Here is a 72,089-nt window from a genome sequence, read left to right on the forward strand (position 1 = left end):
ACGTCGCTGATCTGTTGCTATTGCAGATGTCTTCTTCTGCAGAAAGTGAAGTAAATGAAAGTAAAAATCTTCAATCCATTTAACATCGCAGACACATAGGTTCACACACACACACACATCAAAACACTGCGTTGATCCTCTTGTCATTAGCTGAAAGCACAAATACATCGCCGTAACCTTAAGATAAATAACATCATCCGTGTGGCACTGAACCTACATTTACATGATACATGGCACATGGGGGGTGCATAAATAAAATCATTACTTACTCTTTGCTACCCTCACCAGGCCATTCCACCTCTTGCGACACCTTTCCCCGGTGCGTACCATGTACTTGTGGAAGACACAGCCTCCCCAATCTCGTCCCATATTCTGTTGTACTCCTTTGGAGGGGGGGGGGGGGCGGGTGGTGGCGTTCCACGACCACCCTTCCTTAGATCAGAGTATCTCTCTGTTATATTCTCCAGCAGAGCAGGTAGCTCCATCTTGTCGAAGGCGGGCGCTCTCAACCTCCCGTCCTTCTCGATGATCCTGCGCTTCGACCTCTTTTTGAGCATTTCCGTTATATTTATATTATTATATGATTTTTGATTTATAAAATATATATTATTGTTGATATTGTATAATTGTTATTTGTTATTAATATTTTTTAACTCTGGAATCTGTGATTAAACCAATTGACCCTCGAATAGCTTGCTGCTCCTTCTCACTCTCTCTCTGTCGACTTCAACTCTCTGTGCATTCATGGGTGACCCGGCCCCAAAATCACAAGTAAAAAGCATCTCAGAAAAAATGCAAAAAACAAAATTTGCGCATGCGCAGTGCAGTGCCGCACCATCCATCGACAAGAAAGTCGATGTGGATCGACTACAGTGCTGCATACCGCCTGCTGCACGCTGCTCGCATACTGCTGGAAAGAAAAATCACCCAAACTTGCACTCTTCGGTCTTGGCGGTATGCCGGCAGTTTGAAATGACGCACCGCCGAGAAATGGGCGGATTTTATGTCTTGACCAATTTTGGGCCCTAACTGTTGTTAAACAAATGGTGTGTGAGTTTACAAAGAGGTCAATTAAGAGACTAGACATTCTTGATCTGCTATTTTGTGTCCTCAGAGTTTATTTGTCGTTTTATACTTTTTTAGATGTGGGACACAGAAATTTGAATGCAACACTTGAAGCATCACAGAGAACTGTGACAGAGAGGAAGTTTGTACTACATTTTTATAATATTACTAATGAGTCTCATTGTAAGTCAGAAGATACAATACTTCATAAGGACAGGAGCACTGTAATACCTAAAATAGAATGATCCAGAATTTGCGATGGTCAACAGTGTTCGCTGTTATTACCCCTTTGAAACTGACCATAACTTTAAGATGTAACGCAACTTCAGGATGTAGCATCTAAACATGGAAATCCTGAAGTTCGGTCAGTCATTCACTGCTCCGACACTGACTGTGTTGTGAATACCTCACGCTTCCACCCCCCATAGCCACCAATCAGTGGAACAGAGGAAAACTTGGGCTTTTCTGCAGTAATATCGCTTGTTACCCATTAAAAGTTAGGCCTTGGTAGACAGTGTCAGTTGTGGCTCAGTTAGAAGGTTGTGGGTTCAAGTTCCACTCTTGAGCACAAAAATCTAGGCTGACACTTCAGTGCAGTACTGAGGCCTTGTCTGCTCTCTCAGGTGGATGTAAAAAGTTCCATGGCATTATTTTAAAGAAGAGCAGGGGATTTATCCCCAGTGTTCTGCCAAATATTTATCCCTCAACCCAACATCACTAAATAAACAGATTATCTGGTCATTATCACAGTACTGTTTGTCTGTTGCATTTCCTGCATTTTCTGCAGTTGTGAAAGGTGCAAGTCTTTCTTTCTTTGGATTAGGTGTAATTGGGGTTTGAACAGCACATTGATTGCTAAACAAATGTTATGGCCCTGAAAAACACATTTTAATTTTGTGGAGTGTCAAATTTCTCCATAATAATGAAAATTACAATTTTTAAGAAACATTTAAAAATATATTTTTTTTAAAGTTTGTTCATAATTATTTCAGGTTTACCTTTTCCCCATGTGAGAGCCCCAGTCTTTGTTTAGCTCTCTGTAACATTTTTTAAACATTTGAATAAAAGCAACTTTTTCAATTCCTGGTTCTCTGTCTATTAGAATTCTGCATTGTGATTGGCTGCTTAGACAGCTTGTAGACGACACAGCAGCTCGCAGTAGGGATTTGCCATTATTCTACAATGATCTGACTTATGCGTCAAGAACGGCACACTTCTCGCTACACAGATCACGAGGTTTCTGTGGGCAGCTTACTTCAAGGCCAGCGCCAAACGCCTCTCCTTCGCCGCTGACTGCAAATTGCAGGTCATTACATTATTTTGGGACTGCAAAGTCAAGGTGTGTGTCTTTGTGCATTCCCTTGCCTTGTTAGCTCACCCAAAATGCATTACCTCACACTTCTCCGGATTGATTTCCATTTGCCACTGTTCTTCCCACCTGATAATTATTATGATAATAAGGTTAATCCTGACATGTGTATATCAAGACATTAAAGCCATACTCCCCAGCATTTTCTGTCAGTTAATTCACTGACATCCAGCTCCTTGCAACTGTCATTGTATGCTTGCTTTCCTCCCTATCTGACTGTAGTCAGCACATCTCCAGCTATGGTACCATCTCAAGTATTCTATGCCTCAGCTAATAAAGGCAAGTATTCCGTATGCCTTCTTAACCACCTTATCTATCTGACCTGCTACCTTCAGGGATCTGTGGACATGCACCCAAAGGTTCCTTTGTTCCTCTACACTTCTCAGTGTCCTACCATTTAATGTGTATTCCCTTGCCTTGTTAGCCCTCCCCAAATACATTATCTCACACTTCTCTGGATTGAATTCCATTTGCCACTGTTCTTCCCACCTGACCAGTTCATTGCTATCTTCCTGCAGTCTACAGCTTTCTTCTTCATTATCAACCACACATCCGATTTTAGTATCATCTGCAAACTTCTTAATCATGCCCCTTACACTCAAGTCTAAATCATTGATATTTACTCCAAAAAGCAAGGGAACTAGTACTGAGCCCTGCAGAAGCCCACTGGAAACAGCCTTCCAATCACAAAAATACCCATAAACCATCACCCTTTGCTTCCTGCCTCTGAGCCAATTTTGGATCCAACTTGCCACTTTGCCCTGGATCCCATGGGCCTTTAATTTTGTGACCAGTGTGTCATGTGGAACCTTATCAAAAGCCTTGCTAAAATCCAGATACACACACATCAAACGCACTACCCTCATAAGCCCTCCTTGTTACCTCCTCAAAAAATACAATCAAGTTAGTCAGACAGGACCTTCCCTAAACAAATCTGTGCTGACTGTCCTTGATTAATCCGTGTCTTTCTAAATGAAGATTTATCCTGTCCCTCAGAATTTTCTCCAATAATTTTCCCACCACCGAGGTTAGGCTGACTGACCTGTGATTACTCGGTATATCCCTTTCTCCCTTTTCAAACAAAGGTACCACATTAGCAGTCCTCCAGTTCCTCTGGCACACACCTGTAGCCAGAGAGGATCGGAAAATGACAGTCAGAGCCTCTGCTCTTTCCTCTTTTGCTTCTCTTAACAGGCTGGGATACATTTCATCCAGGCCTGGGGATTTATCCACTTTCAAAGCTGCTAAATCCCCTAATACTTCCTCTCTCACTATGTTTATTTCATCTAATATTTCACACCCCTCCTCCCTGATTGCAATGTCTGCATCACCCCTCTCTTTTGTGAAAACAGACGCAAAGTATAGGTTAAGAACCACACCCACGTCTTCTGCCTCCACACAACTTTGTGGTCTCTAATAGACCTTAGTTATCCTCTGGCTCTTAATGTATTTATAAAACATCTTCAGGTTTTACTTGCGAAACTGTTTCATGCTCTCTCTTTGCTTTCCTAATTTCCTTTTTAATTTCATCCCTGCACTTTTTATATTCCTCTAGAGCTTCTGCAGTATTGATCCCTCGGTATCTGTCATAAGCCTCCCTTTTTTTTCATCATCTTTCCCTGTATGTCCCTTGATATTGCAAATGGCCTCTTTCTTTCTTTATAATTTTTTGGTACTAGATAGTGCGTTATGCCATCTTTCGGATGAGACGTTAAACCGAGGCCCGTCTGCTCTCTCAGGTTGACATAAAAGATCCCATGCCAGTATTTTGAAGAGAGCAGGGGATTTATACCCTGTGTCCTGGCCAATATTTATCCTTCAACCATCATCACTAAAACCAGATTATTTGGTCATTATCACATTGCTGTTTGTGGGAGCTTACCATGCGCAAATTGGCTGCTGCGTCTCCTACATTACAACCGTCACTACAACTCTTTTGCGGGGGGAACAAAATAAACATTAGATCAAGTGCCCCCCCCCCCCCCGGATCTGGGCGACACTCCAGACACTTAACTGCACCTTTTTCTAATAAATGTTTTTTTTGTTGTTTTTTTTTGTGTTTTTTTTCAACCGTCACTACACTTCAAAAAGTACTTCATCAGCTGTAAAGTGCTTTGGGATGTCCGGTGGTCATAAAAGGCGCTATAGACATGCACGTTTTTCTCTTTCTGAAGTGCAACAGGCAGGAACTACCCGCAAACACAAAAGTTTTTACATTATAGATTTATATATTCTGCGATTAAGGGCTATAGTAAATTACTGAGCTAATAATTCATGACTTTTATGAAATATTCATGTCTGCCTCATATTAATCTATGTTATGTAAAAAGCCTACATATTGATTTAATGTGATTGCAGCGCGTTGCTTTGCTACTTGTTGGAATTACGGAAGTGGCTTAAGATGTAGCATAACACGTGCTAAAAGCTGACTGCATTATTAGATTCCTGGTCACTTTTAAAACACCAGCGAAGATGTTTTAACCTCACAGCTCAAAAACTACAGTCACAATTGTTTTGCCTTATCTTAAGTTTCAGGGATGTGAGGAAGGATATGACATCGTACCTGAAAGAGGTGGAATCCTCAGCAGCAATTCTGGACAAAATATGAAATTAAAACTTGTGTTTTGCAGTCTATTGTGAGACAGCTGTGAATGAGCATTCGCTGTTTTGGCACGTTATTGGAAAATATTGCTCATTAATGAAATACTGCAACAGTTTCTGAGAGGTAACACTTTACATCCAGTTACGATTCCGTCCAAGTAAGTTACGTACAATCTAAACAGTTAAATAATGAATCCCAGATCTATATCCACAGATATAGATCTGGGATTCATTATTTAATTGTTTAGATTGTGCTCTCAATATGCGGAAGTGTCTTCCTTTCCAATTACCATTCCTGCTCTGGTCAACCCTTGTCTCTGCTATATACACTCCCTAATACTCCCTGTGAATTCCGGTGACAATTTAAATCAGCATTAACAATTAACTCAATCCAGAGATGAAAACAGTTGATAATAGAAGAAATATTAGGTAAACTAGATTTTATTATTGTTCACTTACCATTGTCCTCGCAGTGTCATCCGCAGGCCTATATTCAAATTCGCAATAACGTAATACTAATTTAGTAAAATCAAAAAGTGTTGGTAATACAAAACGGGTCTTTCAGCATCTGAGAAAAATGAAAGGTTACTGTTTCTCGTGGAGATTTTCCTGTAAATTTTCAGTCCTGTAATTTGTTCCTTTTAAAGGCGAATCCTCTCCCTCCCCCTAATAATTTAAAAACCTTTAACTCAGTCCGGGCACCTGAGTCCCTGTCTTTATTCTGATGGCCGACATTAAGAGATGTAAAGTGAGTTTGACAGTAACTTTGAAAAATGACGAAGAAAGTGCCGACTATATTTTCGGCAGGATTAATATCTCTGATAGAAGCCACAGAAAAGCGACAAAAATAAATGCACCACTGCGGAGGGAAGTACAAGAATCCACCTGACATAAAATCTACATGAAACGAGAGCAATGATATTCAATGTTCATTCGGAAAAGAATGAATCAAGTGGATCATGCTGATGGAATATCGTTGATCTTTCACGAGCCAGTTGTCTATAAGCCTAATTCTTCAATGCGTTTTGCCAAGAGCCCTTTATAGCACCACTTCTTTCTGGTACGGGGTTTTACCCCTAAAGTGACATACAGGTGATGTGCACAGCGGGGACAGAAACGGTCCTGCTTTGCTTTGGAAGTCAAGCCGCTTTCAGCACTGTTGCAACTGGCAATAAAAACGTGTGAGATTTGTTAGATGCGAAAGTGATATGGGCCCTTTTTAGGGGGTGGGGAGTGCACCTTGTTTTTCGCCCACCGACTTGCCCCCTGGCTGCCCAGCTGTGTTGTCTTTGCAGCGAGTTTGTATGTACATTCCTGAGGTCAGCACTGGTTTGCTCGCTGACAACTGATTCATTGGCAGCGGGATCGCACAGAGCGCGCGCCCAGACTGGCCGGCGCCAGCCCAGTGACGTCACCCATTCACACAGTGCTCCAGCTGGCGCCGGCCCGGCGGCTGCTATGACAACACGCACGCCAATCACCGCCCGGACACAATCCAATCCAGCTGCCCGAGCCGGGAGCCCGGCGCGCGCTGATGAATTGCCATTTAATTCTGCACCTTAACCCTAAGCAGAGAGGGAAGATGCACACCTGCACATTTGCATTTTCCCTCATTGCTGCCAACATTATTTTCTAATGTATATAGATATATTACAAAAAAATTCCAAAAACTGTTGCAGCTGCACGAACATTTTGCTGAAGTTTTAGCTCCAAAGCCGCTTAATGCAATCTAATTACTTATAAATGCACCATTTGTGTCTTAGTTAAGAATGGCAATCTTGTGAATAAGAAAAACATCTTTTTTTTCCGTTCCGGTGATTGAATGATTGACTTCAGCACATCGCGGGTTATTAACGGCAGCTTGATTGCAAAATGAGCCTAATTTACAACACTTTGTCGGCACGTTGCTGTTCACGGGGTGGGATAGCGCGTCTACAGCTGATTGTGTCCCTCGAGCGCCGAAGCCCGTTAAACGCGAATGTGGTATGTATGTGCTCTTTTTGAATGTGCACTTTAATAAAACATTTGCTTTACGTGTGGTGGTAGCATTTCACTCACACTTTCAGTTGCATTTGTGAAACGACTGGTATGTCTCGGTCACCTGGCGAGGAGTTGGCAGTGCTCACAGCCGAGAGGTGTTCACTTGCAACATCTGGAACATCAGCTTCGCTAAAGGCGAGAATAGCAGCTAACTTTTTTAAAAATTGCACCTTTACCTCATAGCCGCACTGTACTTACCACGAAACTTGTGCGCCAAGTACCTCATTCATACTCCACATCCGTTTGTTGTAACTGTGTGTAAAATCTATAACCAACTGGAGCTCTCAACCATTTTCGGATATAGTCACAAATGAAACTTGGTTAAGTTAAGTTGGACGCGGAAAATAAGAGCTTCCATTTCATTTAGTACCTTCTTAGCGTGTGCCTAGGAGGTCCTAAAGCGCTTTTACGACCAATTAATTACTCCTTGAAGTGTTATGTGGGCTAAGTGCTGCTTTATGGGTTTATTGCAAAACGTGTTAATTTTACATATCTTTTATAAAGTAGTTATCAAAAAATTATTTCGGCCCGGATCTGATCAAACGACGTTTATTTATTAGGTGTATTTCCGTGCAACTTGATTTATTTCTAATTCTAATTCTTGATATTACTTGCTCCACGTGCCTGTGTACATTTTTGTTTCCCGCAAGTGACAGCACTTGATGTAAAGCAATCCACTTAATCTGCTGGAGTATTCGAATCTGACATCCTTGTTGTCTCTCTCTCCCGCCCCCTACACAAAAATGAATAAGCATTAATGTAAACCAAAACGTAATTGTTGAAAAGTTAACTCTTTAAATGCTCGATCTTAATTTTTAGGTCGTAATTAATGGATTTTTAAAATATCGCCTTGGGAAAACAATATGCCGAAATGTCACAAACTATGTAGTTAAATAGGGAGGTGGTGTATTTTGGTCTATATATAACCTGAACAGACAAAATGTACAATCAAATGCAGTTTTGTTTTATGTTGGTTAATTATGTAAAACTATTATTTTAGGATCCAAGTAAATGTGAATTATCTGTCTGACAAATTTTATTGTAAAATCTATATTTTAACTCCTTCCAAAGCTCTTTTGCCCATTTCCTAACCTGCACCATGTCTTATTCTCCCCACCCACCCCCAATGCCTCAAATTTGAATTTTTTCAACCTTGTGATTTAATCCCTTCATGGCCTGGCCTCATCCTATATCTCATCTTTTCCAGCCCTACAACCCTCCAAGAACTCTACATTTCTCCAACTCTGTTCTTAACATCCTCTGCTCCCTTCGACTCATATTTGGCAGCCTTGTCTTCAGCTGTCTAGGCCCCATGCTCTGGAATTCCTTCTCCAAACCTCCCGCTCCTTAAAACCCAACTCTTTGACCAAGCTTTTAGTTACCTCTCCTACTATTGCGTTATTTGGCTCATGTCAAATTTTTGTCTGATTATGCATCTTGTGAAGTTTTTTTGAGGACAATTTTCTATTTTAAATACAAATCTTTGTATTTGTTGCATTTTGTCTTGTCTACTTTTGTTTTTGTTCTTGTTCCTGTCTCATAACATTTTAAATTTACTCTTTCACCCCCACCCCTGCACTATTTGCGAGGAATGCAGCAGAAGCACAACTTCATTTTTAGAAAGTTGGAGAACATCGGGGACAAAGCAGGATTTGGCAAGAACTGAACTATGCTGGTAATTTGGAGTGATGTGTCATGGAACTCCTACAGAGCAGGGCCATTAATTCCATCTCAATTTTTTGTGGGGCATAACTAATGTGGAAAAGTATCCTCCTTGCACATAGTGAATGATGGGGGCAGATGCCATTTTGGTGTCTTTTGGTATTTTTTTTGTCTTTATGATTTGCCCCATAACTTCAGATTTAGCATCAGTCACATAGGACTGACCGTACTAAAACTTGAGCCAAGACCTGCTGTCTTAGACTTTTGTTTTTCAATGTGTTAGTAGGAGCACTATCTCCAAGTTTTGCAATAGGTTTTCTGCTCCAAAACACGAGTGGCTGACAAAATGCCTCAAACTGTTGTGTCCTGAAGTGTATCAATGTGTTGATATTACTCCTGTTCTAGTTTGTGATGTCATATCATGGATGCAATGTGTAGCATGTAGCTACAGGATATCGTTGGTAGGTTTGCCAATTAGGGGTAGATATTACAGCACAAACGGATCTTTTGGCTGAACTACTCCATGTTGGTGTTTGTCCTCAACAAGAGCAGTATCCTAATCCTATGTGCTCGCCCTTTTCCCATACCCATTATCCTCCTTCAAACACCTATCCAGCCTACTAACAGTTGACACCGTCTCTGCACCAGTCAGTCACTAACTCCTGTAGTGCTTTCCACAGTCTCCAGAGTGAAACTTCTAAAGTGTGTCCTAGATACTCTACTTCCGAAAGGTCCAGACCAAATTCAGGACTCTGTCATTATCAAAGGATGGGGGAATAACTAGTGTTATTGATGAGTATACACATGTATATATCATTACAATTTGCATAATGGCAGTGGCCATTATAGGTGAGTGTTGATGTGCAATTTGGTTGAGCTGAGGTTGTACTGTAACATCACTAGCTTGATTTTTTTCTCTCCAGGAAAATGAAGTACATGTAGGATTTTCCAATTCGTGGAACATTGAACCAGGTCATGTATGCCGCATGATCAGATATTATCAGAACTGCAACAATGATGTTTCTGTTTTTAAAAAAAAAAACAACTCTGAAAACTGGTTCCTGGAAGTGATTTTCACAATCCACTTAGCCCTTTTTCTGTTGCCACATAGATATCATGTCAATGAGCTGACTTACCAGAGTATGGAGTACTAGGTTTCCACTATCTGCACTTAATGTATGACCTGATGTTAGCCAGTGCATACCACTGTAGATTTGCTGGTTGTTTTGCCATTTTCTCCAATCCACAGTGATCTGTATTGATGATTTTGAAGTAAAGTTTTCTGCTCCTGTTGTGTGTGTTCCCCTATGGGGAGTCGATTTAAAAAAAAAAATGAAGATTAAAGATAACAGTAAATTTAAATGAAAGCTTCGAGCTGAAAGTACAGTTGGAGTTGAAGTGGCTGAGACTTGGAGAAACTGACTTGGGGGTGTCTGATTTCAGATCTGATAAAGGATGTTGTGATGATCATAACTGGATAGTGTAACATTCCATTGTATTAACACTCTCACCAAAAACCACCTCTAATCTATCTGTAGTGGCCTAGCAAATACTTTTACAAATTCAAAAAGGAACCTAGAACAAGAGGTGAGCCTTTTGTCTTAAAGCCTTTTTGACAGATTTCAGGCTGAGGTTTGCGATATTATCCTTCTTTTCTAATCATTTTATGGACTTGTGTTCGTAGTTTCATCAACTACCTTTTTGGGAATGTACTACTGGGAGAATGGGGCTTCTGGGAATGTACTACTGGGAGAGTGGGGGCTAAAAATCTAACCTTGTTTCATTCTAAACTTAACTTTAAACCTTTTTGTATTATGTCAATCAATCTTCAAATAGCTTACTTCTACATCCATTGCTGCTCAGTATTCTGAAGGCATAGACCCAAACCCTAACCCCATCCCTGGGTTCCCCCAGCCATTTGTGCAACATTGACTGTATTATGCCCAGTTGTAGGCTGTTTTTATTAAAAGCTAGGCCTCTCACTTTATAAAGAAACTTCGAACTGGCAAAGACTTTCATCTAAGTAGTGTGGTTTGGGTTCACACTAAGGCCCCAGAGGTGAAAGGACAATGTAAAAAAACTTTTTTGTTTCTCGATCTGAGTGGGATGGAAGATTTGTAAACTATTGAATTCTAGCATAGGGTGGGGAAGGAAAGTCTTCAGTGCCAGGTTGCTCTGAAAAGCAGCCACTTTTTCAGAATCTATAAATGAGCACAAATGTGATGCATGTTGAACTTGTGATTTTTCTTTTGGGTGAGATCCTTCCTGTGAAACTTCTTGTATCCATTGAATTTTAATTTTTTTTCATTCAATTTCATGCTCATCTATTGCTCATAATTTATAAGATTGTTTCTCCCTGAAACCACAGCATCTTTCCCATCCATTAGTGGTGTATATTGATGGGCTCATCATAGGTGATTGACATGGAAATATACTTTTTGAGAAATTGATTGAAAAAGCTGAGATAAACAAGAGGAGAGTTTAATGTTTCTGGGCTACTTAGGGATTTGTGAAATATGTATCATAAGTAATTTTGTACTGGCTGCTATACACTATTTTGGGGTGAATTTTGTAAAGGTCTTGGGTTTATACAAATCAGTTAAATTCTAAGTAAGAATCGAGTTTCTCTTCCTCCTGCCCCAATCCATTCCAAAATCTCCTTATTACAACTTTTATAAATAAATTTAAATCACCAGTTGTGAACCAAGTTGATTAGGAATCCTAATTTGGGGCAAGTATGTGTGCTTCTGACACTTTTTTTTTCTATAACTAACTATTATGATCAAGAAAATGGATACAATTCAGTTTCACTGGCTGTCTGTGTTACTAAAGAATTGTATTAAAATTAGTCAGGAGCATTTGTTAGCACATTGTCTTTTCACCTCCTTAAGATTTAGGTCCAGGTCCAGATCCAGCTCAAACTGATGGGATGATATTATCCTGTCTCAACGGCCAGAGACACCTTATCTGAAGTAAAGTTGCCAGTCTTAAACCAGATCTTTACAAGACAGGCTTGGATGAAGGTGTCCCCTTAATGCTAGAGTCCATTCTTCCAGATTATCAACTTCACAATCTTGGCATTGTAGAGTCATGTTTTCATAAATGAGTTAGAGTCCTGGGTTTGACCACTTTTTCCTGGTGATCACCCATTTATATAAACAAATATTTGTTCAAGACACCCGTCTTGAATTTGTCCTCCAGAGCCCTGAACCTGTGCTCTGCAGTCTTGGTGCATGTGCACCCATTGTTTTGGGTTTAATTCCTCCATCCTGCTAAGTATCTTTATCTTTAAGCCCCCTCTTGAGACATTTCTTTGTTTATAGTTTATTTCTCACCCCTTTGGCATATCAGTCTGGTTTTTCTATCTGCATTGCCTTTTGGGGGTTGGATGATTCATACCCTCCCTCAAGCCTTTTGTCAGGACAAGCTAAGTATCTAGGAGCTTAAGGGTGAGGCCACAAATCTCTCCACAGTTTGGTGAATGTATTTTGATCTGTTGTAAGAATGGTGGTGGGTAGCAGAGAGGATGGGTACTTTTTTTTTAAAGGAGTATCTCTTCTGAGATTGCAGATAAGATACAAAGAGCTTTATTCGGCATCTGGATGTTGCTACACCTGACTAAAGGAGTGCTTGATGCTATTACTTGAGTAAGTGGTCTATTTCCCAGTACTGATCCCTTACACTGATAGCATAGAAGTGCAACACAATTAAAAATAATAACTTGTGCTATTTAATATGCTCTATTTATGTGGAACATTATATGCATATGGGCTGACATTATCACTGGGAATTATCTTGTAGTTTCTCTTGATTGGCCACCATACTTGGGCGGAAGCCCTGAACATATCAGCAGGGTTTACGCAATCCTCCGTTGAAGTTGTGGTGACTAATCTCAGACCGCCACCCCATCCCCTGGCTGAGGAAATTCCCGTTGCAGATATTTTTTCTGAGTTCAACTGCTTGTTATTTGGTGACTGTGCATTAATGCTGCAATAAAAATGAAAAGTGGCAAAGTTTAAAAGAACAAACTATACGCTCGCTCGCGTGCGCGTGCGCTAACGTGTCATTGGACCACGTTATGAGTAAAATTTTAGCCTCTGAACTCCCATAGATTTGAGAAAATTGAATTCAGTAATTTGTCCCTGACCATCCGATATACAGATGCTTTTTTTTTGCTTATCAGATTATCTTTTGAAAATATTCAATCTGGAACTTTAAGACTATTTACATTTGTGTTCTATAACCTCTTCTTTATAAATATTGCACTGCTGCTGTTTTCAGAGTGGGATTCTTTTTGTAATGTCATTTATAAAATAAAAAATGTTTGAGAACTTCAATTTCAAATTGGGGAGCTGCTGGAACAATCACTATAAGCAGGCTTAAAATCTAGTATCGTTGTTGAGCCCTTTTGATTTTTACTTGCTTAAGCTGCTGAACAATAAACAAATGTATCCAGTACGGCTGTTAAATATTTGATCGCATCCATGTAACAGCTTAGGATGGGCTGATAGGCTTTCTGAAACGGGTAGTCTCTGCCTTGGTCAGTGAGTGTTATGGTAATTGCTGTACTAGAGATCTGAAGAAGGACATCAGTTCATTTTCAGTTTCTTGATCTAATTGATAAGGAAAAAAGGATGTGTAAATAAAATGTCTCCTCAGCCTATTACGATTAATCTATGTAGGTCAGTGGTTTCAACCCAGTTAGATGTACTGTTTTCAAATGATGTCCCCTGTCCCCTGTCCCCTGTCCCCTGTCCCCTAATGTTATCCTATGATGTATGCTATTATTAACCTACAAATCAGCCAACTCGGGATTTAAGAGATACGGCGTAAATTACGAATCTCCAGCTCTGCTGTTTGCTTCGCACAAATGGCATCTCGCCCTCAACAGCCGCATTATTTTTAAGAATTTGCTGGATGCAGATTAATTGCCCATTAAATGTACCACACAAAGTTAAATCTGGTATTTTCTATGTTTCTATTACTACTCGGGGGATCAAGGGTTATGGCGAGAAAGCAGGAAGGGGGTACTGAAGTTTCATGTTCAGCCATGAACTCATTGAATGGCGGTGCAGGCTAGAAGGGCTGAATGGCCTGCTCCTGCACCTATTTTTCTATAAGTACCTCTAATAATGTGATAATTGTTAATGCAGTCATCAACCTTTCTGTCCAGAAATTGGACATTTCAAACTATGCAGTGCCATTCCTTAAGGTGGTAAATTGTTGAGATTTTTAAAGTACCAAATTTATTTTTTTCCTTTGTCTTTTTTCCCCTCTCAATCCATTGATCTTTCCCTCTTGTTTCTCTTTTTGTGTAGCTGATCTGACATTGAATTCACCCTCCTTTTCAATGGTTTCTGTTTCTTTCTCATTGGTTAAGGCACTACATTGTTGGTCCCACCGTTTAGAGGATTTAGATTCCCTGTTGCCCTCACACTTCCAACAAATTTTTATCAGCTCTGTTATGATGCAAAAAAAAAAGTTGAAAGAGTGCAGACAAAAAGTCTAATGGTGAAATGCCCTGCTTCAGCAAGAACTGACTCATTAAAACAGTGCACTTCATATAGCATTGGTATAAAAGCATACAAGATGAATAGTTTGTCAAGAGTAATCTTTGCACTGTTCAAGCAGACCACTTGATGGGACTGATGAGCAATATTGACAGTGTTCATTGGTTGGACATTACTGCTTGGCGATAACATGGAAATTGGGAGGTTTATGTGGGAGTGAAAAAATTAAGTTTAAATATAGTGACCAGTGTAAGGGCCCCAAAAAACTTCACACAGGACAGCATTAGATTGAATTTGCATGCTGTTACTCAGACGGTAGAAATCTAGTCACAGCAGCAGAGTTCTACAGGCAATATCTGGGAGAGTTATATTTTGTGATTTTGTTTTTGTGAAGATGGAGATAATAGCTTAGTCTTGATATTTTCTAAACACTGATGGTTACTTGAACTATATACATATGAACTATGAATGATGGGTGTCCTGTGTACTGTGTAAATAAATGGAGTGTCAGATCAGACTTTGACAGTTTGACTATTTGCTGCTATGCCCAATGTTTGTCATTTTTAAGACATTAAATGTGGGTTGGACAATTATTTTCATAAATCTTATCCTTTCTCTCACCTGAAAACAGAGTTCCTCAGCCAGTGGCAGTTAAAGTAAGGGAGACTTGCCATTTTACAAGATCCTTTCACGATCTCTGGATGCCTCATACAGCCAGTGAAATTTGAAGTAGAGTGACTGTTGTAATGCAAGAAACATGGCAGCCAATTTGCACACAACGAAAGCCAGCAATCAGCAATGTGATGATCTGTTTTTTTTGTGACGTTGGTTGAAGGATGCATGTTGCTAGTACTCAAAGTCCCCTACACTTCATCAAAATATTGCCATGCGATCTTTTATGTTCACCTGAGAAAGCAGAAGGGGCCTCAGTTGCTAACGTTTCATCTGAATGTTGGTGCCTCCAACAGTGCAGCACTCCATCAGTCTTGCACTCGAGTATCAGCCTAGACTTTGTGCTCAAGTCTCTGGAGTGGGGCTTGAACCCACAGTCCCTGACTTAGAAGCAAGAGTGCTACCAACTGAGCCATGGCAAACACTTCTATGGCCTTGTGCAGGTTCAAGAATGATCACTTGGCAACTGAATACTAGGAGAGGAGTTTTCGGAGTGATTGGTGGCAAGGTTTGGCATTGTACCCACCTGTCTGTTAGCCTTGTTTCAATCTTTTGGGATTCCCGGTGGTAGTTTTTCTACTGAGTCGCATACCTTGGGCAGGAGGAATATCGTTGCAGCACCTGTAGCATAGCGTGGCAGAAGAAGCCTAGTCAAGGCCGTCTTTAAATGTCTGAAGACCCCCTCCATTGCCTTAGCAACATTGAATGCCAGGAGCTAAATTAAACTGTAACAGTGTGAAAAATCCATGCTTGAGTATTAGTAGGCTATTTAAATCTTTGGGAGAAGCTGCACCACGTGTGGTCTAGCCTGATCTTGCCATTGCCCAGAGTTGGTGGGCTGTTGGACAGTGGTCAGGAGCAGGAACTCTGGCTGACTATATTTTGCCTCTAACTTGGGGACACAAAGGGCAGCTGTAGCATCCTGGAGGTGGCTTGGCTGGAATTTACTGTCTCCAGCACAGACCACAAAATGAGCTTGGATGGGGTTCTCACGCCTTCACACCTCCGTACTATACTGGGCATTGTCCTTGCCCACTGACCCACTGAACCATTCAGTGGAAGCAATTCAGAATCCAGAAGTTCATGCTAACCGTTTATGCTGTTCACATTTTGGTTTTTGCAAAACACTTTGTAAAATTAACATTTGTAATTGGCATGATTTGTTGGAGCTTGATTTACAAAATAGACCTATTCCCAACTGAGGTAAATGTGTGCATCAACCAATAAACAGTTTTGTTGCACTTAGGCTTTGGTTTGCTCAGTCTACGGAAAGTTTATTTAGAGTACCATAGAACTGTATGAAAAGTTTGTTTTTGTTTCTAAGCAAGAGTACACTCCATCTCTTACTATCCATCACACACTCAGCAGCTGTGTCCACTTTGCGAATGTCAATTAAAGCTGTTTATGCAAACAAATTTTCTTAAGCTAAGAATTGTATTTTTATAAAATTTATATATTGTATTTTTTTAGCTGAGAACAAGAAGTTTGCATTATTTTATAAAGAAAACAATGTTCTCTAACCGTGTGTGTGTGGATCTTAAAGTGATCTTTCTGCTACACAGGAGTCGGTGCAGATTCGGTTCCTGGAACAGCCTGCTTCAAATGGTTGGCTTCCGGTGTAGGTTTGTGCTGGTCAGCTGTGAGGTGAATTTTTATGATGGATTGGCAGATGTTGCATGCTGTTCTGTGTTTCATGACCTCCTCTTCCCCACCGCCCCCCCCCCCGGCCATGTAGTGCATTATAAGACATCTATCTGCCAACCATAATTTAAAATATCTGGCAAATTACTTGAACTCTTTTTTTTTTAAATAAAACGGTCTTGTGGGTTGTTTGGTAAATGTTCTGTACTATTAACTGTTAAGATACAGCTTCATCAGGGAAGTGCCCCCTCTGCAGAAAGGCAAAATCACTGAGATTACTCGGGCCAATCTCACTTGGGCACAGCTCGTACACCCGCTCTCCTGGCTGTTGAATGCTGCATGATGGGCCTGATGTCACATAACCTCAAAGGAGCAGAAACAATTAATTAAAAAAAAAATGAATATGAAATGAGTTTGGGAAGCTTATCAAGATTGACTAGGTGTCAAATCTTGTCTGATAGCGGGCCTGTGAAGTGCATAGGATGTTTTATTATGTTAAAGGCACTATATAAATGCAAGTTGTTATCCAGTGAACACATGCTCCTTTAAATCTGACACAACCATTTAAAGCTTAGTGACCAGGTTTGGTCACTGACTCACTGGGCAGAAGTCTTGGGTGATGCAAGAGCAGAAGTCAGTACTATTGGCATCTTTGAGACCTCATTACTGTCCCATTCCTGATCTCTATCCAGTCACTTCTGCTGGACTGTATGTGTTTGTATATGTTGGGTGAGGGCAGGATTGGGCTTGGCTGTGATAGTCCATGGTGGAATGGGCCTGTTGACATGGTCCAGGCCTACTGAGGTAAGGCACTGAAGAGCTGCCAGAATTGAAGAGGCAGCGAGGGGAAAACGAGATTCGCTGAAACCCATACAGGTTAAAGGCTGCGTGTCAGCTTCAACCAGCAGAATGCTTCAGAAACTTTCAATCCACACATTCATGTTACAGTGCTGTTTCTTTTTTAATTGGAGGAGAGGTGGATGAACAGATACTGGTTTCTTCTTGCCCTTTGAAATGACTGGGTTCTTTCAGAGTGGAGTGTAACATCTTCTTTGGGGCCAGTGAATGTTGGGAAAGCATTCGCTATATTTTGACAAGTTTGTTCCATGTAAAAACACTGTGCTGCCACCATCCCTGTGGTGTACACTTCAGGGTCCTTGTTGGCCTTATGAAAATGTGGTAAACAGAAAACTGGTAAAGCAGGTTCAGATTGATTTTAAACATGGCACTCCAAGTCCCTTCTGTTTAATTTGGAATTGTGGCCTGACTTGACTGTTTTTGATTGTATCCTTGTTTACTTTTGCAATTCCTTGAATCCATTGATGCAAATTGTAGTTTTGAGCCAGCGTAATTTTTCCAACTTTGAGGGTTGTTCTAAGTACATAAACAAAATAGGACAAGCTACCTTTCAGTATTAAAAAAAAAATTAAAAACAAAAACCTGTTTCTGGGGTTTTCTGTGCAATTAACATAAATGCTTGTTCTGAACTTGCGCTTTATGTAAATCCAGGGATTTCATTTTGCGCAAAATGTTTATGGTTTTTAAAATAGTCAATTTTCTATCTCTCTCTTGTATGCACAGAATTGATGTGGGGTGGGAGAGAGAAGGGAAGTTCAGTAGATGAGTCTCCCCTCATACAGTAATTCTTGAGGCCTATTTTTCAAAAGATTGTATTTTTGGGATAGGTGAAGAGTTGTAAAAAGATTGGCCTCAAATATTCTGGTTTACATTTTTAATCTTTGCCTGTGACGCAGCAATGCCCAATCTGTATTTTGTTCACATATTTTGAGCCTGAGTAGCTGCCGCTGGATCCACAGCTGTTCTGACTCACAAGCAGCATTGTTAAGAAAATGATAATAGAGTGGCTCCAGATTGCTCTCAGATGCCATTATGATCTGGCACATGCTACTACCATATATAGAACTTTACAAAGTGCTTGCCAAACCTGTAATCAAGGAAAATGAGACTTGCACCTATTTATTTTTTGTTTTTTAAAATCTCATCTTTGATATTTTTAAACTCCCCTGATAGTTAAGTGAGTTCCCTGTTGCCCACTTGTGTGAAAAGGCAATGATTATTTTAAAATTCATTGAAACTCAATTCATTTAAGAGGAAAAAAAAGTTGTAGAACTTTCCCTTAACAAAGCTGAGCTGTACAGTTCAGGACTTGCCCTGGTTTGCTCCACCTTTTGGGATGATTGTGACATGGGTAGAACTACAATTGGTCTTGCTGGCAGTGGATCAGGGAATGGAGAATTCTGACCACTGTCCATTGACAATTTCTTCCTGGAAGTTCACTTGCATGGATGTTGAGAAGCTTGCTGATACTCTGGTCTGGATTTCCCTGACACAACTTGCTTATTTTTGGACAGTATAAAGGCAGTCTTGGAAGTTAAAATGGTGTGAGAGGCCTCTTGTCGAAACTCCAGTCCCAAAAATGGCTTCCACAATTTCCCTCCCACGACCCCTTTATAACCCGAGCTGCCTGGCCTAAGCGTTCCCTGACACATGGAGATGAAGGAGGTGGGAATGTGACCTAATCGTCCCTGGGATTTCCCTGCGTTCCTGCCTATTTACTGCCCTGACTAATCACTGCCACTGTAAAGGTGGCACTGGGCCAGTGTGATGCCCCAGAGGCAGGAAAAGATTGGGAAGGTGAAAGGTCACACATGGTAATGGTTCTGCTCCAATACAAAGCTACGACGAGTATTTATGAGCATTTGCATGATTTAAATAGAACATTTAAAGGGAGCTGTCTTTAGTGAAATAATGGATTTCCCTCTTGCGATTCCATTGTTCCTGTTCTTTCAGGAAGAGGACATGGTGGATGAAATTATGGCAGCCAGGAGAGTGCGACATGCAGGCGACACCCGAGCTGTAAGTCCCAGGGCAAAGACCCTTTCTCTACTTGCTCTGGCCTCAACCGGTATGACCACCACCATAGTTTCTAAAGTTCTTGGCGACTTAACCATTGCAGACCTTTCTGATGTTGCTCCTCACTCTGAAAATGTAATTATAATTAAGGGTCTACCTCCATCTCTGTCGTTCTGCTCCCAACCACCTCCTCTTGAGTCCTTTTCATCCAACTGCTGTGTTTCTGACCCTTTAATCTGGAGCTGGACCAATTTCCCCCTCTCCCAGGGTTGGACAAGCAATCAGGAGCAAGATTTCTGCTCTAAGCCCATCCTGCATTCTAAATGAGGCCACCACGCCAGCGCCAAGGAAAATGGAGTTAGCTCCCAGCAGGAGCAGCTGATTGGCTGAAATTCATGCCCAACCAGCTCTCACTTGTTGAGGTTTACCAATTGATAATCGTTTGAGTGAGTGAAGTGTGTGCAGTATCCATGGAATCCTATCCTAATAAGGAGTTAATGCTTTGGGGACAGGAGAAAAGCTGATGAGGCAAAACAAAACTTTTCAGCTTAAATATGTATGCACACTAGCAATATTTTTAAAAGTAACTTTGCAATAGTGAGATTTTGGGATCCTTCCGTTTGTTATGGCACTGATGTTCAACTGCTACTTGGAGTGAGATGGAGCTGGCAGAACTGAATCATAGCAGCTACCTTCTCAAATTGGTCTCACTCCACTTGCCTAAATTTGAATTAGATGACTTCACATCCAAGTTGTATCATAAACTTTGTGTCAATGTGAAGTCAAAAACACTTTGCAATAGTCAAAGCATATAATAAATATAGTCTATAATGTTCTCTGATGTGGGGGAAATATGCCACATTTCAGGACAGAATGATGAATTTCAGTTATATTAAGATATTGCTAGTAAGTAAAATTTAGTTCACAAAGGGTTTGATCCATAGAACAGCCATGTCGATTCAGATGAAGCTTTTTTCCTGAATAGTGCTTCCACATCAGCTTGAGACAAGAGAGGTTCATTAAAAACATTCCAGTAAACATTCACACGATATGTTGGAATGACTTAATTCATGAGTTTATAAACTTGGCTGCCTGGAGTCCAGGCCAAGGAGGGCAGTAGCAGATTTACTTGGCAATGCGAATGGCCAATCAGTAGACACTGGAGAGCTTAGGGGTAGGTCAAGGTAAAGCCTTTAGTTTCCAGTCATCCTAAAAAAGGATGTATAGCGAGTTTGCAGAAATTGAGGATGGAAGTCAGATACAAAGTGAGAGCTCCTTAAATTTAGTGTCAACCAGTTTCGGAAAAATTACTAGTCAGAAAAATGTATTTAGCCTGCTAACCAAGATAGTGTGGGCTAGTTTTTATTTTCTAGTGGAATGAAAAATTGAGGGGTTCTATAGCGGGGTGATCTGCTGTGCCTGATTACTGGCCAGGTGGTGAAGATGAAAATCTACCCTATTATATGTAAAATAAATCAGCTGTTTGTTTTATCATTGGCCATGTCTCACTAGAGTTCATCCACCCTCCTTCCAGAAGATAGGAGAAACGCATGTGCAAGATTACAGTATCTTGTTCACATAAGTGGTTTCATTGTTATGACTATCATAGGACTAGATATTGGGCAGTAAAGGTAAAACTTCTGATTGTACGGATGCAGGGTCTGTTTATATTTGACACTGATAATGCTGAACCCAAGACAATATCTAATGTAGACCCGAAATTCATGACCGGCAGTTTTGCTGTACTTCAGACCTTGCTGTTGTCTACATAACTGTGACTGCACTTGATAGAAGTAATTCATTGCGAATTGCGTTGGGACATGCTGAGAGACCCGATAAGGCACTGTATAAATACTAGTTTGTTCTAAATTACGAGGTTAAAGAGAGAAGGGAGAAAACAAAAATCACTGCTTTTGGTGCAACTGACTGTTAAAAGAAACGGATAAAAGGCTTGCATAATTTAACACGAGTCGTACAATATTAACTGAAAACAGGAAGCAGTGAAATGTGCTTGTGCAGAAGTTAATTTCCTGCTACGTCATGATGGAACCAGTGTTAACCCTGAGGAGGGAGCAGTTTGCAGCCCATTCAGGGCATGCTCAAAACGTCTTCTGAATATGTTCCCACTGATACATTAAAGGAATTAATTGCTCATAATGATCTTGCCATCTGTTAGCAGAGGTTCATACCTACAGGCTTGTGGCAAGTGGTGGTCCTATTCAGGAATCAATAGGCTGGGCTGGGGAGTTGGTTTCCCACATTGCTGGCTATTGCCAGGAGAATGCACTCTGAAAGGGGAGGAGTGCTAAAGACTGGCCATCTGCTCCCTGTCTTTCTGTGGGAGCCTCTGATGCAATCTTGTACAGCTCTGATCTGACTCCAATCTGTTTGGAATGTGGCCGATCTGAGAACCTCGCTGATCTATGAAAGTGAGTCAAAGGAGCTTCTCCTCCCCCCACCCCATTGTCCACTACTGGTGAAAGGAAAATGATCACTTAAAAATTCATAACTCACAGGTGCCTGCCACCCATTCATGGGAAAAGAACCTCAACTTCGGTGAATGGAGGAGGTCGTTCAAAAAGGGAGGGAGGGGGTGGGGAGGATAAGAGAAAATCATGGTGGGAATTTTTAGGGTCTTAAAAAAAAAAAAATGTGGATTTTAATCTATTGAAAAATGATTAATGTTGTAAATTCCTCATCTCTTTTTTGCCCAATTTTGTTACTTCTATTTGATCTGACACTGATGCACAATCTCATATCAGCTTGCCACTCTCCATCTCACCAAGTTTCACACACACTATTTAACCCCCTCGGTCTATTTTTGATCTCTATCTTAGATTCCACCTAAGTTTTTTTTTAAAAAGAAAATTGTGTCCCAGCATTTCAATGGGATCTATAAAGATAAGCCTCTTTTTCGATAAAAATGTTCTGAATTTAATATGAACTGAGACAACAGAATTAAAATGACAAATATTTTTTCCCACAATTGTGGAATCTCTTCATTGTGTTTACATTGTAATAGTTTACTGTACGATCGCATGATTTAGTATTGATATCAGTGAGTGACACAAAAACAAGTGAATTACTGGCCTCTTGTATTTGCTACAACAATCTCTGAGACTAAAAAGGTCAAATGTAATTTAAACAACAGCACCATAAGAGAATGTGGCCCAGAAATCCGACGAGGCCCAAAAATGGGCAGTGCCACCGCGGGGCAAGGTTTGTTCGTGCCCGTAAAAAGATCACAGACAGTGCCGTTATTTTGGCGCTGGCTGCTGATTATCATTATTGTGGTGGTCAGCTCAGCGCTGAATGGCTGAACGACCAGCAAGGACTCTGGGGGCAGTCGGGACTCTGGGGTGGGGGAGGTTGGGGCCGGGATCAGGGAGAGGGTAGGAACTTGGGGACTGTATCGGGGGGTTACATAGAGATTGGTGCCAGCATTAGAGGGAGATCGGGACTCGGGGCCAGGATTGGTGGCCGGAGTGTGGAGGGGTCGGGACTTGGGGACTGTATCGGGGGGATACGTAGAGATTGGTGCAAGCATCAGGATAGAGCCTGGACGTCAGAGTCCGGAATGAGGTCGGAGATAAAAATGGTAAGTACTTACCTTTTTTCATGCGGCACTACCCCGACCTCCTGTTTAACATTTATTTTCCCTGTAGTAAACATCCCTGGCACTGGCTGCCTTATCTGCAAGCCAAATTTGAAAGAAGTAGCAGAAGCAGGCGTTGGGCTTCATTTTGTCAATGGCGTTAGCCTGAGGTCTGTTTCAAATGAAGGTAAATGACACCTTTTTTTGCCCCCACCTTTTTTTGCAGACGCCATTTTACCCCACAAAACCGGCCTTAACAGCGGTGCTAAGGTGCTGAATTTCAGGCCCTTTAATTGTAGAATAACAAAGGGGGCACATTTTTTGCTCCTCCCATTAGCGCCCTGGGGGGCATTAACGGGTCGCAAATGACTTATCGTGTGGGGCCGCTACCGTCTCCCATGAAATTCTGTGGCAGTTAGCAGAGGCGCAAACTGGTCGTGCCCTGCTCCTGCTGGTCGTGCCCCAGGCCGCTGCACTGCTGATGACAACGTCATCACTGTGTGCAGTGACCCGTTTTCACCCCGGAGCGACAATTTGGTAACGCCCTGCGAGGTTGCCTTGGGCGGTGCCTGCGCCAGCTTTGCGGGTCGCAAACCAGGCCTTGCTGTGCTCACGGGGTGAAAATTAAAGGAGGCGTGGCGCGCAATTTAAAAAAAAAAAAAAAAAATGGCCTTGCCTTTTCCAATTCGCACGGTCCGTGCTTCTGTGCCAGGCTGCTGCGACAGAACCCCACTACCCGGTGGTGAAATGGTGGCTCCATCTCCCTGACGCAGAGTTGGCAGTGTGCCTTCCCCTTTAACGGAAGGGGAGGGCCCTGTACTCCAGCCAGCACTATGAGGTGCTCCGCGTAGCACTGGAAAATTCCTGTGGTTAGCGTACCAGTCCCACCTGAGAGGAAGTGGCGCGCGTAACATTGCACTCGCCTTCCTCTCGGGGGCAGTACCCGAATTTCATTGCCGGGGTGGGACTTCTGTGCCAGGAGCAGGAAGTCCCACCTTGCAGTGGTACCGAAATTCAGCCCCTAAATAATATCATTAAGAGAAAAACAAGGTTGTAATCTCATGGGCTACAGAAAATAGTTATAAATCACGCAAGCTTATTTTATGAATTAAAGTAAAGTACTTGGGGCAATTGCAACCTTGTAATACCTTTACCGTATCCATTATTATTTATCTCCTAATGTATGTAGGAATATTTGTTTAAACCAGACTAGTCAATCTTCCGTGGCGTGGTGAAGTGAGGTTCGAATGCACGGGATAATTGGAACAGTTCGTGCAGATTTAATTAGTCATTTTAAAATCCTACATTCTGGCCTTATTCATTTAACAATATTTTTATTTGATATTTATAGTTAAAAAGCAAAATTTATGGCAAATTGGGAAAAAGAGAAGTAAAGTTGGTTGGAGCATAGGAATTTCTCTAATACAGGTTGAGGATTTGGGAAATGCAAAACCGAGGTGTTACAGCACCATATCTGGCAAGAGAGTGTAATTACAGTGTGTCACGTTTACATAGGCTGTTTCCATTATAACTGTACTCAGGAATTTATAATGTAAAGTTGACACAAGTGTGACAAGAATTTGACAACAGGAGTAAGGTTTCGTAGGTAGAAAGTGTGCATAGATGTAGGATTTTTAATATATTAAATAGATATAAAGCATTATATGGGGAATTATGACAGACAAAAAGTGCTCTTTAATACTTTAACCAGACACCTAAAATAAAAAATAAGCCCCCATGACTTTGAGTGGGACCAATGCTTATGCAGATTGGGCACAGAATGTCCCACTGCTAAATTGGTGTGCTTTTCACCTATTTTACTGCGATAAAACTGGCACAATGCAAACCAATTTCTACCCTTGCATCCTCAGGACGTCTTAAAGTTCTTTGTTAATTAATTATTTTTGAACTGTAGTCGTTGTAATGTTGGTAAGCATGGCAGCCAATTTGTGCGCAACATAATCCCACAAACTGTAATGAGGTAAATTATCAATTAATCTGTTCTGGTGATGGTTGAGAGTCAACAGTTGTCCAGGACACCAGGAAGAACTCCCCTGCTCTTCTTCGACTAGTGCTTTGGGGTCTTTTACCGACTCATCCAAAAGACAGTGCAGCTCTTCCTCAGTACTGCACTGGAGTGTTAGCCTTGATTATATGCTCAAATCCGAAGTAGGACTTTAAGACATAACCTTCTGACTCAAATGAGAGAGCTAGCACTGAGTCATACTGATTTCTCCCTTTCTCCATCCCCCATGGTTTTGATCCACATCGAGCAGAAGCGTCTCAGACTTGTGCTGAGTTATCAGATCTCAGCTAGGGTGGCAATTAGAGTGCTACACTTGGAATACATGCCTCTGGACTGGTGGTAAGGAGATTACTTGGGGCTCAGTGCTGCTGGAACTTGTGCACTGACATCCGGTGAGAACAGAATCAGGCTCAACTGTACTGTCTTGTGTGATCAAATAGCTTGCTGATGATCACTGTTGATACTCATTCGGATGAATGGTTGCTTGGGTGATGTACTGGATGGCAGCTGGTACCCAATGAACTATACTTCAGCATGAGTCAGTGCTTTCAGAAGAAGAAAAAGTAAAAATGTGACCAGTTTTGAAGTTATTTATTTAAAAAAACAATTCAATAAGTTAATCCAACTGATCATGATTGTCACTTCGAACATTTCCTTGATGTTGGTACTTGCAGTACTGAAGGAGTGCTGTGCTGTCAGAGATGTGTACATACCAGAAAAATGATTGTCATCTCTGCACAGGTGTAAACCATAGCTCAGTTGGTAGTGCTCTCGCCTCTGAGTCAGAAGGTTGTGGGTTCACGTCCCAATCCGAGGACTTGAGCAGATAATCTAGACTGACACACCAAAGCAGTACTGACGGAGTGCTGCACTGTCGGAGGTGTCGTCTTTTTGATGAGATGTTAAACTGAGGTCCCATCTGTTCTATTGGGTGGATGTAAAAAAGTAGGGGAGTTCTTCCTTGTGTCCTGACCAATATTTATATCTCAACCAACATCACTAAAAAAAACAGATGTTACTGTATGTGGGAGCTTGCTATGTGCAAATTGGCTGCCGCATTTCCTACATTACATCAGTGACTACATTTCAAAACTACTTGATTATAAGTAGAGTGCTTTGGGATGTACTGAAGTTTTGAAAGGTATGATATAAATGCAAGTCATTTTCTCTTTATGTATGGGCCTTCAGCAGCCACTAGGAAAGCTGAATAGTCACATCTAGTCCATTTAAATCCCATGTCATCATAGAATTGTACAGACCATGCGTCTCATTGTTTCTGTGCCGGCTCTTTGAAAGAGAGAAGTCCAGAACCAGGGGACACAGTCTAAGGATAAGGGGTAGGCCATTTAGGACTGAGATGAGGAGAAACTTCTTCACTCAGAGAGTTGTTAACCTGTGGAATTCCCTACCGCAGAGAGTTGTTGATGCCAGTTCATTGGATATATTCAAGAGGGAGTTAGATATGGCCCTTACGGCTAAAGGGATCAAGGGGTATGGAGAGAAAGCAGGAAAGGGGTACTGAGGGAATGATCAGCCATGATCTTATTGAATGGTGGTGCAGGCTCGAAGGGCCAAATGGCCTACTCCTGCACCTATTTTCTATGTTTTTAACCATTTTGTCCCAGTCCCCTTAGCTCTGCAAATTTCTCTGTTTCATGTGTGTATATATTCCCTTTTGAAAGTTACTTTTGAATCTGCTTCCACCACCCTATCAAGCAGTGCATTCCAGATCAAAACAACACAGTGTTCATAAAAAAAAATTCTCATGTCACCTCTGGTTCTTGTCCATTAGTGGTTACCGACCCTCCTGCCGGTGGAAACCGTTTCTCCCTATTTCCACTATCAAAACTCTTCAGAATTTTGAACCTCTATTAAATCTCCCCTTAACCTTCTCTGCTCAAAGGAGAACAATCCCAGCTTCTCCAGTTTATCCACATAACTGAAGTCCCTCATCCGTGTTTTCATTCTAGTAAATCTCCTCTGCACTCTCTCCAAGGCTTTGACATCCTTCCTAAAGTGTGGTGCCCAGAATTGAACACAATTGCACTGTTTTAAAATGGAACCGACTGCTGTAAAATGGAACAGTTTCTCTAGCACTGGAACAGGGAGCTTCGGAAAGCAGTTCTCCAATAAAATTGAGTTATAATTTGAATCTGAACGTGACCGATCACACACAATCATAAAATGGTTACAGCACAGAAGGAAGCCATACAGCTCATCGAGCCCGTGCTGGCTCTCTGCAAGAGCACTTCAGCTAGTCCCACTCCCCCGCCTTTACCTGCAGCCCTGCAAAATTTTTTCCCTTCAGGTACTTGCCCAATTCCCTTTTGAAAGCCACGATTGAGTCTCCCTCCGCCACCCTCTCAGGCAGTGCATTCCAGATCCTAACCATTTGCTGCGTAAAAAAGCTTTTCCTCATCTCGCCTTTGGTTCTTTTGCCAATCACCTTAAATCCGTGTCCTCCTGGTTCTCGAACCTTCTGCCAATGGGAAGAGTTTCTCTCCAACTACTCTGCCTAGTCCCCTCATGATTTTGAACACCTCTTTCAAACCTCCTCTCAACCTTCTCTGCTCCAAGGAGAACAACCCCACCTTCTCTAGTTTATCCATGTAACTAAAGTCCCTCAACCCTGGAATCATTCTCGTAAATCTTTTCTGCACCCTCTCTAAGGCCTTTACATCCTCCTTAAAGTGCAGTGCCCAGAACTGGACACAGTACTCCAGTTGAGACCGAACCAGTGTTTTATAAAAGCTGCTTATAACGTCCTTGCTTTTGTACTCTATGCCTCTATTTATGAAGCCCAGGATCCCATATGCTTTTTTAGCTGCTTTCTCAACCTACCCTGCCACCTTCAACGGTTTGTGCAATATACCCCCAGATCTCTCTGTTCCTGCACCCACTTTAGAATTGTACCCTTTAGTTTATATTGCCTCTCGTTCTTCCTACCTACATCAGTTAGTATGACAACATCCGTGCTCTGTTACTTGTTAGCAATGGATGGCTGGAAGTTTGAACAGACTTTTTTTATATTTGTTTTTAGAAACAAAGCAAACAGATTGAGATCAGCCTATATTCTGTCATTCACAGATCCTGGGAAAATTCACCAGGTGTTCAGCTCAGCTGGATGTGAGCCATTTATAAAAAAAAAATGCTTTCTGCAAAGAGGACTTACTTTGTGGCTCGAACTTCATGTGGGGCAGAGACTAATGACTCCATTAACATCTCAATTCTGGGAAATGCGAACACCAAACCTGCATTAATCTTCAAAGGGAAGAGGCAGAATAGTTTAAGTAATGAGGTGCTCTCCATACTAATATTCCCATAAGAGTTCGGTACAGTATTCACATAGGATATGCAGTACAAGGTTTTGAATATAAAGTATCTTGCAACTTTTTGTTTTAAATTCAACTGTTTAACATGACATTTGGCTTTAGCATCAGTGGCATGTACTAAATGAGAGCCTTTTATAGACCAAAATAAAGACAACATTTTTTAAAGTGCCTAGATTTTCTACTTGGCATAACTTTAACTAAGTGTGAGTCTTATGAGACATGCCTACTAGATGCAAGAATTTTAATATTGTATATTATTAAAATCCTTGCACACACTGTCTGCACTTCCTGTATGTGCAACTTTTACTTGCTGTAACACTTTCTCCTTCATACTCTTGATAACAGTGCTATTTTTATGAAACACATATCCTGTGACTCACCACGTGTATATGTGGGCAAAAATAGAATTAGTTGCATTTTTATAAACTCATTTCAAAATGAACTGATTTATTAGTCAAAGTTATAATTAAGCTGGAACAATATTCGACAGTACTTCCCTTGTACACTCAAACTGCACATTGTATTAGATTCAGATACTTAAGGGGGAAACAAATTAAAATTATAGGAAATAAATGAATAAGTTCATGTAACTTCAGGACTTCCATGAACATGCAGACAAAAGACATGAAGGCTCAATGGGAGGAAACATTCCTGCTTATATTCAGTGGACTTTTAATGAACTGTACTTTAATCTCTGACTGAAAGAGTTCCATTGTTGTCCTGTATGTTTTGTTTAATTAGCCCAGGTGATTATCATGTTACATTCTACTTAATGTTTCAGTTAAGGCTTTTGCTGTTAAATTAAGCATACCCAAACTGTTATGGTAGCAGGTAAGTGGTAAAGTAATCAATTTAGCAGCTCCTTGACGATGAACTGCTACAGCAATGCAAAACAAAATACAAATGTTTTACACAATGTTATAAAAAGCTAAACTTCTGCAATTATTAACTGGAAATCTTTTTCAAAATTATGCATTTCTTTCAATCTAATGTAGAAACATAAGATGAGGGTTGGTTAAATAGCTGTTTGGAGTGTAAAATTAAAAGGTAGCTGTCCCATTACGAATCTGAAATAAAAGTCATAGGTGGGTCTGATAGTTTCTCTCGACGTACGTCAAGTGGCAGAGCTCCTCACAGCCTGAGAGATTTCTCCCCTCCTTTCTCCCATTTACTGCTGGGAAATGCACAGCCTCCCCCAGATGGTGGGGCCAAATAGAAGAAACATTTTCTCATGGCTTTTTAAAAAAGACTGCTTTCTTTCTTGGCTAATATTTAGCTCCTTCAAATGCAAATGGAGACGTTTCTGTGGCAAGGTTAGCATAACAATTATGGGAAAGCTTCAGATGTTAAGTGTTTGCTTGCATGATGAAAGAAGAATCTTCAAAGCATGGGTTCTTGGGGGGGGTCTTGGCGGTTTATTAAGAATCCTGTTAATTTCTCAATAACCAATGGTCAATTCAGTAAAGAAAAAGCAGAATGATTTGTTCCTGTGTGCTACATCTTTCCTCCTGTGTCACTCATGTTTTAAATGCTGTTCATTGTCCAGCAGCAGGTACAAAACAGGCTATGTGAGAACTGCTTCCATTTCCCAAGCACCCCCCACCCTCCTCCACTCTCTTCCTCACCATAATCCAAACTGTTCAACTGCCAGCACATGTGCTGGGAAATTCCCAGTCTCTGCTTTTTGTAAAGTCTTCCTTGGTTTTCCCACATTCCCTCCCCAGGAGTTCAGAAAGTGAGTCTTGTCATCAGCAACAATTATAAAGAATTTCACAGGACTGAACAGGAGGACTTCCCCTGTTCATAGTTCTGTTCAGGCTTAGGAACAAACTACTTCAAGTCCACATGGACCTGGGGGGAGCACTTGAGAAATATGGGTACAGCAATGTATTGGTTTTATTGCTGGTCTAGTAATCCAGAGAAAGTGACTTTAAATCCCACCATGACAGTTTGAGAATTTAAATTCAATTCAAAACAAAATCCAGAAATAAAAAGCTGGTCCAAGTAAAAGTGATCATGTTTGTTGTTTTTAAAAAAAACCCAACTGGTTCAGTAATGTCCTTTTAGGAAAGAGAACCTGCTAAATCAAATAGAAGGTGTGGCTATGAGAGAACTGCTTCCATTTTCTGAGCACCCCCACCCCTCCTCCACTCTCTTCCTCATAATCCAAACTGTTCAACTTCCAGCGCACGTGCTGAGAAATTCCTAGCTTCTGCTTTTTGTAAAGACTTACAACATTATCACACAACCCACATTACAACAATGACTACACTCCAAAAGTACTTCATTGGCTGTAAAGTGCTTTGAGACATCTGGTGGTCGTGAAAGACGCTATATAAATGCAAGTCTTTCTTTAAGGCCTACCACCACCTTCCTGGGGCAAGTAGGCATGCACCATAAATACCGGCCTAGCCGGTGATGCCCACATCCCAAGAACGAGTAATAATTTTTCAAACGGCCTGGCCTCTGGCTAGGTCTTGTGCCTAAATATCGGGCATCAAATTTGAACAAATTGTGCACTGGGTCTCTGCGATCAGAATTTAATGACTGCTGATTCTGTGATGGAGGGGAGGGGAGATGGGAATATATCTCCTCTGCTGCCATCAAGGATTTTGAGGAGATCTCTAAGTCTATGGAGGGTCCTGAGGCAAATCTGACGCCACAACCTTTTGTAGCGCCCCACTGTTTGAGTGCCCCAGAGGTGTTGGTACAGGAAAGTGAGATAGGAGGGCCAGGAATTCCTTCCCTTTTCTATTTTTCATAGTAAAACTGGATCATTGCCGATTGCCGGCCTAGGCTAGATTCCCACCCCTTCCGTCTTCCCCGGAGAAGCCTCACCATTCCTGAGGCAATTGAAAGAGGGCAGAGACTTGGCAAAACAGGTATCCTCCCCTTTTTTCTGACGTGTGTCTTGAAAATTGACACAGGTCAGGAAAATTGGCCCCAAGGTCTTTTGGATTACTTGTGTATTTCTGTTTGTGAATATTTGGCCAACGATGATACTGTGAACTGCCGCCAGTCCTCTCTCTCTCTCTCTCTCTCGTTCTTTTTCCCTCTTTTTCCCTCTTTTTCCCTCTTTTTCCCTCTTTTTCCCTCTTTTTCCCTCTTTTTCCCTCTTTTTCCCTCTTTTTCCCTCTTTTTCCCTCTTTTTCCCTCTTTTTCCCTCTTTTTCCCTCTTTTTCCCTCTTTTTCCCTCTTTTTCCCTCTTTTTCCCTCCCTCTCCTGTCTGCGCGCTCAGGTGGATGTAAAAGATCCTATGGCACTATTTCAAAGAAGAGCAGGGGAGTTGTCCCTGGTGTCCTAGCCAATATTTATCTCAACCAACATCACTAAAAGACAGATTATCTGGTCTTTATCTCATCTTTATCTCATTGTTGTTTTTTGGACCTTGCTGTGTGGAAATTGGCTGCTGTCTTTCCTACATTACAAAAGTGACTTTGCTTCAAAAGTACTTAATTGGTTGTAAAGCACTTTGGAATGTCCTAAGGTAGTGAAAGGTGCTATATAACTGCATGTCTTTCTTTATTCTTTAACTTTATATGCTCCTAAGGGAGTTGAGAACATTGCTTTTTCTATGTTTCTATGTTTTTGAAATGATTTTTTAAATTTTATTTTAATATTTATTTTCACCCTTAGGCTGGTAAAAGGCGGCCTTACGCCTGCTTTTACCAGACGTAAGAGTTTCATGGGCATTCGCTGGGCAAGAGTTAATAATAGGAGTCCACTTAAAAAATTTATTCTAAAAGCATTGGTGTGTGCCTTGGTACGTCACACAAATAAAGGACACATTATGGAAATGTTACATTTGTGCCGAAACTATGGTCTGGATTTTTTGTGGCCTACGATCATGTACCTGGTGCGTACATAGCCATAAGTGGTTCACAAGTTCCGGGGTTAAGCATTGGCTGTGTTTGCATGAAAACCCGAAACCTGCGATGACAGATCCTCCACATCCCTGAGAAATGGATATCTACTGGCTATTTGCCCAACTCTTGCCCAGCGAATGCCCATGAAACTCTTACGTCTGGTAAAAGCAGGCGTAAGGCCGCCTTTTACCAGCCTAAGGGTGAAAATAAATATTAAAATAAAATTTAAAAAATCATTTCAAAAACATAGAAACATAGAAAATAGGTGCAGGAGTAGGCCATTCGGCCCTTCAAGCATGCACCGCCATTCAATGAGTTCATGGCTGAACATGCAACTTCAGTACCCCATTCCTGCTTTCTCGCCATACCCCTTGATCCCCCTAGTAGTAAGGACTTCATCCAACTCCTTTTTGAATATATTTAGTGAATTGGCCTCAACAACTTTCTGTGGTAGAGAATTCCACAGGTTCACCACTCTCTGGTTGAAGAAGTTTCTCCTCATCTCGGTCCTAAATTGCTTACCCCTTATCCTTAGACTGTGACCCCTGGTTCTGGACTTCCCCAACATTGGGAACATTCTTCCTGCATCTAACCTGTCTGAACCCATCAGAATTTTAAACGTTTCTATGAGGTCCCCTCTCATTCTTCTGAACTCCAGTGAATACAAGCCCAGTTGATCCAGTCTTTCTTGATAGGTCAGTCCCGCCATCCCGGGAATCAGTCTGGTGAACCTTCGCTGCACTCCCTCAATAGCAAGAATGTCCTTCCTCAAGTTAGGAGACCAAAACTGTACACAATACTCCAGGTGTGGCCTCACCAAGGCCCTGTACAACTGTAGCAACACCTCCCTGCCCCTGTACTCAAATCCCCTCGCTATGAAGGCCAACATGCCATTTGCTTTCTTAACCGCCTGCTATAACTGCATGCCAACCTTCAATGACTGATGTACCATGACACCCAGGTCTCGTTGCACCTCCCCTTTTCCTAATCTGTCACCATTCAAATAATAGTTTGTCTCTGTTTTTACCACCAAAGTGGATAACCTCACATTTATCCACATTATACTTCATCTGCCATGCATTTGCCCACTCACCTAACCTATCCAAGTCACTCTGCAGCCTCATAGCATCCTCCTCGCAGCTCTCACTGCCACCTAACTTAGTGTCATCCGCAAATTTGGAGATACTACATTTAATCCCCTCATCTAAATCATTAATGTACAGTGTAAACAGCTGGGGCCCCAGCACAGAACCTTGCGGTACCCCACTAGTCACTGCCTGCCATTCTGAAAAGTACCCATTTACTCCTACTCTTTGCTTCCTGTCTGACAACCAGTTCTCAATCCATGTCAGCACACTACTCCCAATCCCATGTGCTTTAACTTTGCACATTAATCTCTTGTGTGGGACCTTGTCGAAAACCTTCTGAAAGTCCAAATATACCACATCAACTGGTTCTCCCTTGTCCACTCTACTGGAAACATCCTCAAAAAATTCTAGAAGATTTGTCAAGCATGATTTCCCTTTCACAAATCCATTCTGACTTGGGCCTATCATGTCACCTCTTTCCAAATGCGCTGCTATGACATCCTTAATAATTGATTCCATCATTTTACCCACTACTGAGGTCAGGCTGACCGGTCTATAATTCCCTGTTTTCTCTCTCCCTCCTTTTATATATAAAAAAAAGTGGGGTTACATTGGCTACCCTCCACTCGATAGGAACTGATCCAGAGTCAATGGAATGTTGGAAAATGACTGTCAATGCATCTGCTATTTCCAAGGCCACCTCCTTAAGTACTCTGGGATGCAGTCCATCAGGCCCTGGGGATTTATCGGCCTTCAATCCCATCAATTTCCCCAACACAATTTGCCGACTAATAAAACCTGTAAAATAAGGCTGTTATTTTTGGCCCTTTTTTTAAAAAAAATTTAAATTTATTTTTCAAAAAATTAACTTTGTTTTAATTAATGAAATTATATTTTTTTAATCCTGTAATTTTTTTTATTTCAAGGTTGTGTCCATGTGTTATTTGGGTGATTCATATTAAGCTTATGGGGATTCTATACATAAATGGCTATACTTTCCCAGTGATTCACATTATCACCCTTTGGCTCTCCTGCTAGATTACACTTTCCTTTTAAAACCAATTTGGGATATTTTATCAACTCTTCCCAAGCTAGCGGCTCCTCATTCTCTCGTGCTGTTCGAGGTGCTATAATTGATCCATTTTGTGCAAGTAATTCTGCATACTTAGACCATTGTCTTGACTTGGTGTGTCTTTCATTGGAAATAAAAATCGGGAGGTGCAAAAGTGGCTGCTGATTTGTTATCACCTGTTTTGCACTATGCAACAAGGTCAAGCTCTACCCCATTCTGTGTTACATGGTATAATTGCCCGGTCTTTATAACCTCCAGCTCACCAGGAGCAATGGGTAATATGCTAGCTGTATTGGTTTGCTGATCCTCTTCTTGCAAATTTGATCTTACTGAGGTGAGCGATGCTTATGCTGGGAGAACAGAACATTTCCACATTCCAATGTTAGCATCAAGGTTGATAGAGCACAACTGGATGCAGAATAAAGCCCCAAGAAAAGAGAACCGGTATCAGAAAAGGCCATTCAGCCCTCTCCTTCCACAGATCATGTGCAATACACCATATCAAGATTCTACTCCATCTATTAAAGCATCTGAAAGACTGTTATAAAATTCACATCCATATCTTCAATTCCCTCCATGGCCTCACTCCTCCATAACTTTGTAACCTTAGCGCTGCGCCCCTCTCGATCCCTTGTGCCCCACAGAGCACGTGGGGTGCAATGGTGGTATCCTGAATATAGGTTGGGGGCTGGGACTTTTGCCTCACGGCTGTTACCGCCCCAAATGGGGCGCTATGCAATTTCACCCCGTCTGTCGAAACCTAATACGTTAAACATCATGCCGTTCATCCAGACAGTTATTGGCTTATCTGGACACCCTGTACAGCAGCTGCCATTCAAGCTGCCTCGCCCTCTTTCAGGCTTAGCCTGAAGAGGATCCACACCCACTCTTTACTGCATCCAACTTAGATAATTTGCCGCAAAATTCGGCACCTTAGCACTGGTAGTTATGGCCATCTTAGTGAGTGCGATAGCGTGGGCGGTACGTGCATGTGCCGTCAGTGTGCAGAGTAGGCAGATCATGATGTCAGTCTCTTGTAACGCTAATTTGGCTCACGGCCTGCCATTTTCAACCTTGCCGCTCTATTTAACGTCCTCTCCTAAACACACACAGCTGAACACGAGGGAACCCTACCAGCCTTAAAGGGATGCATCCAGCTTGCAGGTAAGCTTATTATTGCTTTTGTAGGGCTCATCACTTGTACCCAGCACTCCTATAATGAGAGCCATATTGCCATGAAGAACCTCATCGAGCAGACTATCGTGGTTCTGAAGCAATGGTTCCACTGCCTTGACTGCTTGGGAGAAGCCCTCCAGTACATGCTGGAATGGGTGTCCTATTTTGTGGTGGTCTGCTGCATGTATCACAACTTGGCCATCATGAAGGTGCAGTCCTTGCCATCACGGGATCACCTCACAAAGAGGAGGAGGGGAGGAGACAGGCAGCAGATCCCTGTTCTGGATGGGCTGTCCTTGAGCATCTCATCAGAATCCGGTTGCCCTGAATGAAACTCCAGATCCCCACTTCCCCACCTTCACATCCCTCTGTCATGGAATGTTACAACATCCTCTTGGGCACAAAGCTGAAATGAAAATCACCAAACCAAACATTCCAAGGATAGTTTATAAATTTATCAATGCCAAAATACACTACGAAGTAAACTAATCACCCAGCTGCACTCCCTTCGTGTCATGTTCCTATGCCTACTCTACTGCTCCTACGCTGTGCTACCCCAGTGGATGTAGCATGACTGGCGAAAGGCTGCTGACTTTCAGTGGAGGAGACTGCAGATAATCTTGCAGGATGACCTCAAGCAGCTCTGGGCTTAGAAGGCCCGGCTGCAGACTGCACCACCTCGGCATGGGCGACAACAGGCTGGGCTGGCTGACCAGCAACAGCAAGGGCACTGGCGAAGTGGCATTGGTGAGAGTAGGAATGCTATCATCCCAAGATTGTCAGACGGTGCTGCTGCTTCTCCTTCACTTTCCCTCAAAGCATCCGGTACCGGCTGTGCTGCTGGCAGTTCTTGGGTATCTGAAAGAAGAAAGGCACAAGGGTCGGGTTGTGGTGAGGTGAGGGGGGGAAATCCAAGATGTGCATGCTTAAACCATCAGCAGCTTGGAAGTGAGAAGATATTGTGGGATAGGGGAAGAAGGAATGGGTATGAGCATACCTTCATCATCAGCAATGCTATCAACCTCGCTGCTCGTCACATCCTCTGTGATGGCCCCTTCAATTATCTCCAGCACTATGTCCTCCTGCTTTACTAGGTTGTGACGTCGGGCTTCCCCTCCGCCTGTCTGCTGCTCCTCACAGCGGTTGTGTGCCACCAAGGAAAAGGGAAGTGTGGCAGTGAGTGTGGTGCAATGAGTTTGGGTTATTTGCCTGCCATGGTTGAATAACTGGCAGTATGTGCAAGGTGTGAGATGTGGTGTGAGTCTTGCAACAGTTGTAAGTGTGAGGTGAAGCTATGATTGTGAGGTATGAGTGGTGATTGCTAGAGATTGTTGGGAGGTTAGTGATGGGGTTGTGGTGCATTCAGCAGTGTGTGAGGCTAGTGGTATTGTTGGTGGGATAAGGCATTTGAAGATGAATTCACTGACCTTGACCACTCGTGTGAGGTCATTACACTACATCTGCACTTCTGGATGCAGGTCCTGGGAACAACACTTATTGCGCTGACCGCTTGTGCTATTTCCTCCCGCAGCCTTGTGGCATGCTGCCTGGAAGGCCTCTTGCCCCTATGCGGGTAGAGAACCTGAGGTCGTCTGTGTACCCCAGGACCAAGGCCTCCAGTGCTGCATCAGAAAGCCTCCTTATCCTCTCTCTTTGTTGGGGCATGACTTCATCTAGAGTTGCAATGAGGTGCTTCTGCAACAAAGCACTTCCCCTTTAAGTAGCGCAGGGAGCCTAGGCCAAATGTTATTGGCCAGTAGACTGCACCCAATATTGGCTCCCCTGTTGAATGCTAAGCCAAACAACAGTGCATTTAGTACCGAAAACAGCGGCTGCACTATTTTGAACGGAGTGTTCCTGTGCCCCTTTTTAAGTTTTATCCAATTTCACCCCCATTGAAAAAGTGCTTCCTAATTTTGTTCCTGAATGGCATAGCTCTAATTTTAAGATTAAGTCCCCTTGTTCTTGATTCCCCCACGAAAGGAAATAATTTCTTCGTATCTACCTTATCAAATCCTTTTAACATTTTAAACATCTCGATGAGTTCACCCCTCAATCTTCTAAACTCAAGGGAATACAAGCCAAGTTTATGCAACCTGTCCTCATAATTTAACTCTAAGTTTATGAGCTACAGTTTGGCAAAAGAGGGTCATGCAGACTCTCCATTCCAGCGGCAAAGTGCCAATAGCTTCCTCTGGCCCAGATGATCTTCTGTGATCGGTAACTCATGTGTGGGGAATTACGTGTACTGATTCACAAAGTACTAGCATATACGGGCACACTGGCAGACAAGGTTTCAGGAAACGGAAATCAAATCCCCTGGACCTGATGGCCTACATCCCAGTGTTCTGAAAAAGCCGACTGCAGATATAGTGGATGCATTGGTTGTAATCTTCCAAAATTCTCAAGGTTCTGGAATGGTCCCAGTGGATTGGAAGGTAGCAATTCAAGAAAGGAGGTAGAGCAAAAACAGGGAACTATGGGCCAGTTAGTCTGACATCAGTCGTCGAAGAAATGCTGAAATTCATTATTAATGAAGTGGTCACAGACCACTTAGAAAATCATATGATTAGGTAGGCAATGTGGTTTTATGAAAGGGAAATCATGTTTGACAAATCTGTTAGAGTTTTTTGAGGATGTAACTAGTAGGTTAGATAAAGAGGAACCAGTGGGTGTAGTACATTTGGATTTTCAAAAGACATTCGATAAGGTAAGGACTCATGGGATTCTGGTGCTGAGGGGGTTGACTTATGAAGATAGGTTGAGTAGTTTGAGCCTATACTTATTGGAGTTCAGAAGAATGAGAGGTGATCTTATCGAAACATATAAGATAAGGGACTAACTATTTGTACTGCACTTTTTTGACCGACAGGTGACGAACCCTGCCCCCTGTCAAGCTCTGCTCCCCCCTCCTGGCCGAATCATTCCATCCACGTGGTGCCAGAGGCTGAGGGGAGAGTGAGAGAGGCTGGGTGGGGGGAAGAAGAGAGAGAGAGAGAGAGAGAGACAGACACGCTTTGGGCGAAGAGAAAGACGCTGGTGGGGGGGGAGGCGGAGAGAGAGAGAGAGAGGCGCTTTGGGCGAAGAGAAAGACGCTGGGGGGGGCGGACAGAGAGGCTGGGGGGGGGGAAGAGAGGGAGGGAGGGAGAAAGAAAGAGGCTGGGGGGGGAAAGAGGGAGGGAGGGAGGGAGAGAGAGGGGCTGGGGGGGTGGTGAGAGAGGCTGGGCAGCGGGGTATCAGAGGAGGAGAGGGGGAAATCTAGAAAGACAGATCACATTCTTCCAACCGCTACAAGGGACATCGTTGGAGTGGATGATATCCAGAAGTCATGACATTGTCACTATTCACTTCATACCCAATAAACCTGTTAACAATTCGTACACAATGCTCCGTCTATGGAGGGTGCGGGGGCGGGGAGGATGCACTTGCGCTTGGGTAAGGCACTTCGGCTGGGGGAGGCATGCACTTGGACTGGGTTGCTAGATTGCAAACAGTCTGGTTCAGCTTCAAATAGATGGTAGGGAGAGGGATGGAGTTGGTGGCTAGGGATCGGAGAATGTGGCAGGGACCAAAGACAATGGGCCCGAACTTGGTGGCCTTTTTCATGGGGAAGTCTTGCTACAGCTATAGAGGGTATTGGTGAGGCCACACCTGGAATATTGCGTGCAGTTTTGGTTTCCATATTTACAAAAGGATATACTTGCTTTGGAGGCAGTTTGGAGAAGGTTCACTAAGTTGATTCTGAAGATGAGGGGATTGACTTATCAGGAAAGGTTGAGTAGGTTGGGCCTCTACTGATTGGAATTTGGAAGAATGAGAGGTGATCTTATCGAAACATGTATAAGATTATGAGGGGGCTTGACCAGGTGGATGCAGAGAGGATGTTTCCACTGATGGGGGAGACTAGAACTAGAGGGCACGATCTTAGAATAAGGGGCCGCCCATTTAAAACAGAGATGAGGAGAAATTTCTTCTGTGGGTTGTAAATCTGTGGAATTCGCTGCCTCAGAGAGCTGTGGAAGCTGGGTCATTGAATAAATTTAAGACAGAAATAGACAGTTTCTTAAATGATAAGGGGTTATGGGGAGCAGGCAGGGAAGTGGAGCTGAGTCCATGATCAAATCAGCCATGATCTTTTTGAATGGCAGCGCAGGCTTGGGATCGTATGGCCTACTCCTGTTCCTGTTTCTTATGTTCTCATGTAATATCAGCCATGATCTTACTGAATGGTGGAGTAGGACTGAGGGGCCGTATGGCCAACTGCTTCTTCTATTTCTTGTGTTCGTTTGTTCTTAAATCATTATTTACAGTGGACGAGCATTCAGGTGATGACAGAGCAATTTCATTACTGACCTCCTGACCTGTGCAGAATCTTAGCATCCCTGATTTTCATCACCCCACCATTGGTGCCGTCCCTTCTACAGCCTAGGCCTTAAGTTCTGGAATGACCTCCCTAAACCTCTCTGCCTTTCTACCTCTCATTTAAGATGCTCCTTAAAACCTACCTCCTACCTGTCCTAATATCTCGCTGTGGCTCGGTGTGAAATTTTGTATGATGAAGCTCATGTGAAGCACCTTGGGACATTTTATTACGTTAAAGACGCTATATAAATGCAAGTTATTGCTTTTGATGTGCCATGCTGTGCAATTATATATTTTGTACATAGAACTGAGAAAAGAAATTTTATTTAATAAAATGCGAACATCCTCTGGAATGAAGCAGTAAACAAAAAGAAAACCCCTTTTCTGCTCCCCAGTCACCGCTGACACTTGACTAGGTCTGAGAAAGAACAGAACCGAGTCAGAAGTGCAACAGAAAGCGAGAGGATCAGAGGGAAAGAAAGGAGAGGCAGAGAAAGTGAAAATAAATGTAAAAAAAAACATAAATTAAATAGACCTTTCAGAGCAGTCCGCTCACAATTCCTGTAGGCAGATGTGATTTATCAAACCGTGCCCACACAGTAAACAGATCTCCCCGGGGAGAAGCAGAGACTGTGAACGACTGTAAAGGAATTAGTTCTTCGTAGCCCAACAGCTTGCCGATAGTCTGTCTCCAAAGAAAGAAGGATCCAGATTGAAATGGCTCTAGTAAGGATGGGAACTTTTTTTGCAGCTCCCTCCCAGGGAGATGTTTTGATGCCCATCTCTTATTTAACGGCCTTTGTACTCTACTAATTGTAACTTAATACCTTTTGAGTCACAGATGGCCTACTACTGAATTGGCAACTCAGTTCCCATTCAGGCAGCAGGTAAATAGACCTAAAGCCTTCACTTCATACCAGTACAAAGTGATTCTAAAGACGCCAACCACATGTTGCAAGTTTATAGGTGCTGCAGCAAGCTTTCCTCAGGGCCCTGGTCACAAAGAGGCTTTGCTAAGCTGTGCTGATTTTGAATGACTGTGCTCAGATCTAAGGCACCGAATAGATTTCTCTCCTCAGCATGGGGTGAATTTGCTAAGAAAGGAAATAAAGTTTCCTCAAGTGTAGGACCGCTATTACTATGTGGAACATCATCGTCAAGTTCCCATTTTGTTCAGGAAATTGATTGAAAGCCACAATTTCTATTTTTTCCATGGATCTGCCTATGTGAATTGCAAGTGAATAAGTAAGTAAATCTCATCAGTTCAGACTTGAACAAGAAGTAATTCTTGATGAAGTCACCTAAAAGAAAAATAAGGAACTTGCATTTATTTTCACGTCCTCAAGTTGTCCCAAAGTGCTTTAAAGCCAATGATGTACTTTTGAAGTGTAGGAAACACAACAGCCAATTTGCACACTGCAAGCTCCCACAGCCAGCAATGACCAGATAATCTGTATTAGTGGTGTTGGTTGAGGGATAAATATTGTCCAGGATATTATGGAGAACTCCTCTGCTCTTCGACGAAATAGTGCCATGGGATTTTTAAAATCCACCTGAGAGGGCAGATGGAGTCTCAGATTAACGTCACATCTGAAATACGCACCTCCGAATGCACAGCATTCCCTCAATACTGCACTGAAGTGTCAGCCTAGGTCTTGTGCTCAAGTCTCTGGAGTGGCACTTGAACCCACAACCTTCTGACTAAGATTATGATTTGAGTATTTTGTGTGTGGGAATAGCAAGCTTCAGCAATAAAACCGACTGAAAGTAAATAGCACTCGAGGGTAGCCAGCCATCTTGGTTGGATGTGTACAGGTTTTAAAAATAGTGTTTGTATGCAGAGTACTGCAGAAATTTTTGGGTGACGAATCAACTTGGTGATAAGTCAATGTCGGGAATTGTTATCAACACCAATTCTCATTTGGAATATTAGGTGTAATATATTTGCTTCAAGGGTTCTTGTTTAAGAATTCATAGCAACACATTGCTATTAAGAACTAGTTGGTTTATTAACAAAGATTTAATAATCAAACTACAAAGTACATAGAAACATAGAAAATAGGTGCAGGAGTAGGCCATTCGGCCCTTCTAGCCTGCACCGCCATTCAATAAGTTCATGGCTGAACATGCAACTTCAGTACCCCATTCCTGCTTTCTCACCATACCCCTTGATTCCCCTAGTAGTAAGGACTTCATCTAACTCCTTTTTGAATATATTTAGTTCATCTACTAGGCTCACAACTGCACACCTCATCAAGGATGACCTAAACCCAATTGACTGGGGTTTTATTGAGTCTTGTGAACATCATGTGATTGGCTAAGCCACTCACAATGTAACAGCTCCACAACTATTTTGATAGAACCAATAATCAAGTGCCCCTTGATTAAAGGGAGCACTAAAACTGACAAATTAACAAATCTAACTTTTAACATTAAATGGATTAAATTAAAATTTGGTTGCCGGGGTAATGATGCACTCCAGTCCCTCCGGTGCCCACCTCTCGCAGAAGGTCGCGAGCGTACCGGTGGATACCGCATGCTCCATCTCCAAGGACACCCTGGCTCGGATGTAACTGCGGAAGAGAGGCAGGCAGTCAACAACAACAGCTCTACAACTCTTTTGTTGTAAACAAAGATGAACAATTAAATCAAGTGTCCCCTGATTAAAGAAGGGGACACTCCAACACTTTCAAACAAGTGCCCTTTTTTTTTTGTTTTTTTGGGTTTTTTTTGGCACTAAAACCAAAAATTATGCAAGTGCCCCCTATAAAAGGGAAGGGGGACACTAAAACCGGCAATAAAAAAAAAATTAAACTTTAAAACATATAAAATCAAATTAAAATTTGGTTGCCGGGGATGATGATGCACTCCGGTGCCCACCTCTCGTGGAAGGCCACGAGCGTACCGGTGGACACCGCATGCTCCATCTCCAGGGACACCCTGGCTCGGATGTAACTGCGGAAGAGAGGCAGGCAGTCAACAACAGCAGCTCTACAACTCTTTTGTTGAAAACAAAAATAAACAATTAAATCAAGTGCCCCCTGATTAAAGGAGGGCGGGGGAACACTCCAAACACTTTTCAAGTGCACTTTTTTTTTAGGGCAGTAAAAACACAAATTATACAAGTGCCCCCTGGCTAAAAGTGGGGGAGGGACACACTAAAACCGGCAATTAAACAAAAAATAAATGTTAAATCAAGTGCCCCCTGATTAAAGGAGGGGGACATTCCAAACAATATTCCAGTGCCTTTCTTTGGTTTTTCTTGTGTTTTTTTTTTTAGGGCACCGAGAGGCAAATTATACAAGTGCCCCCTACTGGGGGGACACTAAAACCCGGCAATAAAACAAATTAAACTTTAAAACATATAAAATCAAATTAAAATTTGGTTGCCGGGGGTGATGATGCACTCCAGTCCCTCCAGCGCCCACCTCTCGCGGAAGGCCACGAGCGTACCGATGGACACCGCGTGCTCCATCTCCAAGGACACCCTGGCGCGGATGTACGCATGGAAAAGAGGCAGGCGGTCAACAACAACAGCTCTACAACTTTTTTTGGGGGGACAAAATAAACATTAGATCAAGTGCCCTCCTGATCTGGTGGACACTCCAGACACTTAACTGCCCTCTTTTTTTTATATTTTTTGTTTTTTTGTTATTTTTTTGGGGGGGGCATTAAAATCATATATTTTACAAGTGCCCCCTATAAAAGGGGAGGGGGACACTAAAACTGGCAATTAAAACAAATTAAACTTTAAAACATATAAGATCAAATTAACATTTGGTTGCCGGGGGTAACGATGCACTCCAGTCCCTCCGGCGCCTACCTCTCGCGGAAGGCCGTGAGCGTACCCGTGGACACCGCGTGCTTCATCTCCAAGGACACCCTGGCGCGGATGTACGCACGGAAGAGAGGCAGGCGGTCAACAACAACAGCTCTATAAACCTGTGAGCATACTCACAGGTGAATATATTACAGTAGGGTTATTGCTCGAGTTGATAAGTATTTAAACTAATAATTAAAGACTTCCTAATGACTTGTTGAGTGAATAAATGGTGTAACCTCTGCTGCCACACAACCTGTCCTCACCTATCATCAATGTTCTCACTAACCTCCACCCCACAATAGTTCTGCAATCTTTTCAAGTCCTACATCCCAGCTTGAAACTCTTCCAATTTTGGTTCATTCTGTCCTCCTCCTCCTGCTCCATCATCAGTGGCAGATTCTTTCCCTGCACTCGGGGATTCTCTTCCTAACACCATCCTCTGCTGGCAATCTTTTCATTCTTCTTCTTAAATACTTGAACTCAGTTTCCCTTGACTGTGCTAAATGTAATGTAACCTGTTCCATATTTTAGTTACATGGAAAGTTATTCATTAGGTTACGTTTAGCTGATAATCGTTACCTGTAATTCCCCTTCTTCGGATTCTGCACAAGAACTAACACACCTAGTTCTCTTCATGATTTTACAAACTTGGATCATTTCCTTCAATTAGTCCGGTTTTTATCATTGATGACAGATTGAGCTCTCTGTGGTATTCTTCATATGAACGATCTAAGACCCAGTATCATTCTCATTGCATCCTTTCAACCCTTTCCAAAGCCGCAATGGTCAGAAGGTTTTCAAGCTACTGCCTAACTTTGCTTCTTGTAGGTGAAGCTAGTTCGCACTGGCTGCTCTCACAAACTGTAATTGGGACTGATGTGGAACAATTTCTTATTGCTCCTGAGTGTAGTTATTTATAAAAGCACGATGATAAAAGAAAGTCAAAAGACAGTTGTTACCAGCCATACCGCTCATTTACTTTTGACATAAAAATCATACTCTCTCCTACACGGTTAGGGTTGTGTCCTCAACAGGACAAAACTCCTACTCTGTATTTACATGGCATAGGATGGGGAGGGGTTGTTAAAAATATGATAGTTATTCATCTGGCCTGCCTTTCACCACAGGGTTGGAAGTTCGCCCCTCCCATGTCCATTGGATATAGTGGTTGGAATTCTCTCCTAAGACGGGTGGGTTTGGAGCTGGTGGACATTGTTAAAAATGGGATTCCTGACCTGATCTTGCCTCCAACCCACCCACTTCCAGTTTTAACAGAGGCAAGACGCAGGCAGGATTGGTTGTGGGGGCGGGGGGGGGGGGGGGGCAGGGAGCGGTATGTCAATTTAAATATTATAATGAGGCTAGAATTCTCTTTTTTCACCTCCATTTTGAACTTCATGTGGACAGGTTTCACACAATTTGTGAACCTGGCAGTTAAAGCAAGGCGGGAACTGCTGCATCCAGGAGGTAAGTGGCTTTCTACCTACCTCCTGGATCCAGGGTCCCAACCTAACCCACTTCCCATGATCGGAGAACCCCTCATGAGGCCTCTGATCATTTTCCCAGCCTCCTATCCCCACCATGAGGCCTCCCCACCCCTGCCCCCCCCCCTCCCCCGCCACCAGCCTCACCTATGATGCTGAGGTCGGCCACAATACTCCGGTGGCAGGTCCTGATCCTCCCCGCCGCTGACCTCTGGCCCCTCCTGATCCCTGGCTTACTCCAACCTCGATTCTCGGCCAACACATCCCCCTCCCCCTCCTGCGATCCTCCCCTCTGTAAACGCACCGCTCATGCTCAGCACTCATATAATGATAGCCATGCTGCCATCAGGAACATCATTGAGCAGACCATTGGCCTCGAGCAGTCGGGAGGAGCCCTCCAGCACTCAGTGGAATGGGTGTCCCACTTCGTGGTGGTCTACTGCATGCTTCATAAGTTGGCCATCAAGAGGGTGCAGCCCTTGCAAGCAGGGATCACCTCAGGAAGAGGAGGAGGAGGAAGCAGAAAATCCCCCTTCGGCACGGGCTGTCTGGGAACGCCTCATCAGAATCCGATTCCAGTGAAAGACACCCCAGATCTCCCTGCTTACCACATTCCCATCACGCCATCCCTCTGTCATGGACTATCACAGCATCCTCTTGGGCACAAAGCTGAAATGAAAACCACCATAAAAAAAGATTCCAAACAAAATTATTACATTTAGCAAGAGCCAATTCACACATACTATATCACTAATCACCCTTGTGTAATCCCTTAATGTCATGTATCTTACATGGCCACTGTTGGTACCAAATCCAGGTGTGCCACCAGAGAGCACAGCAGTGGGAGACTTGTAGGTTACCTGTACAGGTGTGCTTGGCTTAGTATAAAAGACAGGTCACTAGGTTTGATCCCCACTCTGGAGTTAACTAATAAAGGACCAAGGTCACTACAGTTCAAGTACAACACACTGCCTCGTGGAGTCATTGTTAGAGCATCTAAGGACACAACAACTGGTGACGAGAATACGAACTTTCACGCGGAAATGGCTACCCTTGGTACGTTGCAGCAGTTCGCCGATGGTGATGATTGGGATGCCTTTGTGGAGAGGCTAGAACACTTTTTCACAGCAAACGACTTGGCAGGAGATGACCCGGCCACACTGGCTGCTAAGCGCCGAGCTATCTTGCTAACGAGTTGTGGGCCCAACGTCTATGGCCTTGTCAGGGATTTGCTGGCACCAGTGGAGACAATGACCAAGTCGTACAAGGAGTTCGTAACCCTGATCCAGGAGAAACTCAAGCCCAAGGAGAGCATCCTCACAGCCAGACACAGGTTTTACACCCACCGACGGCCCGAAGTCCAGGAAATCGCGAAGTATGCTGCAGACCTCAGGAGGCTGGCAGCACCGTGCGAGTTCGGCACCCACCTTAACTAAGCGCTGCGGGACATTTTTGTCATTGGAATTGGTCATGAGGGCCTTCTTCACAAGTTACTGTCGGTGGATACCACAGTCACCCTGCAGAAGGCCATCTCTGTGAGCCAGTCATTCATGACCTCAACCAGCAGCTCTAGGCAGATGCCTCACCCTCAGGACTCAAACCCGGCAGTTACTGTGCACAGAGTGGTGCCGTTCAGGAGCTGGATTGTCGAGTGCGAATCCTCTCAGAGAAAAGAGAACAGGCCCCCAAGTCCCTTAACTCAGAGTCTGCTGAGGGAGGCTAATCAAGTAGCACCATGCTGGCGTTGCGGAGGGAATCACAGGGCTCATCAGTGCCGTTTAAAGACTATGTTTGCAAAGGCTGCAGCACAAAGGGCCAACTCCAGTGAATGTGTAAGAGAAATAGGACTCACTGTGTCGATGAGGAGTCCGCAGATGGCCATGAATCCAGTGTGGATTATGAATTGTTCGACAGAGAGGCAGCCCAGTCCCACTGGAAGGCACATAGTGTGTTTACCTGCACCAGCGAGTGCTCCCCGCTGAAGATGGAAATCAAGATAGAGGGAAGTCTAGTCTTCATGGAAGTGGACATGGGGGCGAGCCAGTCAGTGATGAATCAAGAAGCCTTTGAGAGGCTATGGGACAATCCGGCTGAACGACTCAAGTTGGCCCCGGTTCAGGCAAAACTGTGCACCTACACCAATGAAATCATCCCAGTCATTGGTAATGTGAATGTAAAGGTACTCCATGAAGGCGCGGTGCACAAGTTCTCTGTAGATTGTTGCAGGTGATGGACCAACGCTGCTCGGCAGAAGGTGGATGGAGAAGATCCAGTGGAAATGGGAAGATTTCACCCCTCCAGCGATCAAAGCCTTCTGCGCTCAGAGGCAAAGCAAGCCCTCACCTGAGGGTGTACCTGGCCCCGGAGAGCAGACCAGCACGGCACCCGAGACACAGACCGCTCAGCACGACTGTGTGGAGATGATCCAGCTGAGACGACCCGAACGCACCTTCCAGGCTCCAGTGGCAGGACTCAGGAAGGAGGAAATCAGATCCAGCAGCGATTTCCCAACTGTGGCGACAGAACCCGGGGAGAAGAGGATCGCTGCAGTCGACATCGTGGACGAAGAAAAGATGGAGCCCGCACTACGAGGCGATGCGCTGAAGACAAAGATGACCGTGGCCAGACCACGAGGTGCAGCGCTGATGGAGCAACACGTGGCATCAAACGGAGAAGCGGATTGGGGTAAAGCAAGTAAGGCTCCCTTAAAGGAGGCCGGCAACTCACTACAATTAAAAGGACAGTTCCACACAATTAAACAATGTAACAAGAATTGTAAGTTAGAGACTAAAGGTGTAACGGATTATGTAAAGTGTGTAACTGACCATGTAAAATGTGTAACTGATAATCGGAATTGTGTACATGCAACCAGTGAGGAAAAGTCGCGCGATTATGTACAATGTGTAATTGATGATTTGAACTGTGCATATGCAACCAGCGAGGAAAAGTCGCACGATCACGATCAGACTCCTAGAATGTCCATCATAAGCAAGGAAAAACTGTGTGATGCAGGATTCCCACCGCACGCAGCCAAGGCAGCGGGCAGACACCCATCGGGTGCACACAGGTCCAGCAAGCTACCCAATGCAGTAGCCTGTGTCCTGGGGACCAGAGTCATGTACCACGAAGTGTGGCCACAAGCAGCCAACACACACGAGTTGCGAATCAAGCGACCTCAGCAGGGCAAAGGCACCGGTGGTGACACTATGCCCTGGGTCGGCTCCATCTCTCAGGCAACCGATGGCACCAACTGCCACGAATCTGAAGGAGCAGACTGCACCAAGGCCATACCTCTAGATGTCGGGTCACTCGCTACTGTTTCCCCAGAGGAAACGAGCACCAGTCAGGATCTCAAACCAAGCGACGTCAGGCCAGCGAGTCAGCAGTTCCCTGTGCACTGCTAGACGACAACTCCTCAGGGAGCAGCTGGGACCCAGGTGTAAAGAAAGGAAAGGGAGCATCACAGACATCTGTGAACCTGCCTGACGCTAGGAACCACGGCAACAGCCCCGAGAGCAGGCTACGCGAGCCAACCGGCTTCCCACTGCCGACACCGGGCACTGAACCGCCACAGGACTGCAGGGACACCACCCAGCAGCTCCGGAACTAGCTTGTCCTTACACGATGGTCACCGCATCGACAAGGCACCTAAAACTCTTGTCGCACCACGGAAACACATGCAAAACCTACTTACCTGAACTTGTGTGTACATGAATGCCAGGAGCCCCCGCCACACCAACATGGGAGGGGGGGGAGGGGGAGAATAGAGTGGCCAGGAACACACACACACAAACAGCAACCACTGGCACGCCACTGCACCAACTACCCACCCAAGGTTGAGCCGACCCGCTAGAGGTCTACCAGACAGAACCCACATTGAGCTAAGCCCAGAGCATAAGTAATGCAAAGGCAAATTGCATTGAGGGTTCGGGGGGAGTGATGTCATGTATCTTACGTGGCCACTGTTGGAACCATATCAAGGTGTGCCACCAGAGGGCACAGCAGTGGGAGACTTGTAGGTTACCTGTACAGGAGTGCCTGGCCTAGTATAAAAGGCAGGCCACCAGGTGTGATCCTCACTCTGGAGTTAACTAATAAAGGACCAAGGTCACTACAGTTCAAGTACAACACATTGCCTCGTGGAGTCATTGTTAGAGCATCTAAGGACATAAACTTAGTGCCTGTCATTTGGGTTCCCTTTCCTGCTCTATTACTTCCCAGTGGCTGCAACATGGCTGGCGGAAGGCCTCTGAGTTTCCATGGGGGAGACTTCAGATGGCCTTGTAGGACAACGTCAAGTAGCATTGGACCTAGAGGGCCCGGCTGTAGACTGCACTGCCTCGACATGGGCGGCAACAGTTTGGGCTGGCTGGCTGACGAACAGCAGCAAGGGCAATGGCGGAGTGACAGTAGTGGGAACAGGAATGTTGTCATCCAGGGAGAAGACAACAGGGTCATTGACCCACTCCCACTCCATCTGGGCTTTGGCTCAGCATTCCTAGCAATCTGGTGAAGGACAGATTGCTGGCCTGCTGCGACACCCTGCAATCCCCGTTCAACAGTGGCCCCGAGCTACCCTATCCCCCGGCCTTGCTGCAGCCTGCTTGTGCCCAGTGTCTCACCCTGTGCAGATCCCGCATCTACACTACCCCCTAAAATACGCACAGTGCCAGTTTCTGAGCTGGTGTTTGCAAGTGACAGATGTAGTGATGCTGTGTCTTCTGTTTCTCCCCCCATCTTTCTCCTCCATTGCCTCAGGGACAGGCTGTGCAGCTGCTTGATCTTGGTTATCTGAAAGCAGAAAGGCACGAGTCGGGTTATGATGAGAGGGGGGAAAGCAAGAATGCATGCATACACCATCAACAGCTTACAAGTGAGATGAGATTGTATGATGAGAGGGAAGTGGGATTAGGAGTGAGCATATCGCTATTGTTTCCAAGGGCTTCAACCTTGCCCTTTGCCATGGCCTCGGTGGCTTTCCCTTCAATGATGTCGAGCACTTGCTCCTCCAGTTGGCTCAGACCCCCGCCTGTCTGCTGCTGCTCCTGGTGATTATGCATGACCTTGGCCTGCAAGAAAATGGGAAGTAGGTGAGTGAGTGTGGTGCATTGTGTTTGGGTGATTTGTCTGCCATAGTTGAATAGCTGTCAGTGTGTGCAAGGTGTGAGATGTAGGTGTGACTATTGCAGCAGTAGTAAGGTTGGAAGAGCGAAGTGAAGCTACGATTGTGAGGTATGAGTGGTGATCGGTAGAGATTGTTGGTAGGTGAGTGATGGGGTTGTGGTGCATTGAGCAGTGTGTGAGGCTTGTGGGATGATGGGATATGACATTTGCCGAAGCCTTCACTCACCTTGACCTGCTGTGTAAGGTCATTAAACGTCACATTATCCGATATCTCCTGCCACAGCCTTCTATACGTATGGGCCAATAACTTCCTGCTGGCTTGCAGGAAGATGACCGCCCGCCTCCTATCCGTGGCACCATAGTGCCTCCAGAGCCGTGTCTGAGAAGCATCTTGCTCGCTCCCTCTGCTGAGGCTCAGTCATCTCTTTGCTGTTGCTTGTGCTTCCAAATGGAGCTCCAAGTGGAATGACAATGAGGTGTTGTTGCATCAATGCACCTCCCCTTTAAGTACTGGATAAAGCCTAGTCTAAACATGACTGGGAATTAGACTGCACCCGATAGTGGCCCACTTGTTGAGTGGTACGTCAATGAACAGCAGTTTTAGTTTGCGATCAACACTATAATCATGTTAATGAGGAGTGAGCATGAATTTTGCGTGCTACATAGGCCAATTTGACCCAGCATAGCTTAATAGCGCTGGGTCATGACGCTGCCCATTTTTGGGCCATATCCAATTTCTAGGCCACATTAGGTTCAATTTTGCCAAAGCCGTTTTTTTGCGTATTGCCAGAGTTACGCCCGTTTTTCTAGGCCAGAACTACTCCAAAAATAAATGTGCCATGTTTCCCCGTTCTATTTTTCAAAATTGACGCTGCATAGCCTGTCCTGTAGCCTCAGGGGATGGAGCCTACTGTCTGTACCGAAAAAGCGATGCTGCCCCTTCAGTGCATGCGCAAAAAAAAAGGACGTTTTTGACGTGATTCCCATGGGCGTGCATGCGCAGTACAGCTCTCGGTCTGCAATCGGCCATTTTTAAAGAGCCGGTTGTGTGTGTGAGAACTTTAATTCTCATTGGAAAAATCGGAGCTGCAATACAAGATGCAACACTGCGCAAGGACCAAGAATTTCTTACATGATGAAGTGGAGGCACTAGTTACTGTGATTGAGGGCAGATGGCAGGAGCTGGACACCAGCTGAGGTCACAAAAGTTCCACCAAAAGAAATTAAGAAACACTGAAATCAACTTGCAGAACATTACTGTGCAATGGTGACCACCCCGAGGTCTGGAGGCCACTGCAAAAAGAAATGGCAGGACCTTGGTCAAGTAGTTAGTGTAAGTAATATTTTCATTTATTCACTGAAATTGCAGTTGTAAATGTGACCATCTGTATATGTCCCACCCAACAGAAAGCCACCCTCTCTAAAAATTTATATTCATCTTTACAGAGGAAAGTGGCACACAGCAAACAAGAAAGAACTAGAGCAGGAGGAGGCCCGGCAAATCTGCACCCATTGACACCCTTGGAAGAGAGGGTCGTTGCTTTGATGGGTCCTGCCTGGAGAAAAGCAACCACCACTGCACAAGCTGGGCCCACACTCGAGGGAGAGGGTAAGTCCTGCAAATTCCACAGTCTGGCTTTGCTAACTGTTAAGTATTGCGCGGGCTAGCCATGCTTCGGTTCATGGGGATGTCTCCCTCAGCTACGCTTCGGTTGATGCAATATGCTATCATTCATCGTGGTCCTTCAAAGCAGCCTGCTGCTTGCGCTGTGTGATCCTACTCATGCCACCCACCCTGCCCCCTCCTCTGCTGCTAACCATTTGTCTGTTCTATTAAATTTTGCAGAACTTGAGGCCAACCCTGATGATGCAGAAGAAGATTCAGACGAGGACGAGCCTGAAGAGGAGAACATCTTCCAATCCCACCTTCCAGACTAAGAGCATGAGGGTGACGGTGAGGGGATGGATGAAGCCCCCAATGTTGTACTCACTTTTGAGGAGGTGTAGGTGTCGCCCATTGAGGTGCTAGCCCCTTCTCTGAGTAGTGGTTTGACTGTTGGTGGTATTCCAGTGGGGTGCAGCGAGGCACACCCGGAGCCCCACCGTCCGAGGCTGCGGGTCCCTCTGGGATGCTGCGAGCTACACCCAGGGTGAGGAGGGGAAGGAGAGCTTGACAGCACTCTCCTGAGGTGCAGGATCTAACAGATGTGGTTCAGATGATGGCCATGAGTGCGGAGAGCACTGTCCTTGTGTGATCACTCCTGGATACCATCAGTGGAGTGGGTGATGAGGTATCGGGAGAAGTAACACCACTCTCACGAGAAATGGGAATGCTGTCCGGCAACATGAGGAAGAGAATTTCTCAGTCAGCTGAAACCACGTCGGTGCACATGAGTGAGGGAATGTCGCAGGTAGTTCAAACACTCTCAGTGAATATGATGGAGGGAATGTTGCAGGTAGTTGAGACACTGTCAGGCACATGAGGAAGGAAATTTTGGAGTTAGCTGCTGCAATAAGGGAACACGTCCAGACCCCGCGCCCATTTACAGAATCAGCTGGGTCTTCCACATTACCACCTGCCCCCCCTCACCACACCCCCCCTCACCACCCCCCCCCGCCCCTCCCCCATCAAGAAGTGCGCATTACCCAAGATGTTCGAAAGAATAAGCTTGGTAGCAACCTGAAAAATGCTGCCCCACCGCCTGCGGGCAGGCGTGGAGTCACCAAGACCAAGTGCAGCGGGCAGTCTTAGAATAAGGTGGAGGAGGGATGGGTGCAGCCTTTCTTTGCTGCTGTCGTTGTTATTATTGTTGTTACTGTTGTAAGTATTCTCAAATAATGTTTTTTTTGTAGGTTATGTAAATTCACAAGTTTAAAAGTTAGTAAGTGATCTTAGTGTTTGTTTGTTAGTGATCTTAGTGTTTGTTAGTGATCTTAGTGTTTGTTAGTGATCTTAAAGTTTGTAAGTGATCTTAAGTGATACAAGAATATGTTTATTAAAGTTAAGTACAAACAAATATTTGTTAAACTTTTAAATAAAATATATTTTAAATTATAACTGAATCATTTCCATTATTTGTTCGATTATTAACACAACTTTTGAAGTAAACAAGAATCATTTCCATCATTTGTTCTATTAACACAACACAACATTACGGAACAGGTCCAAACAGTAAACATGGTCCATGTGAAATAGTTGCCACTGAGCCTTCAGGCAACAAAGCATTCACAGACGAGCTACTGGTGCAAGGCTCGAGCAATTGTTAAAGGGGCATGACAGCCCGCCATCGTGCTCTGGGTTCAGGTAGTTGCATGGCTTCTTTGTCCTCATCCTGCTCATCATCTGCATCATCTTCATTATCATCAGCCATTCTCACCTCAGGTGGGTCTTCTACTAGCATCTGCTGCTGCCTCATGATGGCTAAGTTATGCAGCATGCAACACACAACAGTGAACTGACCAACAATCTCGGGAGTATAGCAAGTAGCCTCCGGAATGGTCTAGGCATCGGAAACGCTGTTTCAAAATGCCAATGGTCCTCTCTATTATGCTGTGCGTTGCAATGTGTGACATGTTGTATTCCCGGTCAGCTTCCGTCCGGGTTACGCATAGGGGCTTCATGAGCCAGGTGACGAGGTCGTACCCTTTATCTCCCAGTAGCAAGCTCTGCCTATCTGGCTGCTGCTGAAACATGGCAGATATAACGCTCTCGTGTAGGATGAGCGCATCATGGGTGCTCCAAGGGTATCTTACATCAACTGACATGATGCGATGCATGTCATCACACACGAGCTGCACATTAATGGCGTGGAAGCCTTTTCTGTTCCTGTACATCTCGGAATCCTCCAAAGGTGCTCACAAGGCAATGTGGATATAGTCAATGCAGCCCTATACCTTTGGGAAGCCAGCAATCCTGGAGAAGCCCACAGCCCTGTCACGCATTGCCTGGGCGGTCATGGAGAACTTTATGTAGTCATTCTTCTGGGCATATATTGCAGCAGTCACCTGCTGAATGCAGTCACGTGTTGAATGTTGAGAAATGGCGCACACATCCCCAGTTGTAGCTTGGAACGATCCGGGTGCATAGAATAAAAGTGCAGCTGTAACCTTCACTTCAACGGACAAAGCATTCCTCCTGACGCTTCTAGGTTGCAGGTCTGCTTTGACCAACTCATAGATCTCAGTTACAACTTCTTTCTGGAAACGCAGCCTTCTGACACAGTCTGCATCACCCAGGTGCAGATACAAACGCCTGTCTCGATATACTCGACATGGGTAAGGCCTCCTGCCCATCACCCTAAGGGCTTTGGGGTTCCTCGTGCGATGACGTCGAATCAATTGTCTCCCCCGCAGCACCATCATGCAAAAGGCTTGCACAAGGTATGGCATTGTCAGTATTGCCCCCATGCTTAAATTTTACCTTTGCAAGAAGCTCAAAATGGCAGGCAGGCAGGACAAGGTTCTTTGTTCTCTCTCCCCACAGGCCTGTATGGACCACATCCAGATCTGAGCAGGCGCAGTGAGGCCTTCCGATCCCATCCACCCGAACTACATTTGTTGCGTAGTGCAGTCTTGTGAGGCCTTCCGATCGCCTTCCACAGCCCCCCACCCACCTGGGCTTGATTTGATGCATAGTGTAGGCTTCTGATGCCTTCCTTATGCCTTCCACAGCCCCCCACCTGCCCCCACCTCCCCCCTCCGAGCTTCTTTTGCAGCCAAGCCCCGAGCCCCTGTGTCCGAGTACGAGACCGATTCTGCCGGCCGACGCTCCGACTCTCCAGCCCTGTTTGCAGACGTTCGGTGGTGGTGAGTTGGAAAAAAATATGAAAACTTACAAGAATTCCATCAAACTTCCATTTACGGCATTATAAAGTAAATTTTTAAAATCTTTATTATGCATATTTAAGTCTTCTTGACTCCCTCCAAAACTTCGCTGAAAAACAAAGGCGTCTTTCTGTGCCGATCTTTCCATGCGTGCTTCTTTTTCTGAACTCACCAGAAGGTTTTTCGGGAGTGGTCACATAAGCCGTCCTAGGAGAAATTTTTTTGGGCAAACTTCCATAATTGACAAAAACTGGCGCAGACATCAGTTTACAAAATAATGCAAAAAAACCCCTAAAAAATCATAACTAACTGAGTTAGTTCCTTGGGGAAACTTTCATTTTTTAACTTACGCCAAGCAAAGCAGCACGCGCCAAAAAACGGCGCAAATCACTGGGGAAAATTGAGCCTCGTGTCTCTGTAATGTTACTATTGTACTGAGTCTCAAATGTTGTTGATTGGTATCACTTGGATAGCATGGACCAATCGGATTGTTAGTATTTTTCAAACAAAAAAGATTTGCATTTATCCGGGTGTAAGTCACAGGCTGGAATCTAATCAAAGGGTTTGGCTGGTTTATATGCAAAATAACAGATACCTGGGAATGAGTTACAGGCTGGAAACTAATCAAGCCCTTCGAGTGATTTATATATAGAATAACATAACCGGGAGTGCATATAGCGCCTTTCACGATCTCTTGATGCCAAAAGCCATTTACAAACAATTCAGTACGCTTTGTGAAGTGTACTCACTGTTGTAATGTCAGAAATGTGGCAGCTAATTTGCACACAGCAAGGTTCCACAAACAACAATGAGATTAATATTGGTTGAACAATATATATATTGACCAGGACATCTCCCCTGCTCTTCTTTGAGCCAGTGCCATGGGGTCTTTTACTTCCACTTCAGAGGACAGCCTCAGTTTAACATTTCATTTGAAAGGCAGCACCTCCAACAGCGTAGCACTCACTCAGTACTGTACTGAAGCGTCAGCCTAGATTATGTGCTCAAGTCTCTGGAGTGGGACTTGAACCTAATACCTTCTGACTCGGAGGCGAGAGTGCTACCAACTGAGCCTTCATTGACACTGTGAGAGAGCAAAGAGAGAAAATGCTGGAGACAGTCAGCAGGTTGGGCAGCATCTGACGAGAGAGCAGAAGTCAGTAGATTTTTCAGATATAAACCCTTCCCGTGAACTCTATCTCAGCTCTGTAACGTCAACTGATGGTGCTTTCTCGATAGATGCTGCTCAACCTTCTGAGTGCCTCCAGCATTTTCTCTTTGTTTCAGGTTTTCAGCATCTGCAGTATTTTGCTCATAGTCAGATTTAAAAGAATTATTTTAGCCGCTGCGATAATTCCCCATTTCTGCCCTCCATTAATCCTTCAATCGATGCTCCTTCTCTCTCACCAAGGCTTGCTCCATCTCTCCGTCCCAGTCGGTTTAAAGTTCCTGCCTTCTGCGGATCTATTCCCTATCCCAGCACCATTTCCCCCACTCTCCCCAGTCCTGCACTCCCTGCCACTCAGCTCTGCACTCTGCCACACAGGCTGTGCTGTCTCTTCATCCTTCACAGACCCAGACTCGCAGCTATCTCACTCTCCCTTCCAGCCCGTAGCCTCCCTTCTCAGCCTCTGGACCCATGATCTTCCTGCTCCCTGCCAGCTGAAACACCTCACTCTCCCAGACGTAAATCCCCCTGTGCCTCTTTCGCCAACGCATGCTGCTTCAGCTTCCAGATACCTTGGTTGGAGTCGCAGCTCTAGATCCATTGTGATAGCGACAGGAAGATTATCCGGCCCACAGTGGATATGCATACCAGACTTCCTCTGCATACATTTGAATTTTTATCTCGAGTAGCGGCGCTCTTCCACGTCCTCCTCAGGTTCTCATGCAGACTTATTCTCATCTTCCTCACAGAGAACTGAAACAAAATACTTAGTAAGCATCTCTGCCGTTCTCTCACTCTCAAGTACAAGATGGTCTCCTTCATCTCTACGTGATCCCATCCTTCTTTTAACTGTACTTATAAAACCCATTTCTCTTTCTCTTTATGTTGACTATTAATCTTCTTTCATACTTATTCTTACCAATCTTAATCTCCCTTTTTGCTTCCTTTGTATATTTTATTACGTTCTAATAGTTTTCTTCTGCCAATCTTTGTCACATATCTCTTTTGCAAATCTTAATTTTGCTCCAACTCAATGCATGAAACCCCAGTTTTTGACATACTCCCTTTAATCTTAGATTGAATGTATTTAACCTGTACCTATCCATCTCAAATTTAAATGTCTCCCACTGCTGGTCTGTTGTTTAATCTGCAATTTGTGCAACTAACTAATCTGGACTAGGTCCCCTTTCATCCCTCCAGCCGAACACCATTATCTTGCACAGTTGGACTCCTCTTTTTCTCTATTTAATGTCAATGTGAACATAATTAGGTTATGGGGCTTTTTTCCTAAGTGTTGCTATTATGTCTGTAAACACTCTAGTAATGACTCCACGAGGTAAAGTATTGTACTTGAACTGTGATGACCTTAGTCCATTTATTACAGCTCCTGAGTGAGGGTACAGCATGGTGAGCTCCCTTTTATACCTGGTTACCTGCCGTGTACAGGTGACCCCTAGGTCTCCACCAGTTGCACCCTCTGGTGGTACAAACATAGTGTGTACAGTGTGAAGATACATCCAGTAGTCTTATGTAACTGTACAGGGTATAAACTTGTTATACATACACAACAGTTGCTTTACCGTCTGGTTACTTGTGCTGTTTTATTATCCAGAATCAGATCTAGCACTGTATCATTTCTTGTTAAAAGTGCAACTCACTGATTAAAGGAATAGTCTTGGATGCATTCTAGAAATCCTACCCATTTTTGACCACAAGGTTTTGTCTTATCCCAGTCTACTTTAAGATAGTTATGCCCCCTCACCCCATCATTATGACTCTATTGCTACTACAAAACTTTCTAAATTGCCTACAATCTTCAGCCTCAATTTCTTTAGCACTATTCAGTGGTCTATATAGTACTCCCAATATGATAACAGGCCTCTTAAGGTTTCTTCAACCTAGACAGACTCTGTCTGAGCACCACCTTCAATAAAAACTTTTTTTTCTATGGTGTATTCATAGGAGAGATATTCCGTGACACTGTTTTGCCATTTGGGGGGTGGAGGGTAGGCGGCAGGATTTCTGTCCACTACCTTCACCCGCCAATAGTTCCATCCCAAATTTCGAGGATAAAGCCATTTAGTAATTGGGCTGTGCCCCCACAAATAGAGGTGCCCATGCCCCAGGGCAGCTGTGCCTGATTGGGCTGAAGAGAAAGAGGCAATGAAAACATTTTTTACAGCCAGAAAGCAGAGTGGCCACTTAGCCACTTTGGATCTTCAGGCCCCACTTCAGAGCCTACACTAGCTCTCAACAGACATGGGTCCTGCTGAGCCCATCAGGAGCACTTCGGATTAAATTCCAGAAGGAAGCCCTGTAACGCCCCAAGAAATACCCCCAAACTGTTGGTGAACAGGGCAAACAGAAGGAGTGCCTGTTCCCCCTCCAGGCTTTCTCTTCTGTCGGTGATGTTATGCCCCTGAGATGTTAGACAGGTAGTCATTGTCCAGCAGTGTCCATGCCTCTTCTTTCCAATTATGGTGATGTGAGAGTGCAGGCATGATTTTGAAAATACAAGTCATCTGTGTGGACATGAAAGTATGAATTATGAACATGTGAATTTGAACTTGGCACCATTCTTAATTTAGTGAAATATATTGCTGTTCATAAACTGTTTTTGGAAAGTAAATAAAGGTGGTCATTGAACAATCTTTAATGTTTTGGTACTGCCTTTAATGTCTCATTCCATTCACACCATATTAGAAATGCAGTTAGTATGGTTAAAACAGTGACTGCCGTTGTGATATATAATTAACAAAAGCACGTTTACTAGATTAAGAATGTTGGTTCCCCTTTTTATGTCAATCTGTGCAATGAGCTGAGGGACTATGTTCACCTTTGTTGGCTTTCCCCTTTGACTCTTACTGCTCAGTCAATGACATTTTCTTTTATCCTATAATTGTTTTAAAAATTGATCCCTGAAAGTTTCTTTTTCCATAGCATGCTTTTCCTACAATTCTCTTGTCTTTTTCCCTTCGGTTACCACTAGTAGATTAAGGTCTGTTGATGAAGATCAAATGGTTAAAGAGGAGAAGTAATGACCTGAACTGTCACATGTTGTTCACATGGTTCAGAAATGATATGGAGGATGATTCTAATGATGAAGGAATCAATCTGTATGGTCTGACGATGAGTATGGGGAGATTGATGCGGATGAATTTCCGCGAAGCTTCTCATCGTAACTTTGGCAGAAGGTGCCATATTCTGAGGGTTACAGCGCCTCTTCTGCCAAAGTTATGGAGGACGAGCTGAAGAACCTCCGCAGAAATTTGTCCTGAGGGATCGGGATTGGGGTCAATTAAAATAGATTAAAGGCAGATAAATGTAACTTAATACATAACAGTGCAGGAAATCCAAACGTTATGTGATGGATGGGCATCCATTTGCAAAGGCAGAAAAGAAAAGGATTCAGGTTTAATTACTGAACATTCGCTGGATGCATCCAATCAACGCAACCCAAGGATATTTGGTGGTAAGTCAAAATAGGTTATTTTTATCCTGTTTGACTGAAATGGGCCCCAATTTTCCCTTGCTGGAGAGACATTTCACAGAGCTTTATCACCTGGAGGTTTACCTGTGGTTGGTCATTTCACTCAAGATAATGAGGAGGTTCCATGGACAGCAAATTGTAACTGATCTACCACGGAATGGATTTGATGGGTGGAATAGGCTTTTCTCATTCCAAACTTTATTGTGGTCTTATTATTTTAAATATTATACAGGTCTCTTTGTACAGTGTATTTACAGGTATTAAGAATTACACAATATAATGATAAAGCAACGTTATAATGTTTTAAGGATTTGATAAAGCAATTTGTAAAAGAAAATAATTAATAATTACCATCATCATCATCATAGGCAGTCCCTCAGGATCGAGGAAGACTTGTTTCCACTCCCAAAGTGAGTTCTTTGATGGCTGAACAGTCCAATACGAGAACCACAGACCCTGTTACAGGTAGGACAGACATTCGTCGAGGGAAGGGGTCGGTAGGGCTGGTTTGCCGCGCGCTCCTTCCGCTGCCTGCGCTTAGCCTCTTTACGCTCTTTGCGTTGAGACTCGAAGAGCTCAACGCCCTCCCGGATGCACTTTCTCCACCTCGGGCGGTCTTTGGCCAGGGTCTCCCAGGTGTCAGTGGTGGTGTCGCACTTTACCAGGGAGGCTTTGAGGGTGTCCTTATGATGTTTTCGCTGTCCTCCTTTGGCTCGTTTACCATGAAGGAGCTCCGCATAAAGCATTTGCTTAGGGAGCCTCGTATCTGGCATGTGAACTATGTGGCCTGTCCAGCGAAGCTGATCGAGTGTGGTCAATGCTTCAATACTGGGGATGTTAACCTGGTCGAGGACATTGATATTGGTCCACCTGTCCTCCCAGGAGATTTGCAGGATCTTGCGGAGACATCGTTGGTGATATATCTCCAGCGACTTGAGGTGCCTTCTATACATCGTCCATGCCTCAGATCCATACAAGAGGGCGAGTATTACTACAGCCTTGTAGACCATGAGCTTGGTGGTAGATTTGAAGGCCTGGTCTTCAAACACTCTTTTCCTCAGATGGCCGAAGGCTGCACTGGCACACTGGGGGCAATGTTGAATCTTCGCATCAATGTCTGCCTTTGTTGAGATATGGGAAATGGTCCACGTTGTCGAAGGCCGCGCCGTGGATCTTGATGATTGGAGGGCAGTGCTGTGCGGCAGTGACAGGCTGGTGGAGGACCTTTGTCTTACGGATGTTAAGCGTAAGGCCCATGCTTTCATATGCCTCAGTGAATACATTGACCGTCAATCAGCTGAGTGACAAGAGAGGTGTGCTTGATTTACTGGGGTCTCAGCTCTTGCTTGCTCAAGAGTTTTACACTTTGAAATGGGCGTGCTTGGGCACCTTTGGATCAGCCATTTTTTGTCAGATCTTCTCTTCATTGGCTTGAAGTCAGTCTGCGAGGGTCGCTGTGGTACCTCTCTCTGTGAACCAATGCTCCACCAATATTTTTTGAGTCAGGCAATTCTGGTTTCAAGCCTCAGTTGTGGGACTTGAGAGCACCTAATCTACGCCAACATCTTCAGTGCTGCACTATCTGAGGTGCCCTCCCATTCAGATGAGATGTTTAACTGAGGTCCGATCTTGCTGTTTAGGTGGATATAAACGATCCCGTGGCTCTATTTAAAGAATGGCAGGGTAGTTATCCTAGCTAAAATTCATCCCTCAATTAAGATCAACACATTAACTGGTCAGTTATCGCATTGCTGTTTGTGGGACCTTGCTGTGTGCAAAACAACAGTGGCTGCATTTCAAAAGTAATTTGTTGACTTTAAAGCACTTTGGGACGCCCTGAGGAAATGAAAGGTGATAAATGCGAGTTCTTTCTTCCTTTACTGGATCAATGCACTGAGTCTACAGTCTGCATTGAAAATTTGGATTTGAGTCCAGAAATGTAATTCAAAATGTGAAAACTCCAGAATTTGCTGATACTGGCAGAATTTACTCATTGTGCTGTGCATTTAACAGTGAGCAGGCCCATGGAATGACAATGTGACCCAAAGCTTGAATCCAGAACTGCCTGACTCAAAGGCAAGAGTCCTACCGCTGCACCAAGTTGACACTTAAGTCAGGATGAGGCTTTTAGTTTTCTACATAAGAACATAAGAAATACGAGCAGAAGTAGACCTTTTGGCCCCTCGAGCCTGCTCCGCCATTGAATAAGATCATGGCTGATCTGATCATGGACTCAGCTCCACTTCCCTGCCCGCTTCCCATAACCCTTTACTTCCTTATCGCTCAAAAATCTGTCTCTCTCCACCTTAAATATACTCAATGACAAGGCCTCCACAGCTCTCTGGGGCAGGGAATTCCATAGATTTACAACCCTCTGAGAGAAACTTTTTCTGCTTTTGTCTTTAACAAATATTGGTGCAGCATCAGTTCACAGAGAGGGACTACAGCAGCTCCAGCAAATGTACATGTTGCCTCTTGGCGACATCATCCGGAAACACGGCATCAGTTTCCACATGTACGCTGATGACACCCAGCTCTACCTCACTACCACTTCTCTCGACCCCTCCACGGTCTCTAAATTGTCAGACTGCTTGTCCGATATCCAGTTCTGGATGAGCAGAAATTTTCTCCAATTGAACATTGGGAAGTCTGAAGCCATTGTTTTTGGTCCCCGCCACAAACTCTGTTCTCTACACACCAACTCCATCGCTCTTCCCAACTTCTGTCTGAGGCTGAACCAGACTGTTCGCAACCTTTGCGTCATATTTGACCTTGAAATGAGCTTTCGACTACATATCCGGAACATAACTAAGACCACCTATTTCCATCTCCGTAACGTCGCCCATCTCCGCCCTTGCCTCAGCTCATCCGTTGCTGAAGCCCTCATCCATGCCTTTGTTACCTCTAGACTTGACTATTCAAATGCACTCCTGGCTGGCCTCCCACATTCTACCCTACGTAAACTAGAGATGATCCAAAACTTGGCTGTCCATGTCCGAACTCGCACCAAGTCCCGCTCACCTATCACCTGTGCTCGCTGACCTACATTGGCTTCTGGTTAAGCAACGCCTCGATTTCAAAATTCATCCTTATTTTCAAATCCTTCCATGGCCTTGCCCCTCCCTGTAATCTCCTCCAGCCCCACAACCCCGCGAGATGTCTGTGCTTCTCTAATTCTGCCCTCTTGAGCATCCCTGATTATAATCGCTCAACCATTGGTGGCCGTGCCTTCAGTTGCCTAGGCCCCAAGCTCTGGAACATATTGCCTATACCTCTCCGCCTCTCTACCTCTCTCTCCTCCTTCAAGACGCACCTTAAAACATAAGAACATAAGAACATAAGAATTAGGAACAGGAGTAGACCATCTAGCCCCTCGAGCCTGCTCCGCCATTCAATAAGATCATGGCTGATCTGGTCGTGGACTCAGCTCCACTTACCCGCCCTCTCCCCGTAACCCTTAATTCCTTTATTGGTTAAAAATCTATCTATCTTTGACTTGAAAACATTCAATGAGCTAGCCTCAACTGCTTCCTTGGGCAGAGAATTCCACAGATTCACAACCCTCTGGGAGAAGAAATTCTTTCTCAACTCGGTTTTAAATTGGCTCCTCCGTATTTTGAGGCTGTGCCCCCTAGTTCTAGTCTCCCCTACCAATGGAAACAACCTCTCTGCCTCTATCTTGTCTATCCCTTTCATGATTTTAAATGTTTCTATAAGATTACCCCTCATCCTTCTGAACTCCAAGGAGTAAAGACCTAGTCTACTCAATCTATCATCATAAGGTAACCCCCTAATTTCTGGAATCAGCTGAGTGAATCGTCTCTGTACCCCTTCCAAAGCTAGTATATCCTTCCTTAAGTAAGGTGACCAAAACTGCACGCAGTACTCCAGGTGCGGCCTTACCAATACCTTATACAGTTGCAGCAAGACCTCCCTGCTTTTGTACTCCATCCCTCTCGCAATGAAGGCCAACATTCCATTTGCCTTCCTGATTACCTGCTGCACCTGCAAACTAACCTTTTGGGATTCATGCACAAGGACCCCCAGGTCCCTCTGCACCACAGCATGTTGTAATTTCTCCCCATTCAAATAATATTCCCTTTTACTGTTTTTTTCCCCAAGGTGGATGACCTCACACTTTCCGACATTGTATTCCATCTGCCAAACCTTAGCCCATTCGCTTAACCTATCCAAATCTCCTTGCAGCCTCTCTGAGTCCTCTCTGAGCCCGCTTTCCCACTAATCTTAGTGTCATCTTCCAATTTTGTTGCACTACACTTGTCCCCTCTTCTAGGTCATCTATGTATATTGTAAACAGTTGTGGTCCCAGCACTGATCCCTGTGGCACACCACTAACCACTGATTTCCAACCGGAAAAGGACCCATTTATCCCGACTCTCTGCTTTCTGTTCGCCAGCCAATTCTCTATCCATGCGAATACATTTCCTCTGACTCCGCATACCTTTATCTTCTGCAGTAACTTTTTGTGTGGCACCTTATCGAATGCCTTTTGGAAATCTAAATACACCACATCCATCGGTACACCTCTATCCACCATACTCATTATATCCTCAAAGAATTCCAGTAAGTTTGTTAAACATGATTTCCCTTTCATGAATCCATGCTGCGTCTGCTTGATTGCACTATTCCTATCTAAATGTCCCACTATTTCTTCCTTAATGATAGTTTCAAGCATTTTCCCCACTACAGATGTTAAACTAACCGGCCTATAGTTACCTGCCTTTTGCCTGCCCCCTTTTTTAAACAGAGGTGTTACATTAGCTGCTTTCCAATCCGCTGGTACCTCCCCAGAGTCCAGAGAATTTTGGTAGATTATAACGAATGCATCTGCTATAACTTCCGCCATCTCTTTTAATACCCTAGGATGCATTTCATCAGGACCAGGGGACTTGTCTACCTTGAGTCCCATTAGCCTGTCCAGCACTACCCCCCTAGTGATAGTGATTGTCTCAAGGTCCTCCCTTCCCACATTCCTGTGGCCTGCAAATTTTGGCATGGTTTTTGTGTCTTCCACTGTGAAGACAGAAGCAGAATAATTGTTTAAGATCTCAGCCATTTCCACATTTCCTATTATTAAATCCCCCTTTTCATCTTCTAAGGGACCAACATTTACTTTAGTCACTCTTTTCCGTTTTATATATCTGTAAAAGCTTTTACTATCTGTTTTTATGTTTTGCGCAAGTTTACCTTCGTAATCTATCTTCCCTTTCTTTATTGCTTTTTTAGTCATTCTTTGCTGTTGCTTAAAATTTTCCCAATCCTCTAGTTTCCCACTAACCTTGGCCACCTTATACGCATTGGTCTTTGATTTGATACTTTCCTTTATTTCCTTGGTTATCCACGGCTGGTTATCCCTTCTCTTGCCGCCCTTCTTTTTCACTGGAATATATTTTTGTTGCGCACTATGAAAGAGCTCCTTAAAAGTCCTCCACTGTTCCTTAATTGTGCCACCGTTTAGTCCTTGTTTCCAGTCTACTTTAGCCAACTCTGCCCTCATCCCACTGTAGTCCCCTTTGTTTAAGCATAGTATGCTCGTTTCTGACACAACTTCCTCATCCTCAATCTGTATTACAAATTCAACCATATTGTGATCACTCATTCCGAGAGGATCTTTTACGAGGAGATCGTTCATTTTTCTTGTCTCATTACACAGGACCAGATCTAAGATGGCTTGCTCCCTTGTAGGTTCTGTTACATACTGTTCTAAGAAACAATCCCGTATGCATTCTATGAATTCCTCCTCCAGGCTACCCCGTGCGATTTGATTTGACCAATCGATATGTAGGTTAAAATCCCCCATGACTACTGCCATTCCTTTTTCACATGCCTCCATTATTCCCTTGATTATTGCCCGCCCCACCGTGAAGTTATTATTTGGGGGCCTATAAACTATGCCGACCAGTGACTTTTTCTCCTTACTATCTCTAATCTCCACCCACAATGATTCAACATTTTGTTCATTGGAGCCAATATCATCCCTCTCAACTGCCCTGATATCATCTTTTATTAACAGAGCTACCCCACCTCTTTCCCTTCTTGCCTATTTTTCTGAATCGTCAGATACCCCTGTATGTTTAATTCCCAGTCTTGGCCACCCTGCAACCACGTTTCTGTAATGGCCACCAAATCATACCCATTTGTAATGATTTGTGCCGTCAACTCATTTACTTTATTTCGAATGCTGTGTGCATTTAGGTAGAGTGTTTTCATCCTAGTTTTTAAACCATGATTTTTAGTTTTGACCCCTCCTACAGCCCTTTTATATTCAGTGGCCCTTTTTGTTTCTTTCCTTTGGTTTCTCTGCCCTCCACTTTTACTCATCTCTTTTCTGTCTTTTGTTTTTGTCTCCTTTTTGTTTCCCTCTGTCTCCCTGTATTGGTTCCCATCCCCCTGCCATATTAGTTTAACTCCTCACCAACTGCACTAGCAAACACTCCCCCTAGGACATTGGTTCCCATCCTGCCCAAGTGCAGACCGTCCAGTTTGTACTGGTCCCACCTCCCCCAGAACCTGTTCCAATGCCCCACGAATTTGAATCCCTCCCTGCTGCACCACTGCTCAAGCCACGTATTCATCTGTGCTATCCTGCGATTCCTACTCTGTCTAGCACGTGGCACTGGTAGGAATCCCGAGATTACTACTTTTGAGGTCCTACTTTTTAATTTAGCTCCTAGCTCCTTAAATTCGTCTCGTAGGACCTCATCCCTTTTTTTACCTATGTTGTTGGTACCAATGTACACCACGACAACTGGCTGTTCTCCCTCCCTTTTTAGAATGTCCTGCACTCGCTCGGAGACATCCTTGACCCTTGCACCAGGGAGGCAACATACCATCCTGGAGTCTCGATTGCGGCCGCAGAAACGCCTATCTATTCCCCTTATGATTGAATCCCCTATCACTATCGCTCTCCCACTCTTTTTCATGTCCTCCTGTACAACAGAGCCAGCCACAGTGCCATGAACTTGGCTGCTGCTGCTCTCCCCTGATGAGTCATCTCCCTCAACAGCACTCAAAGCAGTGTATCTGTTTTGCAGGGGGATGACCAGATGGGACCCCTGCACTACCTTCTTTGTACTACTCTTCCTGCTGGTCTTCCATTCCCTAGCTGGCTGTGGATCCTTCTCATGCGGTAAGACCAACTCACTACACGTGCCACTTATGTCATTCTCAGCATCGTGGATGCTCCAGAGTGAATCCACCCTCAGCTCCAATTCCGCAACGCGGTCCGTCAGGAGATGGAGGCGGATACACTTCTTACACATGTAGTCGTCAGGGACACCAGAAGTGTCCCTGAGTTCCCACATGGTACAGGAGGAGCATATCACGTGACCGAGCTCTCCTGCCATGCCTTACCCCTTAGATACCCTTAAATTGGTAACAACAATGTTACAGTTTACTTACTGATATAAAAAATAAAAAGAAAAGCTACTCACCAATCACCAGCCAATCACTTACCCCCTTGGCTGTGACGTCACCTTTTGATTCCTTTCTACTTTGTTGCTTTCTCTCCCGCTGTAGCTGCACCGGTACGCCTTTTATAGGCCGCTCCGACGCTGCTCCCACCTCTCGCCAACTGCTGCTGGCTCTCGAGCTCCCACTGGGCCTTTTATAGGCCGCTCCGACGCTGCTCCCGCCTCTCACCAACTGCCGCTGGCTCTCGAGCTCCCGCTGGACCTTTTATAGGCCGCTCCGATGCTGCTCCCGCCTCTCACCAACTGCCGCGTTGACCAAGCTGCGCTAATTTCTACTTATGTGGCTTGTTGTCAAATTTTTATCGCCTAATACTCCTGTAAAGCGCCTTGGAACATTTCACTACATTAAAGGCACTATATAAATACAAGTTGTTGTTGTCAATGATTGAGACAATGTGGCCTAAATATTGGTTGACCGCACGCTCATTTTACAGGCACAAGTGTCTAATATAGTGGTGCCGCGCTGGAAATGCGACACCTACCATATTGGTAAAAGCAGAAAAAGAGGCTTCCAATGCCCATGCTTGAAATAGGCGTTAACCTTTGCATATGCAAATAAGAGATCTAAGTTAGGGGCCGCCTTTGCAAAATTGGACTGCCCTCGGAAATCTGGTGCTCGGCCAGCTGCATTCAGGGTTACCTGGTCTACATGCCGCCTAACCAGCCGTCTTTAAAGGAACCGCTGGAAGGCATCACCAAAATGGTAAGTGTGTTAAAAAATACTTATCGGAATTTAGAGCTGGAAGGAGCTGGAGTGCTGCTCCCAGCTCTACTGCAGTGCGAAAGACTGTTGCCAGCTTGCAATTACCTATTCCTCTTGCGATCATCACCTATTACTCCTGATCACCTCCCATTATCCCCGATCATCTTCTCCCTCCTCCCAATCCCCCCCCGTCCCCTGTTCAAATTCCCTGTTTACAATCACCTCCCCCCCCCTTCTGAATCCCTTCCCTCCTCCCTTCTGACTGCTTCCCCCTCCCAATCGCCTCCTCTCTCCCAATCGCTTCTCCTCCCTCCTGATCACCTCCCCCCCCACCCCCCAGCCCTCCCTCAAACCAGGACCTACCTGAGGGCCACTACTGGCGATGCAGCAGCTCAAAATCCAATGCTGATTCGCTGGCAAGGTTGAGGGATACCCAGTAGGCATCTGCAGTTCGATGGGCTCATGTAAATGAGTCCGGATGCCCAATATTGGGTGTGCCCTGGGCATATCTATTCTGGTGCAGGGATCATTTCCTGCACCCAGTTCACGCTGGCAAGCTGGCATCAACCAGTTTCTCGGCCCATGTATTTTGGGCTGAAGTTGCCTGTAATATTGAACTATGATGGCGGTAATGTGGAGAAGTAGATCTATTTTGGCAAAGGACGAAAACAAGAGCTAAACGGGTGCAGTGCTAATAAAACTAGCCTGTTTAAAAGTTTGGATTTAGCATTCAATTTTTGATCTAACTGCTGTTACCATAATTTGAAGGTGCTATGGGTGTTGTTTTGTGCCGAAAATGATGTCTGTGCCTCAAATGCACACTTCTGGTGCGTGCCGTACCAGATACCATCTTGGTGAGGGCAGTGGTGTCGGTGCTGAGAGCTTGCAATACTGATTTGACCAGTGTTGCCATTTTTGTCCTCAACGCTGGAACTAATGCTCTGTGCCAACCTCGCACAGTTAAACATGCATTTAGCAGCAGCCTGGACCCCTACCAGTAATATTTAAATGTATCAGCAACCACTCTAAGGTTAGTTGCTGATTCATTTTTACTGGCTCTGTGTAAGTTTGTGGAAGTTCACATGCTGCCTGCATTCATCTGAATGGGCATGAGTTGATCGAGCATCATGATTCCTGTGCCCGCTTTCGGGGGCTAATGAATTTCTAGGCCCTGCAGGTTTAGCAGTCAAGTGCTGTTTGGATGCAATTTTCGTGAAGCAGTATCTGTGGGCTCCTCGCACCCACTTTGACTGAAGGTGTGGAGTGCTCTGGCTGGCACACAGCAGCACAGGGACCAAAGGAGAGGGTGCACAGGTTCTCGGATGTGACACTTGAGATCCAGGTGGAGAAGATTCAGTGAAGGAGGGATGTCCTATACCCACAGGGGGGGAAGAAATGAGCTCGCCCTCTTGTCCCTCTCTCCTTCAGCAGCTGGTGCTGCTCGGCCTGGCCTCATGTCCTCCCATTCCTCATCTAGACTGAGGGGGACCCTAGCACTCCCTCTCTCCTGGAGACTCCTATAAGATGTCCAATAAGATGGAATAGCACTGCACTTATTCTTTATAATTGAAGACTTTGGAGAATTTCTGAAATAAATGTTGCCTGAGTGTTGAAGTCTTGACAAAGTGTCCGAGAAAGTCTCCGATGTTTTTCCGAGGTCCCCTTTACAGTTCCAGCGCCAATGACCATGAAATGCTGAGTATCCCTTTTAAATGGTGAGTATCCGTTTAAGTAGCGACTGAAATCGACATCAACGTTGTGTTTACTTCCAAACAGCCGGTCGCTGTTAGGAGCAACATTTCCTCTAAACTGCGCGGCTGGGACCAGCCTTTCCCATTTTCGCATGCATGAAACTGTGACTGGGCCACGCAGCCCCTTAAAGGGGCTGTGCATCCAAAGCAAATTAGGGGGAACATTGATCAGGAGAGGGCGTTAGTTGAAGCACTCGTCACCAAATTGCCAGGCGTTTTAAGTGGCAATCAGCTCTTTAACAAGCATCTGGACAACTGTTCCTAGTGCTGGCTTCAACTACCTTACAAAGATCATGTCTTGTGCTAAACACGGGCTAAACCGGCGTTTCCTCTTTAGTGCCTAAAATATTTGGTGAAAATCACGCCATATTCATCAAGTGGTTATATTTTATTAAATTGAATTTTAAAGTAAAATCACAACTATGTCTACTCGTCTTGACAACAAAGTCGGTGGTAACTATGGGGACTGGCTCCCACTTCCTAAAGCTGATACATCACGGCTGTGCAGATATGAAGTGCAACTCTCCAGTTCCCAGAAGCGTGCTATAAAATCTAATTCCATGCATGCTTTCCCACTGAAGCGTGCATACATTGTGCAGTGGACTGTGCTGAGACGAGCACAGGACGAAGAGAGGGAGAGGAGCTGCCCGAGCTTCGGAATGTCACAGCCGACAGTGACGAGATGGAAAATCCAGAGGCCATAATTAAAAGAAATGTCAAGGTTTTTTTTAATGACAGCTCAGACTTTTAGTTCAGTATAAAATGAAGAAAAGTGGACAGTATCTTTGACCTGTGTGATGGTTATTGAGGAATTGCTGAAATGAAGGGCGTTGAGGAAGATTGTGCAGATGCCTCATGAGAATAATTTAATATATTAAAAATGTATTTTATAAAGTCTTATTTTAAAGCACATATAACTGATTAAAATAAGGATAAGGAAACAAAAAATAAATACGAGGAAAAATTGAATGAAATGGGCAGAGAAGGAATAAATTAAAAGTATAGAGACGAAGGGATGATCTAATAAGGTGTTTAAGATGATTAAAGGATTTGATAGAGTAGATAGAGAGAAACTATTTCCTCTAGTGGGGGAGTCCAGAATAAGGGAGCATAATCTTAAAATTAGAGCTCGGCGTTCAGGGGTGATGTCATGATTTCTTCACACAAAGGATAGTGGAAATCTGGAACACTCTCCCTTCAAAAGCTATGGATTCTAGGCCACTTGAAAATGTAAAAACTGAGATGATAGATTTTTGTTAGGTAAAGGCACTAGGGTTATATGGAACCAAGTTGGGTAACGGGAGTTAAGATGCAGATCAGCCATGATCTTCTTCAACGGTGGATCAGGTGCGATGGGCTGAATGGCCTACTTCTGTCCCTAAAAGAAATAAAAGAAGTGAAATGAAAAAAAAAGGAATTTAAGTAAGAATTTACAGGAGAGCCAATAAAATCAGAATTAAAATAAAATTAGAACTGGATAGTATTTGGCCCAACATAAAACTGGTTGGCCATTGCGAATCATTTCCATGTGTTTTTATTCAGCAGATAAATTTCTGACGTGCAATTTCTTAGCATTCGGCACTGATTAACTCAGAGTGCTCTTACACAGTAAGATATTTTTCTTAAGAAAAAGATTGAGATTTAGTAATTGCTGTTGGTGTAAAACTGCGGGCATGGGGGGGGGGGTTGGTGGAGGAGGGGTGTGGGGGCGGGAGAGGGGAGGAGGGGTGTGGGGGCGGGAGAGGGGAGGAAGGGTGTGGCGGGGGGGCGGGGAGGGGAGGGAAGGATGCGGGTGGGGAGAGGGAGAGGGGGGGAGAGGGAGAGGGGGGGAGAGGGAGAGGGGGGGAGAAAGGGAGAGAGGGGGAGAGGGGGAGGAGGAGGAGGAGGGTGAGGGGAGGGGGTGCGGGTGGGGGGGAGGAGTGTGAGGGGAGGGGGGTTGTGGGTGGGAGAGGAGGGTGAGGGTGAGGGGAGGGTGAGGGGAGGGGGGGTGTGGGTGGGAGAGGAGGGTGAGGGGAGGGGGGGTGCGGGTGGGAGAGGAGGGTGAGGGTGAGGGGAGGGGGGTGTGGGTGGGAGAGGAGAGTGAGGGGAGGGGGGTGCGGGTGGGTGAGGGGAGGGGAGGGGGGTGCGGGTGGGTGAGGGGAGGGGGGTGCGGGTGGGAGAGGAGGGTGAGGGGAGTGGGGTGTGGGTGGGAGAGGAGGGTGAGGGGAGGGGGAGTGTGGGTGGGAGAGGAGGGTGAGGGGAGGGGGGGTGCGGGTGGGAAAGGAGGGTGAGGGGAGAG

At 44.2% G+C, this 72,089-nt stretch overlaps 1 long non-coding RNA gene across 1 annotated transcript; it reads left to right on the forward strand.

Annotated features, from left to right (window-relative positions):
- Positions 1 to 6,992: 6,992 nt before the first annotated feature.
- LOC139263804 (uncharacterized) lies at positions 6,993 to 60,288 on the forward strand. The gene is made up of 3 exons (XR_011593212.1): positions 6,993 to 7,018; positions 16,482 to 16,563; positions 60,233 to 60,288. It is a non-coding gene; the product is annotated as an uncharacterized lncRNA (long non-coding RNA).
- The last annotated feature ends 11,801 nt before the right edge of the window (positions 60,289 to 72,089 follow it).

Source organism: Pristiophorus japonicus, chromosome 5 (genome assembly GCF_044704955.1).
Source record: "Pristiophorus japonicus isolate sPriJap1 chromosome 5, sPriJap1.hap1, whole genome shotgun sequence".
NCBI classification, from domain to species: domain Eukaryota; kingdom Metazoa; phylum Chordata; class Chondrichthyes; family Pristiophoridae; genus Pristiophorus; species Pristiophorus japonicus.